This window comes from Ranitomeya variabilis, chromosome 3 (genome assembly GCF_051348905.1).
Source record: "Ranitomeya variabilis isolate aRanVar5 chromosome 3, aRanVar5.hap1, whole genome shotgun sequence".
Taxonomy (NCBI): domain Eukaryota; kingdom Metazoa; phylum Chordata; class Amphibia; order Anura; family Dendrobatidae; genus Ranitomeya; species Ranitomeya variabilis.
Genome location: NC_135234.1, coordinates 161861074 through 161933162, shown reverse-complemented (window position 1 = coordinate 161933162; position 72089 = coordinate 161861074). Strand labels below are relative to the sequence as shown.

The window sequence follows — 72089 nt, the reverse complement described above, 5'->3', positions numbered from 1 at the left end:
TATATTCTCGCATAGCAGTATGTTCAGGCACAGACAGATTAAATAAACGACCCTTTGGGTATTTACTACCCGGAATTAAATCTATAGCACAATCGCACTCACGGTGCGGAGGTAGTGAACCAAGCTTGGGTTCTTCAAAGACGTCACGATAGTCAGACAGGAACTCAGGGATTTCAGAGGGGATAGATGATGAAATGGACACCAAAGGTACGTCCCCATGAGTCCCCTTACATCCCCAGCTCAACACAGACATAGCTCTCCAGTCAAGGACTGGGTTGTGAGACTGCAGCCATGGCAATCCCAGCACCAAATCCTCATGTAGATTATACAGCACTAGAAAACGAATAGTCTCCTGGTGATCCGGATTAATACACATAGTCACTTGTGTCCAGTATTGTGGTTTATTATTAGCCAATGGGGTGGAGTCAATCCCCTTCAGAGGAATAAGAGTTTCCAAAGGCTCTAAATCATACCCACAACGATTGGCAAAGGACCAATCCATAAGACTCAAAGCGGCGCCAGAGTCGATATAGGCGTCAGTAGTAATAGATGACAAAGAGCAAATCAGGGTCACAGACAAAATAAATTTAGACTGTAAAGTGCCAATGGAAACAGATTTATCAAGCTTTTTAGTACGTTTAGAGCATGCTGATATAACATGAGTAGAATCCCCACAATAGAAACACAACCCATTTTTCCGTCTAAAATTCTGCCGCTCGCTTCTGGACAGAATTCTATCACACTGCATGCTTTCTGGCGTCTTCTCAGTGGACACCGCCAGATGGTGCACTGGTTTGCGCTCCCGCAGACGCCTATCGATCTGAATGGCCATTGTCATGGACTCATTCAGACCCGCAGGCACAGGGAACCCCACCATAACATCCTTAATGGCATCAGAGAGACCCTCTCTGAAAGTAGCCGCCAAGGCACACTCATTCCACTGAGTAAGCACAGACCATTTACGGAATCTTTGGCAGTAAATTTCAGCTTCATCTTGCCCCTGCGATAGGGACATCAAAGTTTTTTCTGCCTGAAGTTCCAAATGAGGTTCCTCATACAGCAAGCCCAAGGCCAGAAAAAACGCATCCACATTGCGCAACGCAGGATCCCCTGGTGCCAATGCAAAAGCCCAGTCTTGAGGGTCGCCGCGGAGCAAGGAAATCACAATCCCAACCTGCTGTGCAGGGTCTCCAGCAGAACGAGATTTCAGGGACAAAAATAGCTTACAATTATTTCTAAAATTCTGAAAGCTAGATCTATTCCCTGAGAAGAATTCCGGCAAAGGAATTCTCGGCTCAGATACCGGAGCATGAATAATAAAATCTTGCAAATTTTGTACTTTCGTGGTGAGATTATTCAAACCTGCAGTTACACTCTGAAGATCCATTATTAACAGGTGAACACAAAGCCATTCAAAGATTATAAGGAGAGAGAAAAAAAAGAAAGACTGCAGCATAGACAGACTGGCAAGTGATCCAATTAAGAGCACAGAAAAAAAAAAAAAAAAAAAAAAAACTCTCAGCAGACTTCTTATTTCTCTCCTTTCTCAGCCAAGGATTTTAACCCTTTAGTGGGCCGGTCAAACTGTCATGATCTCCATGGCCAGAGAACTAGCATAAGCCTCTATAGGAACAAGCTCTTGGAAGATGTAACTATACTGACCATGAACTAAACCTACCGCATCATCTAGAAGTAGCCAGGTAGCATGTCCTACTTTTTATCCCTATATGCCCAGCGCCGGCCGGAGAACTAAATAATGCTAGCAGAGGGAAATATAAGACCTGACTCACCTCTAGAGAAATGCCCAAAAAAAAGGAGACAGAAGCCCCCCACATATATTGGCGGTGATATGAGATGAAACAACAAACGCAGCAGGAAAATAGTTTTAGCAAATTTGAGGTCCGCTTTCTAGATAGCAGAAGACAGAAAGCATACTTTCATGGTCAGTAGAAAACCCTAACAAAACACATCCAGAAATTACTTTAGGACTCTGGCATTAACTCATAATACCAGAGTGGCAATTCCTGATCAACAAGAGCTTTCCAGACACAGTAACGAAACTGCAGCTGTGAACTGGAACCAAAATACAAAAACAAAACATGGACGAATGTCCAACTTATCTAGTAGATGTCTGGGAGCAGGAACAAGCACAGAGAGGCTTCTGATAACATTGTTGACCGGCAAGCATCTAACAGAGAAGCCAGGTTATATAGCGACACCCAGATCTAATCAGAACAGGTGAACAGGGAAGATGATGTCACAAGTTCAATTCCACCAGTAGCCACCGGGGGAGCCCAGAATCCAAATTCACAACACTGAGGGGCACCCAAGTGTGAAAGTCTTGCTGGGGCAGCCCGGGCACCATTCCAAAGCACTATCTGTAGTTCCTTCAGGAAATACCCATCTATTTCTCTCTGTTATCAGCCATTCCCCGTACTGCTGTCAGTCTATTTCTCTCTGTTATCAGCCATTCCCCTGTCCTGCTGTCAGTCTATTCTCTCTGTTATCAGCCATTCCCTGTCCTGCTGTCAGTCTATTCTCTCTGTTATCAGCCATTCCCCGTCCTGCTGTCAGTCTATTTCTCTCTGTTATCAGCCATTCCCCGTACTGCAGTCAGTCTATTTTTCTCTGTTATCAGCCATTCCCCGTCCTGATGTCAGTCTATTTCTCTCTATCAGCAATTCCCCTGTCCTGCTGTCAGTCTATTCTCTCTGTTATCAGCCATTCCCTTGTCCTGCTGTCAGTCTATTCTCTGTTATCAGCCATTCCCTTATCCTGCTGTCAGTCAGAGTGACCCGGCCCACCAAATCGGACCCAGAGTGACCCGGCCCACCAAATCGGACCCAGAGTGACCCGGCCCACCAAATCGGACCCAGAGTGACCCGGCCCACCAAATCGGACCCAGAGTGACCCGGCCCACCAAATCGGACCCAGTGACCCGGGCCACCAAATCGGACCCAGAGTGACCCGGGCCACCAAATCGGACCCAGAGTGACCCGGGCCACCAAATCGGACCCAGAGTGACCCGGGCCACCAAATCGGACCCAGAGTGACCCGGGCCACCAAATCGGACCCAGAGTGACCCGGGCCACCAAATCGGACCCAGAGTGACCCGGGCCACCAAATCGGACCCGGAGTGACCCGGGCCACCAAATCGGACCCGGAGTGACCCGGGCCACCAAATCGGACCCGGAGTGACCCGAGCCACCAAATCGGACCCGGAGTGACCCGGGCCACCAAATCGGACCCGGAGTGGCCCGGGCCACCAAATCGGACCCGGAGTGGCCCGGCCCACCAAATCGGACCCGGAGTGGCCCGGCCCACCAAATCGGACCCGGAGTGGCCCGGCCCACCAAATCGGACCCGGAGTGGCCCGGCCCACCAAATCGGACCCGGAGTGACCCGGGCCACCAAATCAGACCCGGAGTGACCCGGGCCACCAAATTGGACCCATAGTGGCCTGGCCCACCAAATTGGACCCATAGTGGCCCGGCCCACCAAATCGGACCCAGAGTGACCCGGCCCACCAAATCGGACCCAGAGTGGCTCCACCCCCCAAATCGGACCCAGAGTGGCCCCGCCCACCAAATCCTCAACCCTGAGGGGCTACAACTACCAAACCAGCATCTGAGGGGCACCCAAGTGTGAAAGTCTTGCAGGGGCAGCCCGGGCACCATTCCAAAGCACTATCTGTAGTTCCTTCAGGAAATACCCATCTAGTTCTTATTATTATTATTCAGTCCGCACGTAATGCGGCCCGAACCGCTAAACTCACAGACTCCAGTGAGGTGTCATTTCGAAGCCAGCGTTCCTGAGAGGTGTGCTAAGTATTTTTCGTGTCGATCGGATTTGTAGTTTTGGCGCAATTTGCGTTTGAAAAAAGTGTCTCAATGCATTTCAATAGGGAAATTTTCCAATACGTTTATAATGGGCCTGATTTCTGAGGCAATTTCTAAAAATAACTGCCACCTGGCTGATTAGCTCATTGATATGCGCAGTGAGACCCAGTTACTATGCCAACGCCTATAAACTCTACCAGCCCACCAGGTCACAAGTTTTGTCAGATAATATCAGCTCTTAAAGTGACAGTACAGCACAATTACAAAGCACTATCTGTAGTCTTATCATTATTGCCCCGCTCACCAAATCGGACCCAGCCCACCAAATCGGACGAGAGTGCCCCCGCTTGCCAAATCGGACCCAGAGTGCCCCCGCCCGCCAAATCGGACCCAGAGTGGCGCCGCCCGTCAAGTCGGACCCAGAGTGGCGCCGCCCGCCAAATCGGACCCAGAGTGGCGCCGCCCGCCAAATCGGACCCAGAGTGGCGCCGCCCGCCAAATCGGACCCAGAGTGGCGCCGCCCGCCAAATCGGACCCAGAGTGGCGCCCCCCCCCAAATCGGACCCAGAGTGGCGCCGCCCGCCAAATCGGACCCAGAGTGGCGCCGCCCGCCAAATCGGACACAGAGTTGCGCCGCCCGCCAAATCGGACCCAGAGAGGCGCCGCCCGCCAAATCGGACCCAGAGTGGCGCCGCCCGCAAAATCGGACCCAGAGTGGCGCCGCCCGCCAAATCGGACCCAGAGTGACCCGGGCCGCCAAATCGGACCCAGAGTGGCGCCGCCCGCCAAATCGGACCCAGAGTGGCGCCGCCCACCAAATCGGACCCAGAGTGGCGCCGCCCGCCAAATCGGACCCAGAGTGGCGCCGCCCGCCAAATCGGACCCAGAGTGGCGCCGCCCGCCAAATCGGACCCAGAGTGGCGCCCCCCCCCAAATCGGACCCAGAGTGGCGCCGCCCGCCAAATCGGACCCAGAGTGGCGCCGCCCGCCAAATCGGACACAGAGTTGCGCCGCCCGCCAAATCGGACCCAGAGAGGCGCCGCCCGCCAAATCGGACCCAGAGTGGCGCCGCCCGCAAAATCGGACCCAGAGTGGCGCCGCCCGCCAAATCGGACCCAGAGTGACCCGGGCCGCCAAATCGGACCCAGAGTGGCGCCGCCCGCCAAATCGGACCCAGAGTGGCGCCGCCCACCAAATCGGACCCAGAGTGGCGCCGCCCGCCAAATCGGACCCAGAGTGGCGCCGCCCGCCAAATCGGACCCAGAGTGGCGCCGCCCGCCAAATCGGACCCAGAGTGGCGCCGCCCACCAAATCGGACCCAGAGTGACCCGGGCCGCCAAATCGGACCCAGAGTGGCGCCGCCCGCCAAATCGGACCCAGAGTGGCGCCGCCCGCCAAATCGGACCCAGAGTGGCGCCGCCCGCCAAATCGGACCCAGAGTGACCCGGCCCGCCAAATCGGACCCAGAGTGACCTGGCCCGCCAAATCGGACCCAGAGTGACCCGGCCCGCCAAATCGGACCCAGAGTGACCCGGCCCGCCAAATCGGACCCAGAGTGACCCGGCCCGCCAAATCGGACCCAGAGTGACCCGGCCCGCCAAATCGGACCCAGAGTGACCCGGCCCACCAAATCGGACCCAGAGTGACCCGGCCCGCCAAATCGGACCCAGAGTGACCCGGCCCACCAAATCGGACCCAGAGTGGCGCCGCCCACCAAGTCGGACCCAGAGTGGCGCCGCCCGCCAAGTCGGACCCAGAGTGGCGCCGCCCGCCAAGTCGGACCCAGAGTGGCGCCGCCCGCCAAGTCGGACCCAGAGTGGCGCCGCCCGTCAAATCGGACCCAGAGTGGCGCCGCCCGTCAAATCGGACCCAGAGTGACCCGGGCCACCAAATCGGACCCAGAGTGACCCGGGCCACCAAATCGGACCCAGAGTGACCCGGGCCACCAAATCGGACCAAGAGTGACCCGGGCCATCAAATCGGACCCAGAGTGACCCGGGCCACCAAATCGGACCCAGAGTGACCCGGGCCACCAAATCGGACCCAGAGTGACCCGGGCCACCAAATCGGACCCAGAGTGACCCGGGCCACCAAATCGGACCCAGAGTGACCCGGGCCACCAAATCGGACCCAGAGTGACCCGGGCCACCAAATCGGACCCAGAGTGACCCGGGCCACCAAATCGGACCAAGAGTGACCCGGGCCACCAAATCGGACCCAGAGTGACCCGGGCCACCAAATCGGCCCCAGAGTGACCCGGGCCACCAAATCGGGCCCAGAGTGACCCGGGCCGACCAAATCGGGCCCAGAGTGACCCGGGTTGACCAAATCGGGCCCAGAGTGACCCGGGCCACCAAATCGGGCCCAGAGTGACCCGGGCCACCAAATCGGACCAAGAGTGACCCGGGCCACCAAATGGGACCCAGAGTGACCCGGGCCACCAAATCGGACCCAGAGTGACCCGGGCCACCAAATCGGCCCCAGAGTGACCCGGGCCACCAAATCGGGCCCAGAGTGACCCGGGCCACCAAATCGGGCCCAGAGTGACCCGGGTTGACCAAATCGGGCCCAGAGTGACCCGGGCCACCAAATCGGGCCCAGAGTGACCCGGGCCACCAAATCGGACCAAGAGTGACCCGGGCCACCAAATGGGACCCAGAGTGACCCGGGCCACCAAATGGGACCCAGAGTGACCCGGGCCACCAAATGGGACCCAGAGTGACCCGGCCAACCAAATGGGACCCAGAGTGACCCGGCCCACCAAATCGGACCCAGAGTGACCCGGGCCACCAAATCGGACCCAGAGTGACCCGGGCCACCAAATCGGACCCAGAGTGACCCGGGCCACCAAATCGGACCCAGAGTGACCCGGGCCACCAAATCGGACCCAGAGTGACCCGGGCCACCAAATCGGACCCAGAGTGACCCGGGCCACCAAATCGGACCCAGAGTGACCCGGGCCACCAAATCGGACCCAGAGTGACCCGGGCCACCAAATCGGACCCAGAGTGACCCGGGCCACCAAATCGGACCCAGAGTGACCCGGGCCACCAAATCGGACCCAGAGTGACCCGGGCCACCAAATCGGACCCAGAGTGACCCGGGCCACCAAATCGGCCCCAGAGTGACCCGGGCCACCAAATCGGGCCCAGAGTGACCCGGGCCACCAAATCGGGCCCAGAGTGACCCGGGTTGACCAAATCGGGCCCAGAGTGACCCGGGCCACCAAATCGGGCCCAGAGTGACCCGGGCCACCAAATCGGACCAAGAGTGACCCGGGCCACCAAATGGGACCCAGAGTGACCCGGGCCACCAAATCGGCCCCAGAGTGACCCGGGCCACCAAATCGGCCCCAGAGTGACCCGGGCCACCAAATCGGGCCCAGAGTGACCCGGGCCACCAAATCGGGCCCAGAGTGACCCGGGTTGACCAAATCGGGCCCAGAGTGACCCGGGCCACCAAATCGGGCCCAGAGTGACCCGGGCCACCAAATCGGACCAAGAGTGACCCGGGCCACCAAATGGGACCCAGAGTGACCCGGGCCACCAAATGGGACCCAGAGTGACCCGGGCCACCAAATGGGACCCAGAGTGACCCGGGCCACCAAATGGGACCCAGAGTGACCCGGCCCACCAAATGGGACCCAGAGTGACCCGGGCCACCAAATGGGACCCAGAGTGACCCGGGCCACCAAATCGGACCCAGAGTGACCCGGGCCACCAAATCGGACCCAGAGTGACCCGGGCCACCAAATCGGACCCAGAGTGACCCGGGCCACCAAATCGGACCCAGAGTGACCCGGCCCACCAAATCGGACCCAGAGTGACCCGGGCCACCAAATCGGACCCAGAGTGACCCGGGCCACCAAATCGGACCCAGAGTGACCCGGGCCACCAAATCGGACCCAGAGTGACCCGGGCCACCAAATCGGCCCCAGAGTGACCCGGGCCACCAAATCGGCCCCAGAGTGACCCGGGCCACCAAATCGGCACCAGAGTGACCCGGGCCACCAAATCGGCCCCAGAGTGACCCGGGCCACCAAATCGGGCCCAGAGTGACCCGGGCCACCAAATCGGGCCCAGAGTGACCCGGGTTGACCAAATCGGGCCCAGAGTGACCCGGGCCACCAAATCGGGCCCAGAGTGACCCGGGCCACCAAATCGGACCAAGAGTGACCCGGGCCACCAAATGGGACCCAGAGTGACCCGGGCCACCAAATCAGCCCCAGAGTGACCCGGGCCACCAAATCGGCCCCAGAGTGACCCGGGCCACCAAATCGGACCAAGAGTGACCCGGGCCACCAAATGGGACCCAGAGTGACCCGGGCCACCAAATGGGACCCAGAGTGACCCGGGCCACCAAATGGGACCCAGAGTGACCCGGGCCACCAAATGGGACCCAGAGTGACCCGGCCCACCAAATGGGACCCAGAGTGACCCGGCCCACCAAATGGGACTCAGAGTGACCCGGCCCACCAAATCGGACCCAGAGTGACCCGGCCCACCAAATCGGACCCAGAGTGACCCGGCCCACCAAATCGGACCCAGAGTGACCCGGCCCACCAAGCCTCAACCCTGAGGGGCTACAACTACCAAACCAGCGCCTGAGGGGCACCCAAGTGTGAAAGTCTTGCAGGGGCAGCCCGGGCACCATTCCAAAGCACTATCTGTAGTTCCTTCAGGAAATACCCATCTAGTTTTCTATTGATTTACATTGTACTGTAAATCACTTTGTGGAACTGCAGTGTTTCTGTGTGGAAAAATCCGCTGCGGATCCGCACTAAATCTGCATCGTGTGCATACAGCCATAGGTTTAGCGATCACAGAAAAATTCTTTATGAATTTTCTGTAATAATTAGCAAGCCCTAAAAATCTCTGAACTGACTTCAAACATTCAGGCCTAGGCCACTCCAGCACTGCCTGAACCTTCACCGGGTCCATCTCAAACCCATCACTGGAGACAAGGTACCCCAAAAAACTCATTTTCTGCACAGCAAACTCACACTTCTCCAATTTAGCAAAGAGTAAGTTTTCGCTCAAAATCTGTAGACTCTCTGCCAATGCGATTCCAGATCAGATGAATAGATCAAAATATCTGTTACGGATCTGCAACACAGGACTAAGGTAGAAGGGGGAAAACTGACCCTGCACTATGACTAGGCTGAAACCCTAAGATGGGGTGGGCGACCCATCTTGTGACCGGGAGCTCCCCTCTGTCCCCAGGTCTTTCTGCCTCCTGTGCGTCATCCGATCCACGGGTGCCGACGGTTACGGAACTGCAACACAGAACTAGGATAGAAGGGGGAAAACTGACCCTGCACTGAGACTAGGCTGATACCCCACGATGGAGTGGGCGACGCATTCCTTGTGAATAGACCCACCGACGATCCTAGGTTAATCTCAAGCGAAGACCTATAGATAAGGGGAAGGGGTACCCTAAAAGAACTAAGTACAAAAACGGGTCACCTCCTAGTAGCCTAGTAGAAAACACAGAGAATGCTGCAGAAACCAATAGAAAACAGAAACTAAGGCTAGCAGAACCAGAGGTACCAGTACTGCACAAATAACACACACAGAACAAAAAGCAAAGCACCTGTTGTCCAGCAAGGACTGGGAGGCAGGTGCTAGTTAATAAAGAGTGAAACAAACACCTGACCCAAGACAAACCCAGCACCAGAGAAAAAAGACCAGCAGCCAAAACTTCCCAAGAAAATGGAGGATAGTAACAAACTAAACAGATTATAACAATATCATCCAAATAAACAATAACACTCCTACCAATCAACGACCTCAGAATGTCATTAATGAAATTTTGAAAAAACGCATGCGCATTGGTAAGGCCAAAAGGCATCAGCAGGCACTCAAAATGACCTTCCGGGGTATTAAAGGCTGTCTTTAATTCATCGCCCTCCTTCACCCACAACAAGTTATATGCCCCACAACGGTCAATCTTAGAGAACCACTTCGCTCCGGTTAGTTGGTTAAACAAATCCGGAATTAGCGGCAACGGGTAAGGATTGCGCACAGTGATCTTATTAATCTCCCGAAAATCCAGACACTGCCTAAGGCCCCTATCCTTCTTTTTGACAAAAAAGAATCCTACAGCCACAGGAGACTTAGAGGGCCTTATATGACGTGCAGCTAAACTAGTCTGTAGGTATTCCTTTAAGGCCTCCCTCTCGGGAATCGTCAAATTAAATAAATGACTTTTAGGAAGTATGGCACCTGGGACGAACTCAATAGCGCAGTCATAATCTCTATGGGGTGGTAGAGCTTGCAACTCAACCTCCGAAAATACCCTCCAGAAATCCTGAATGGCTTCAAGTAGCTCCTTCTTCACAATAGCAGCAATGTGAACATTACAACAATTACCATAACACCCCTGACCCCAGGACCTTATAGTACTAGATGACCAGTCCAGCAAAGGATTGTACATTTTTAACCAGGGTAAACCCAGGAAGACTGGACAAGGTAATTTAGCAAGGACAAACAAGTCTATATACTCCTGATGTTAAATATTCACAATAAATGAGAACCCGGTAACCTTTCGAGAAATAAACCCATGTTCCAGAGGAGTGTTATCAATAGCCACAACAAGAATAGGAGATGACAATGGTTCAGAATCAATCTTATATTTGTCTAGGAATTGTTGGTCAATCAAATTAAGTGCAGAACCACAATCCACCATTACCTGAAAATCAATGGAATGACCATGATATGTGGTATTACAGGAAAAAAACCTCCTGCGGACCGTAAAAACGCAATACGAACTGGAGTGTTACTCCTACTGACCTTTTTTTTTCTTTCCTTATGAGAACCTCACATTGCTTAATAAAATGGTCAGCCTTACCACAATACAAGCATAGCCCTTCAGAAAACCTCTTCTCCCTCTCCTGGGAACGAGAGGACATCGCCCCAAGTTGCATTGGTTCCCCGCTGTCGACGGGGCTATCCTGAGAGACTGGGTCCAGCATTATAAGAGCCTTCTCTTCATTCTGTCTGCCTCTCAATCTTCTATCCACACGGATAGCTAACTGCATAGCAGTTTCCAAAGTATCAGGTGCAGTATATGCAATGAGCAAATCTTTAACTCTTTCACTCAAACCTGCTAAAAACTGACTCTTGAGCACTGGGTCATTCCACCTGACCTCTGCGGACCATCGTCTGAACTGAGTGCAATAACTCTCAGCATCAACAGAACCCTGTTTAAGCTGTCTGAGCTCTGCCTCAGCTATGACCCGATCAGGATCATCATATAACAACCCCATAGCAGAAAGAAATGCTTCTACTGATGTCAAACAAGGATCTTCAGGATGTAATAAACATGCCCAGATTTGGGGTTCACTTTGCAATAAAGACATAATAATCCCCACACGCTGTAATTCACTCCCTGAGGATCTGGGTCTAAGCCTAAAATATAGTAAACATGCATTTTTAAACGTAAAAAATTCCTGCCGTTTCCCAGAAAAACCTCAGGTAATCCTACCTTAGGTTCTTCAGAGCGTGCTCCAGAGTATTTACTCACGCGCTGTTGCAGGTCGGCCACTTCCAAAGTTAAACCTTGCAAGCGTTGAGCAAGTTCTTGGATGCTGCACATATTGAAGGAATCCGGGAAAGGATTTTTTTTTTTTTTATATGTGTGGCTGGACAAACTGTTACGGAACTGCAACATAGAACTAGGATAGAAGGGGGAAAACTAACCCTGCACTGAGACTAGGCTGATACCCTACAATGGAGTGGGCGACCCATTCCTTGCGATTAGACCCACCGACGATCCTAGGTTAATCTTAAGCGAAGACCTATAGATAGGGGGAAGGCGGTCCCTAAAAGATCTAACGACCTGGTATAAAAACAGGTAACCTCCTAACAGAAAATACAGAGAAGGCTGCAGAAACCAACAGAAAACAGAAAATGGGTATTAGACCTACCGGTAATTCGGTTTCCAGGAGTCCATCCTGACAGCACTCTGGAGGACGTCCTCCTCCTCCTTGCAGGGACAGGAAAAACAACATGAGAGTTTGAAAGGTTCCACTCCGCCCCCTTTCCTTCAGTGTTTTGACAAGTTCCACTCCATGGATAGATACCATTTGAATTCTTTATTAAACAAATCATATTACAGCTTATGAAATAGTATACATAGGGGGGGGAAGTAACGGTGCTGTCAGGATGGACTCCTGGAAACCGAATTACCAGTAGGTCTAATACCCATTTTCCAGGACGTCCCTCTGACAGCACTCTGGAGAATACCAAAGAAACCTCCTTTAGGGTGGGACAACTGCCTAGAGAACCTTTCTCCCAAATTACATTTGCTGGGATGCTAACACGTCAAGTTTATAATGTTTGCAAAATGTGTTTACCCTGGCCCAAGTTGTGGCTTTACAAATTTGTTCTAGTGACGCCCCCGCTCGTTCCGCCCATGATGCTGAAATGGCCCTAGTAGAATGAGCTTTAATTCCTACTGGACAATCTACCCCTTCTGATGAGTAGTAGTTTTGCAATTACTGTTGTGATCCATCTAGCTATAGAGGTTTTGGAAGCTTTTTTTACCCCTATTTTTTCCCCAAAAAAGGATAAATAGATTGGGATCTTTTCTCCAGGTACTAGTAGCCTCTAGATAGTCTAGCACTGCCTATCTGACATCAAGAGAATGTAAAGATTGCTCTTTTGCATTAGAGGGGTTTTCGCAAAAGGAGGGTAAAATTATTTCCTGGTTTCGGTTTTCAATTGAAGCTATTTTAGGAATAAATGATGGATCTAATTTTAAGATTATATGGTTGTCACGAATCTGAAGGTATGGATCCCTAATAGACAGGGCTTGAATTTCTCCCACTCTTTTGGCCGTTGTAATCGCTACCAAAAAGGCTGTTTTCCACGTACGAACCGCAATAGGCATGTCTTCCTCAAGGGTATAAGGGTTTTTACATAGAGCCCTGAGGACTAGATTTCAGTCCCAAGTGGGAGTCAATTGTCTGAAAGTAGGACGCAATCTCTGGATGGCTTTTACAAACCTAATTATCCACGGGTGCGAGGCCAAAGGATAATCTAAGAAAGTGCTGAGGGCTGAGATCTGCACCTTAAGTTTACTAGATCTAAGCCCCATATTGAAACCCGATTGGAGAAAATCCAGAACTCTGGGAACGTCTGGGGTCTCCGGCATCACGGCCGACCTGCCACCCTCCATACAGAATCTTTTCCAGATCTTGTAGTAAATGGCTGAAGTTACCAGTTTCTGACTAGCCTGAATGGTTGAAATTACTTCATAGGATAAACCTCGGGCTTTCAAAATGTCCCTCTCTGGATCCATGCTGAAAGGTGTAATCGTTCTGGTTTTGGTGTAAGACAGGACCTTGATAAATGATGTCCTTCCATAGAGGAAGTTTGATTGGGTTCTCTGTTGTCATGGATCCCAGCAACGGAAACCAGCTTCTTTTTGGCCAGAATGGTACAATCATCAGAACTGTTGCCTGGTCTTCCTGAATTTTCCTGAGTACCATCGGAATTAGTGCCAATGGAGGAAATGCATAAGAGAGTGGTTCGTCCCATGTTTGACTTAAGGCGTCGACTGCTTCCGGCATGTCTGAAGGGTTGAGGGAATAGAATCTGGCTACCTTAGAATTTTTTCTTGTGGCAAATAAATCTATTTTAGGAGTCCCCCAACGATGACATAATAGTTGGAAGATTTCTTGATTTAGCTCCCATTCTGTTGGACAGACTTTCTTCCTGCTCAGGTAATCGGCCAGGACATTCTGAGATCCTTCTAAGTGCACTGCTGTAATTGACAGAACTGTGTTCTCTGCCCAAACAAATATCCTTTGTGCTAACTCTTGAAGTGGTTTGTGTCTGGGACCTCCCTGGTGTTTTAGGAAGGATACTGCTGTCATGTTGTCTGTTAGGATTGTAAGAGTCATGTCGGTCTGGTAGTCGGGGGCAGGCATATCTCGCCCAGGTATTTGTCCTATGTGAATTAAGCCGCTCAGTATCTTCAGGATACCGAGGGGTTAATAAGTGCAGGAATAAAGGCTGACCAGCTGGAGGTTTCAGGTGTCAGCCTGGGGCACACAGAATGCCTGTCTGTGTGAGACAAATGTGAGTAGGAGCTGTGCTCATGACCTGTGTTATGTTTGCTGGGTGGGAGTAGCCCCCCCAGTTGTTAGATAGGAACGTGTTTGTTTAGTAAGTGCCGGACAGGCAAGGATTTTATTTTTATGCTTTGTTTTCTGTATTTGCTTTCACTTTAATAAACCTGACCTGAGGTCAGTCTACGTGGAAACCTGCTGTCGCCTCAAGGCCCCGTCTCACATAGCGAGATCGCTAGCGAGATCGCTGCTGAGTCACAAGTTTTGTGACGCAACAGCGACCTCCATAGCGATCTCGCTATGTGTGACACGTACCAGCGATCAGGCCCCTGCTGCGAGATCGCTGGTCGTGTCGGAATGGCCTGGACCTTTTTTTGGTCGTTGAGGCCCCGCTGACATCGCTGAATCGGTGTGTGTGACACCGATCCAGCGATGTCTTCACTGGTAACCAGGGTAAACATCGGGTTACTAAGCGCAGGGCCGCGCTTAGTAACCCGATGTTTACCCTGGTTACCAGCGTAAATGTAAAAAAAAACAAACAGTACATACTCGCCTTCTGATGTCCGTCAGGTCCCTTGCCGTCTGCTTCCTGCTCTCACTGACTCCCGGCCGTACAGTGAGAAGTGAGAGCACAGCAGTGACGTCACCGCTGCTCTCTGCTCTCACTGTACGGCCGGATCTCAGTCAGAGCAGGAAGCAGGCGGCAAGGGACCTGGACACCGAAAGGCGAGTATGTACTGTTTGTTTTTTTTGGTAACCAGGGTAAACATCGGGTTACTAAGCGCGGCCCTGCACTTAGTAACCCGATGTTTACCCTGGTTACCCGGGTGCTGCAGGGGGACTTCGGCATCGTTGAAGACAGTTTCAACGATGCCGAAGTCGTTCCCCTGATCGTTGGTCGCTGGAGAGCGGTCTGTGTGACAGCTCCCCAGCGACCACACAACGACTTACCAACGATCACGGCCAGGTCGTATCGTTGGTCGTGATCGTTGGTAAATCGCTTAGTGAGACGGGGCCTTCAGAGTTTAATGCACAAACCACGTGACCTTTGACCCCAGCAAAGGCGATCCCGGAGTGTTTTGTTACATTGTGGTGGAGAACGCGGGCACTCCGTGGCACAGGCGACAGTATGGAAGACGTGGTGAAAGCCCTAGTACAGTCCGTTGCCGTACAGCAGGAAGCTAATCGCTTGATGGCCGCACAGCTGAGGGAGTTACTGGACATGACGGCTGCAGACCGCCAGCTTCTCCAACAGGTGGCGCAGCGCCTGGTGAGCATGCCTGAGGCTGACCCAGAAGCAGAGTCCAGAAAGATCCATGTGAGTCGATACTGGCAAAAGCTGACCGCAGAAGATGACGTTGAGGCGTACCTGACCACGTTTGAGCGGACGGCGTTGAGAGAGAAGTGGCCGAAGGCACGATGGGCCGATTTGATTGCTCCGTTCCTCTCCGGCGAGGCCCAAAAAGCTTACCATGACTTGGACTCGGAAGTCGCTCAGGACTTTGAGAAACTGAAAACTGAGATCCTGGCCCGGCTCGGTGTGACGATGGCTGTCCGTGCACAGAGGGTGCACCAGTGGACCTACCAGCAAGATAAACCGGCGCGGTCTCAGATGTTCGACCTGATCTACTTAACAAAGAAATGGCTGCAACCCGAGGAACTGACAACACCCGAAATAATTCAGCGGATTGTCCTGGACAAGTATCTGAGAGTGCTACCTCCAGCACTGAAAAGGTGGGTAAGCCAAGGAAATCCCACGACAGCGGATCAACTTGTGGAGTTGGTCGAGCGTTATTCCGTGGCGGAAGGACTTCCTGATGATACCGCTACTACCCGAACTGTACCTCCTCCTCGTGGAACCGGTAAGACTGTTCCAGGGACTGCGGGGGAAGGAAAATTGCCAAAAACTGTGGGGGAGGAACACGGGACTGCTCGCACCCCGAGATCAAGGGTGTCGGACTCTGGTTTCAATAGGGGGCCTGTTAGGTGTTTCCGTTGCCATGAGAAGGGCCATGTTTCTGCGAACTGTCCTGTTACCACTGAACCTATGCAGTGCGACGTTACGGACTCTAAGAAACGCATGTCTTTGGTTACACGGCTAGTAAGTGTGAATGTGGGTCAAAATGATACAGCGAAACACCTGCGTGAATTGTCTGTAGATGGGAAAAATGTTGTGGCATTGCTAGACTCTGGAAGTGTGGTGACTCTGGTGAAAGCCAGTCTGGTGGCACTTCCATCTGGTCCGTCTGATAAATTTTCTGTAACGTGTGTGCATGGTGACACCTGCTCATGTCCTACAGCAGTCATATGTATCTCCACTCCCTATGGGTCTGTGCAACACAAAGTGGGACTCGTTCCCGCATTGTTACATGATATAATCCTGGGCAGGGATTTTCCTCATTTCTGGCAGTTGTGGGAGAATCAGTTGCTCCTTCACGGTAGCTGTAACCGTGAACCTTCCCCCATGCCATCTGGAGGTCCCGAGTTCCTAGACGAGACCCCACAGGAAAATGTTGCTGGGGAGGTTATTGAATCTAACCTTCAGTTCCCCTTCTCAGTTATGGCGGGGGAAACTGAGGAAACTCAGCGAGAGGCGGAGGCAGACAGCCATCCAGCACCCTGCCTACCCGATTTGGGAGTTCAGTTGGATGACTTCCATAGCGAACAAATGAAAGATCCTACCCTGACTCAGGCTAGGAAAAATGTAAAAATGATAGATAGCGTACCCGTAGAACCTGACACTAGGCTAGCGTACCCGTACATGGTTCTTGAGAATGATTTACTCTACCAGGTAGAGAAAAAAGGGGAAGACACTGTGCAACAGTTAGTGGTACCCAAACCTTATCGGCGGAAGGTACTGGACCTGGCCCACGGACATATAATGGGGGGACATCTGGGGGTACAAAAAACCATAGAAAGGATATTGCATTGTTTTGTGTGGCCCGGAATACACAATGATGTGCGTAACTATTGTGAGTCCTGTCCAGAGTGCCAAATCTCGGCACCTAAACCTCGGTTCTGTAGCCCTTTGGTACCCCTCCCTATTATTGGGGTCCCGTTTGAGAGAATTGGGATGGATTTGGTTGGGCCCCTTCCCCGGTCCGCACGTGGGCATCAACATATCCTCGTCATCATGGACTATGCCACTCGTTACCCCGAGGCCATCCCTTTGCGTAACACTGCTACCAAAACGATCGCCAAAGAGTTGGTACAAGTGTTTAGTCGGGTGGGAATTCCAAAACAGATACTCACCGACCAGGGGACTCCCTTTATGTCAAGGGTGATGAAGGAGCTCTGCAGGCTCTTACAAATAGACCAGTTGCGTACGTCAGTCTATCACCCTCAAACAGATGGCCTGGTTGAGCGGTTCAATAAAACCTTAAAACAGATGCTCCGGAAGGCGATAGACAAAGATGGGAAGAACTGGGATTACTTGTTACCCTATTTGCTGTTTGCCATTAGGGAAGTTCCCCAGTCTTCCACAGGATTCTCGCCTTTCGAGCTATTATATGCCCGTCGTCCCCGTGGACTGTTGGACGTCGCAAAAGAAACCTGGGAAGGTCAAGTCACTCCCTTTAAAACGGTGATAGACCATGTAACGCAAATGCAGGACCGGATTGCTGCTGTCGTGCCCCTTGTTAGGGAACATATGTTACAGGCACAGGGAGCCCAGAGGCAAAGTTATGATAGAGGCGCCAAGGTCCGTACGTTTGCACCCGGGGATAGGGTGTTGATCCTAATCCCTACGGTGGATAGTAAATTTCTGGCGAAATGGCAGGGCCCCTTTGAGGTCATGGAAAGAGTTGGTGAGGTGAACTATAAAGTGCACCAGCCTGGTAAGAGAAAACCAGAGCAGATTTATCATGTGAATCTGATAAAACCCTGGAAAGACTGCGCTGCCCTAACAGCGGATCTGCCCCGTCCGGTTTGCTCACCTACCATACCGGAGGTGCAGATTGCCGAGACTCTCTCTGAATGACAAAAATCTGAGGTTAAGCAGTTTTTGTTACAGAACCAACAGTTTTTCTCGGAAAAACCTGGCCAGACTAGGCTAGTGAAACATGAGATTGTCACAGAGCCTGGTGTCACAGTTCATGTGAAGCCGTACCGGATTCCGGAAGCACGCCGTGAAGCCGTCTCCCGGGAGGTGAAGGCCATGTTGGACTTAGGAGTTATTGAAGAGTCGCACAGCACCTGGTCCAGTCCAATCGTGTTGATACCTAAGCCGGATGGCTCCATACGGTTTTGTAATGACTTTCGGAAACTGAATGCGGTTTCTAAATTTGATGCCTACCCTATGCCCCGGGTCGATGAGTTGATCGATCGGCTGGGTAAAGCCCGATATATTACGACCCTGGATCTAACAAAGGGGTACTGGCAGATCCCTCTGGCCGAGGCGGCTAGAGAGAAGATGGCATTTGCTACACCGGAAGGGCTGTTCCAATATATCTACATGCCGTTTGGACTTCACGGAGCCCCAGCAACGTTCCAGAGATTGATGGATCGAGTCTTGAGGCCTCACAGGCAGTACGCCTCTGCCTACCTAGACGACATCATAATTTACAGCGTGGACTGGGAAGCTCACCTCCGGAAGGTACAGGCGGTGATTGATGACCTGAGAGACGCAGGCTTAACGGCGAATCCTAAGAAATGTCACATCGGCCTTGAAGAAGCCCGATACTTGGGCTACGTGATTGGCAGAGGAGTGGTTAAACCCCAGATCGACAAAATACAGGCAATTCAGGGCTGGCCGCAACCAGTGAACAAGAAACAAGTTCAAGCTTTCCTGGGCATTGCCGGCTATTATCGTCGGTTCATACCCAACTTTGTGGCCATGGCTACCCCCTTGACGGATCTTACCAAAGGAAGGGATTCCGTCATGGTAAAATGGTCCTCAGCGGCTGAAGAGGCCTTCCACAGTCTGAAACGGGCTTTGTGCTCTCAGCCCGTACTAGTGACTCCTGATTTCAGCAGCGAGTTTGTGGTGCAAACTGATGCTTCTGATACTGGTGTCGGAGCTGTACTTTCCCAGGTAAGGGACGGAGTCGAACACCCGGTCCTCTACCTCAGTCGGAAACTGAATGTACATGAGCATAGGTATGCCGTGATTGAAAAAGAGTGCCTAGCCATCAAATGGGCTCTCGACTCCCTCAAATATTACCTGGCAGGTAGGAAGTTTAGGCTCGTCACGGACCATGCCCCTCTCAAGTGGATGCATCTCCACAAGGACCGTAATAGTCGGGTAACCCGGTGGTTCCTTGCCCTGCAGGCTTACTCTTTCACGGTGGAGCACCGCCCCGGGGTGCAGATGGGGAAAGCTGATGCCCTGTCCCGAGTACACTGTTTCGAGAGTATTCTTGCTCGACCTGAGTGGTCTGAGCAGGGGGGGAGGATATGTAAGAGTCATGTCGGTCTGGTAGTCGGGGGCAGGTATATCTCGCCCAGGTATTTGTCCTATGTGAATTAAGCCGCTCAGTATCTTCAGGATACCGAGGGGTTAATAAGTGCAGGAATAAAGGCTGACCAGCTGGAGGTTTCAGGTGTCAGCCTGGGGCACACAGAATGCCTGTCTGTGTGAGACAAATGTGAGTAGGAGCTGTGCTCATGACCTGTGTTATGTTTGCTGGGTGGGAGTAGCCCCCCCAGTTGTTAGATAGGAACGTGTTTGTTTAGTAAGTGCCGGACAGGCAAGGATTTTATTTTTATGCTTTGTTTTCTGTATTTGCTTTCACTTTAATAAACCTGACCTGAGGTCAGTCTACGTGGAAACCTGCTGTCGCCTCAGAGTTTAATGCACAAACCACGTGACCTTTGACCCCAGCAAAGGCGATCCCGGAGTGTTTTGTTACAGGATCTTCACATGCTTGTTCTTTAGGAGAGATCGATTTTTTCTTAGCGCCTCCCAAACCGCGTAAAGCTCTCTGTAGTTTGATGATTTGTGGCTGATGTCTTCAGGCCACCTGCCCTGGATGAAAGTTCCTTCTAGATGTGCTCCCCATCCCCACTGACTGGCGTCTGTAGTGATCACCACATAAGGGGTCAAGGTCCATGGAACACCTATTCTTAGGTTGCTGCATTGTGTCCACCACCGCAATGATCTCTTTACTGCCGTTGATAGCTGAAATATTCTGTCCAGAGATGACTGGCGACGATCCCATACCAAGAGAACCTGATCTTGTAATAATCTTGAGTGAGCTTGGGCCCATCTTACACAAGTGATACAAGCCGTCATTTTCCCCAAGATCTTCATGGCTGATCTTATAGTAACCCGATGCCTCAGGAATTCTAAGATCAACTTCCTCATTGATTCCTGCTTTTCTCTTGGCAGAAAGGATTGTCTTGAGGTAGCATCCAGAAGAACTCCCAGGAATACCTTCCGAGACTCGGGCTTTAGGTGTGACTTCTTTCGATTTACGACCCAACCCAAGTGTTCCAACACTGTTATAACTCGATCTCTGTGTAGGAGTAAAGCGTCTTTTGCTCTGGCTACCAGGAGAAAATTGTCCAAATAAGGAATTATTGTAATTCCTTCGTTTCTTAAGTATGCCACTACCTCTGCCACCAGCTTTGTAAATATTCTTGGCGCTGAGGCAAGGCCGAACGGGAGGCACTGAAACTGTAGGTGGCAGGTTTGGTCCGGAAATCTCACCGAAAACCTCAGAAGCTCCTGAGAAGTTGAATGGATTGGGATCTGATAATAAGCACTCTTCAAGTCGAGAGTACACATTACAGAATCTTTGTCTATAAGGTGGATGGTTGACCTTATTGATTCCATTCTGAACCTCTTGTATTTGACGCACACATTTAACGGTTTTAGGTTTATTATCGTGCGTGTTTCTCCTGACGGTTTTGGGATTGAGAATAGGGAAGAGTAGTGACCTCTGCCTATTTCTGATGTGGGAACCCGTACTATGACCTGAGAGCTGAACAGTTTCTGAAGGTCTGAGAACATTGGGGAATTGTTTGCCACAATTGTCGGTGAGATACACCTCTGTGGTGTGGGGGATATAAGCTCTATCTTGTAGCCCTCGGATATTATATTGAGGACATAAGCGTTGTTTGTGATCCGCCTCCAGTTGTTCAGAAAAAGACTGAGCCTGCCCCCTATACCTATGGCGTCATTGTCTCCTAGGTCTAGAGCTTGACCCAAAAAGGGAATTTCTTCCCCTTCTGCTCTGAGCATAGGATCCTCTATAGGCATCTCTGCTAGATCTCCACTGTTCTCTATAGACAGGTTGTTTGCGAGGTGGGGGTCTTTTCTGAAAGGGCTGAAATTTCTTAGGTTTATCCTCGGGAAAACCTTTTTTATTATCCGACGCGAATTCTAAAATGTCATCTAATGCCTGTCCAAATACCCTGGATCCTGAAAAGGGGATGCACATAGCTTATTTTTTGAGGCATTATCTCCTGACCAAGATTTAAGCCATATAGCCCTACGGGTTGCATTAGATAAGGAACTATTTCTGGCCGCAAATCTCACTGATTCCGCTGACGTATCAGCCATGAAGGCCGTGGCAGATTTTATGATGGGTAGAGAAGAAATTATATCAGCCCGCGGTGTCTTATTAACCAAATGTTCCTCTAACTGTCCCATCCACAAATACATGGACCTGGCCACCGACGTGGCAGCTATGTTAGCCTTTATCAGGGCTGCGGATGTTTCCCAAGCTCGACGCAAGAGAATATCTGCCTTGCGGTCCACGGCATCTTTGAGGCTTGACGAATCCTCAAAGGGAATGGCTGTTTTCTTTGTAACCTTGGCCACAGGCACGTCGACTTTCGGGATCTCTTCCCATGCTTTGATATCCTCTGGGTCAAACGGTAGATGGCCTTTAAATTATCGGGACATCACCAGTCTACGTTCTGCATCCTTCCATTCTTGCAGTATCATAAGTCTGATGTGTTCGCTCACTGGAAACACTGTCTGTCTCTGAGATGTAAGACCTCCAAACATCAAATCCTGTCTGGACTTTAGACGTGGCTCTTCCTTCATCTGCATCGTATTCCTCACCGCTTGAACTAATTCTTCTGTGTCTTCCACAGGAAAGAGAAACTTCCTTCCCTGATCCTGTTCTCCTAGAGGCAGCTCTCCTTCTTCCTGATCCGAACTCCTAAAGTCTGATTCTTCCTTAGAAGAAATATCCATATCCCCTTGTTCTGGGTCCATTCGCAGTCTCTTGCGACTCGGACTTGGGCTGGAAGGATACTGCTGTGTTATGGTAGCTAACGAGCTTTGCACCTCCTCCCGAATTAGACTCCTCATCTCTGATAGGAATGTTGGTTGTTCCTCTCTTACAACTTTAGAGATACAGGATTTGCAAAGTTCTTTCTTATATGCTTCTGGCAGCTTTACATGACATATGGAGCACCGTCTAGACTTTGCCAAGGCCTTGCCTGACTTTTTTGTCTTTGGGAGGGGTGTCTGCGGGACCTCCTTATCCTAAGCATAAGAATGGGTACTGCTTAGCATCTACAAGTATGTGAGTAGGAACATCTGCGCTATGCGCACTTACCCCCGCCTCCTCACTCCTGAGTTCCATATCCTCTGTTAAAAAAACAATCAGGCCTGAGTAAATGTGATGTCCCCTGACAGAAGGATATAGCAGCACCGCTGCACTCACCCCTTGTCTCCGGCATTGCAGAACCTCTGCTCCCGTCCCTGCGCCACCTCGTGACTCTGGACTAGGTTACCGCAAATCCCTGTGGTCAGAAGTCTGCGCGACTTAATTCAAATCTGGCTCCCGCCGCTACTCCCGCTAGTGGAACACTGGATGAATATACGCTGCTATTACAAGGATCAGCGCTCGATTATTATGCCTATTTCCGCGTTCCACACTGTGGGATGCCTGCTAGGCCACCGACGTCACCGGAAATGATGTCCGCTGACGTCACCGGAAGTGATACTTCGGTTACTATGACCACCTACTTCCGCGTTCCACACAGTGGAACGCATGCTGGTCGGCTGCCTCCGGAAGTGCTGACCCCTCCATGCTCTGTGATCATGTGGGTTCCCGCGCCTCTTCTCCTTCCTGGCACCGGCGCCTCTTCTCCAGCATGGCGCCTGAGCCGAGAGCCCCCCCTGGGAGGAAGCGGCTCACCCAGGCGCCCGCCGATCGACTGGTCTCTGGGGCAGAGGGACTCCCACCCGGGAAGTTTCTGACCTGGGCTACCGACGAGGGGGAAAGATATTGGACCAGCCGCACGATCCCCCTGAGCCCTCCGGTCCGGTAAGCTTCTGCTGACTCTCGTGTGTCCCTCCATGCAGGGACAGGAAAAACACTGGAAAGGAAAGGGGGCGGAGTGAGACCTTTTAACCTCTCGTGTTGTTTTTCCTGTCCCTGCAAGGAGGAGGAGGACGTCCTCCAGAGTGCTGTCAGGCGGACGTCCTGGAAACTAAGGATAGCAGAACCAGGGGGGTCCTAGAACTGCACAATATCAAACACAGAAAGCTATCAAAGCACCTAGCCAGAACTCTAGCGGATTAACACTGTTGTCCAGCAAGGACTGGGAGGCAGGTGCTGGGTAATAAAGGGTGGTACAATCACCTGACCTAAGACAACCCAGCACCAGGGGAAAAAGACCAGCAGCCAGAAAACCACAACAAGATGGCAGATGGTCAAAAACAAAACAGTTTCTGACACGGACATCGACAGAGTCACTATGACCTCGGGCTCTCCAGCAACTGTCAGAAGCGTTCAGCAGCGCCTCCTTACAGCACTGTTACCGGTATGTTGAGTGGGAGAGATCCGACACACGTCCTCTCACATGCCCTGCTAGGCCACGCCCCATTTATGTAGATGTGTGGTGAGAACCTTGAATGCACAGGTGATTCACAAAATTTTACAACGTTGATCTGTGAAAATGAAAAAAAAGCCTGAGCGACGAGAGGTGAGTATGTCATTTTTTTTAATCGCAGGAACAGCATATAGGGCATAATAGTCTATGGAGCATCTTAAGGGGCCATAATCAGCATTTGTGAAGCATTATATGGAGGAAATGTGTCTATGGAGCATCTTATGGGGCCATAATCAGCATTTGTTGTTGTGAATTCTGTTCTTGGGCTCCCTCCGGTGGTTGTTTGTGATAGTGCAGTTGTCTCTGGGTTGTAATCCGGGCAGGTGTTTCTGCTGATTGCAGCTCTATTCGGTATTTAGGTGTGCTGGATTCATTAGTCAGTGCCAGTTGTCCATTGTTCTTGGAGGGTTTACATCCCTGTCTGGTTCCTTCTGCTCTGCTGCCAATTCAGCCAAGATAAGTGTCTTGTTTATTTTCCTGCAGCACACATGTAGTGTGCTTTTCAGTTCAGAACAATTTATTGTTTTGTCTTGTCCAGCTTAGACTTGTTTGGACTTTTTCAGTCATGCTGGATTCTCTGGAGATGCAGATATACATTCTATGTCTTTAGTTAGATGTGGAATTTTTGTATTTTCTGCTGTGGATATTACATAGTTACATAGTTACATAGTTATTAAGGTTGAAGGAAGACTGTAAGTCCATCTAGTTCAACCCATAGCCTAACCTAACATGCCCTAACATGTTGATCCAGGGGAAGGCAAAAAAACCCCATGTGGCAAAGAGTAACTCCACCATGGGGAAAAAAATTCCTTCCTGACTCCACATACGGCAATCAGACTAGTTCCCTGGATCAACGCCTTATCAAGGAATCTAGTGTATATACCCTGTAACATTATACTTTTCCAGAAAGGTATCCAGTCCCCTCTTAAATTTAATTAATGAATCACTCATTACAACATCATACGGCAGAGAGTTCCATAGTCTCACTGCTCTTACAGTAAAGAATCCGCATCTGTTATTATGCTTAAACCTGCTTTCCTCCAGACGTAGAGGATGCCCCCTTGTCCCTGTCTCAGGTCTATGATTAAAAAGATCATCAGAAAGGTCTTTGTACTGTCCCCTCATATATTTATACATTAACACAAGATCACCCCTTAGTCTTCGTTTTTCCAAACTAAATAGCCCCAAGTGTAATAACCTATCTTGGTATTGCAGACCCCTCAGTCCTCTAATAACCTTGGTCGCTCTTCTCTGCACCCGCTCCAGTTCAGCTATGTCTTTCTTATACACCGGAGACCAGAACTGTGCACAGTATTCTAAGTGTGGTTGAACTAGTGACTTGTATAGAGGTAAAATTATGTTCTCCTCATGAGCATCTATGCCTCTTTTAATACATCCCATTATTTTATTTGCCTTTGTAGCAGCTGCCTGACACTGGCCACTGAATATGAGTTTGTCATCCACCCATACACCCAGGTCTTTTTCATTGACGGTTTTGCCCAGAGTTTTAGAATTAAGCACATAGTTATACATCTTATTACTTCTACCCAAGTGCATGACCTTACATTTATCCCCATTAAAGCTCATTTGCCATTTATCAGCCCAAGCTTCTAGTTTACATAAATCATCCTGTAATATAAAATTGTCCTCCCCTGTATTGATTACCCTGCAGAGTTTAGTGTCATCTGCAAATATTGAAATTCTACTCTGAATGCCCCCTGCAAGGTCATTAATAAATATGTTAAAAAGAAGAGGGCCCAATACTGACCCCTGTGGTACCCCACTGCTAACCGTGACCCAGTCCGAGTGTGCTCCATTAATAACCACCCTTTGTTTCCTATCCCTGAGCCAGCTCTCAACCCACTTACACATATTTTCCCCTATCCCCATTACTCTCATTTTATGTAACAACCTTTTGTGTGGCACCGTATCAAAAGCTTTGGAAAAGTCCATATATACTACGTCCACTGGGTTCCCTTGATCCAGTCCTGAACTTACCTCTTCATAGAAGCTGATCAAATTAGTCTGACATGAACGGTCCCTAGTAAACCCGTGCTGATACTGGGTCATGAGGTTATTCCTCTTCAGATACTCCAGCATAGCATCCCTTAGAATGCCCTCCAGGATTTTACCCACAGTAGAGGTTAAACTTACTGGCCTATAATTACCGAGTTCAGTTTTTGCCCCTTTTTTGAATATTGGCACCACATTTGCTATACGCCAGTCCTGTGGTACAGACCCTGTTATTATGGAGTCTTTAAAGATTAAAAATAATGGTCTATCAATGACTGTACTTAGTTCCTGCAGTACTCGGGGGTGTATCCCATCCGGGCCCGGAGATTTGTCAATTTTAGTTATTTTTAGACGCCGCTGTACTTCCTGCTGGGTTAAGCAGGTAACATTAAATTGGGAATTATTATCACTAGTCATATTGGCTGCCATGGGATTTTCTTTTGTAAATACTGATGAAAAAAAGTCATTTAGCATATTGGCTTTTTCCTCATCCTCATCCACCATTTCACCCAGACTATTTTTAAGGGGGCCAACACTGTCATTTTTTAGTTTCTTACTATTTATATAGTTAAAGAATATTTTGGGATTATTTTTACTCTCTCTGGCAATGAGTCTCTCTGTCTCAATCTTTGCTGCCTTGATTTGCTTTTTACAGAATCTATTTAATTTTCTGTATTTATTTAATGCCTCCTCACTACCTACTTCCTTTAATTCTCTAAATGCTTTCTTTTTGTCCCTTATTGCGCCCCTTACAGCTCTATTTAGCCATATTGGTTTCCTCCTATTTCTAGTATGTTTATTCCCATACGGTATATACTGTGCACAGGTCCTATCCAGGATGCTAATAAATGTCTCCCATTTTCTTTGTGTATTTTTGTGTCTCAGGATATCGTCCCAGTTAATTGCACCAAGATCCTCTCTCATCCGTTGGAAATTTGCCCTCCTGAAGTTTAGTGTCCTTGTCACCCCCCTACTACCCATCTTATTAAAGGTTACATGAAAACTTATTATTTTGTGATCACTATTCCCCAAGTGACCCCCAACCCTTATATTTGATATGCGGTCTGGCCTGTTGGTTAATATTAGATCTAGCAGTGCCCCCCTCCTTGTTGGGTCCTGAACCAGTTGTGAAAGGTAATTGTCTCTCATAGTTGTCAAAAACCGATTACCTTTGCTGGAACTGCAGGTTTCTGTTCCCCAATCTATTTCAGGGTAGTTGAAGTCCCCCATAATAATGACTTCTCCTTGAGTCGCAGCTTCATCTATTTGCTTTACGAGGATATTCTCCATTGCTTCCATTAGTTTTGGAGATTTATAACAAACCCCTATCAGTAATTTATTATTTTTTCCCCCTCCCCTTATCTCCACCCACAGAGACTCTACATTTTCATTAGATTCACCTATATTATCACGCAGGATGGGTTTTAAGGTCGATTTTACATACAGACACACCCCACCCCCTCGCTTATCTGTACGGTCATTTCTGAAAAGGCTATAGCCCTGCAAGTTAACAGCCCAGTCATGGCTCTCATCCAGCCACGTCTCAGATATCCCCACCATGTCATAATTATGCTCCAACAACATTAGTTCTAATTCATCCATTTTGTTGGCGAGGCTTCTGGCATTAGTATACATGCATTTGATGTTACTCTCTGTACCTCTATTCTTTCTTAAATTACTAACTGTTCTAACCCCACCCCCCATGCCACCGCCACCCCCAACTTCCTTATTTGTGCCCAGGTCTCTATCTGCACTATCTTCCCCTCCTATAAAATGAATACCCTCCCCCCCAATCCCTAGTTTAAACACTCCTCCAACCTTCTAACCATTTTCTCCCCCAGCACAGCTGCACCTTCCCCATTGAGGTGCAGCCCGTCCCTAGCGTAGAGCCTGTAGCCAACTGAGAAGTCGGCCCAGTTCTGCAGGAACCCAAACCCCTCCTTCCTACACCAATTCTTGAGCCACTTATTAACCTCCCTAATCTCCCGTTGCCTCTCTGGCGTGGCACGTGGTACAGGCAGTATTTCGGAAAATACCACGTTGGAGGTCCTTGCTTTCAGCTTGCAGCCTAATTCCCTGAAATCATCTTTAAGGACCTTCCACCTACCTCTAACTTTGTAATTTGTGCCAATGTGCACCATGACCGCTGGGTCCTCACCAGCCCCTCCCAGTAATCTGTCCACCCGATCAGCGATGTGTCGGACTCGAGCGCCAGGTAGGCAGCACACCGTCCGACGATCCCTGTCTTTGTGACAGATTGCCCTATCTGTTCCCCTAATAATTGAGTCCCCCACTACCAGCACCTGTCTGGCCTGCCCTGCTCTCCTTTTTCCCTCCTTACTGGAGGAGTCACTCCTCCGGCTTTCAGAGGACATGCCTGGCTGCAGCAGTGCTACCCCTGTACTGGCACCCCCCTCATCTGCCAACTTAGCAAACTTATTGGGGTGTGCCAGATCAGGACTAGCCTCCCTGGCACTCTTCCCTCTACCCCGCCTTCTATCTGTCACCCAGCTAACTGCCACACTGTCCTGCAGCTCCATCCTACCATCCCCCTCCTCATCTATCCCATTGAGCGTCTGCTCTGTGAGCAGAAGACTCCTCTCCATATTGTCTATGGATCTCAGTGTTGCCAGCTGCACATTTAGATCCAGTATCTGGGTTTCCAAATGCACAATGTGCTCACATCTCGCACAGCAGTATGCACCCTCGACCGGCTGGTCAAGGACTGCATACATGTGGCAAGATGTGCACTGGATGGCATTAACAATTGTGGAGCACATTTCCTAATGGGGATTGCACCACACAGAAACGTTAATTAAAAATAAATACAAAGTATTAATTAAACCAAAAAAAAACCAAAACAAAAAAAAACCAGAAGCAATTCCTCCCTTGGAAACTCCCTGATTCCAAAGTCACTGAATCACAAGTCACACACTTACCACCGTTCACACTTACGCTCAGGTCACACTCAGCTCGCTCACACTCGCTGTGCTGAAGATTTATAGATTTTTTTTTTTTTTTTCTCTCTATCTCCCCTCAACAGCAATCCACCTTGCTGTTCAGATGCACTTCCAAAAAGGACTTGAGCCCCAAACAGCTGCCCCTTATATCCCCTTAATTATGAGCCCCCACCCTAAGTTAACTCCTTATGAATATAGCTACTCCCAATTCAGCAACTCACTCCAATTCACACAGGTATTTGTTAAAGGCCTTCCAAATACCTCTTCACTGAATCACAAGTCACACACTTACCGCCGTTCACACTTACGCTCAGGTCACACTCAGCTCGCTCACACTCGCTGTGCTGAAGATTTATAGATTTTTTTTTTTTTTTCTCTCTATCTCCCCTCAACAGCAATCCACCTTGCTGTTCAGATGCACTTCCAAAAAAAAAAAAAAGAGTTTATATTTTCAGAGTTTTAATACTGACCGCTTAGTATTCTGTCCTATCCTTTACTATTTAGCTAGCGTGGCCTCTTTTGCTAAATCCTGATTTCTGCCTGCGTGTGTCTTTTCCTCTAATACTCACAGTCAATATTTGTGGGGGGCTGCTTATCCTTTGGGGTTCTGCTCTGAGGCAAGATAGAATTTCCATTTCCATCTATAGGGGTATTTAGTCCTCCGGCTGTGTCGAGGTGTCTAGGATGTGTTAGGTACACCCCACGGTTACTTCTAGTTGCGGTGTCAGTTTAGGGTTTGCGGTCAGTACAGGTTCCACCTACTCCTGAGAAAGTCCCATGCGGCTCCAAGGTCACCAGATCATAACACTTGTGCAGCATTATATGAGGTAAATGTCTCTATGGAGCATCTTATTGGGCCATAATCAACATTTGTGGAGCATTATACGGGGCAAATGTGTCTATGGAGAATCTTATGGGGCCAAAATCAGCATTTGTGCATCATTATATGGGGCAAATATCTGTATGGAGCATCTTATGGGGCCATAATCAACATTTGTGCAGCATTATATGGCGCAAATGTCTCTATGGAGCATCTTATGGGGCCATAATCAGCATTTGTGCAGCATTATATGGGGCAAATGTCTGTATGGAGCATCTTATGGGGTCATAGTCAAGATTTGTGCAGCACTATATGGGACATATTTTAATATGGAGCATCTTATGAAGCCCATCATAAACTTTATGGGGCGTATTTTGTATGAGCATCTTATGGGGCCCATCATGAACTGTATGGAGCATTATATGGGGCTCCTGATTCAATATGGATATTCAAAAACACTTAGGCTATGTTCACACGCTGCGGGTTTTGCTGCGGACCCGCAGCTGTTTTGCAGCTGCGGGTCCGCATCCTTTTTCCATGTAGGTTACAGTACAATGTAACCTAATGGAAAACAAAACCCGCTGTGCCGACGATCCTTTTTTTCTGTGGAAAATCCGCGCGGATTTTCTGCAGAAAAAAAGAAGGACCATGTCACTTCTTAGTGCAGAATCGCAGCGATTCTGCACCCATAGAAATGCATTGAACCGCTAACTTCCCGCATGGGGCTGTGCCCACGTTGCGGGAAGTTAAGCGGATAATGTGCGGGTGGTACCCGGGGTGGAGGAGAGGAGACTCTCCTCCAGGCCCTGGGAACCATATTTGGGTGTAAAAAAAACCCGCAGAGGAACCCGCAGCGTGTGAACGTGGCCTTAAACTACTGATGTCTCAATTAATTTTTCTTATTTTTATTTTTGACATTTACCGGTAGCTGCTGCATTTTCCACCCTAGGCTTATACTTGAGTCAGTTTTTTTGTGGCAAAATTAGGGGTCTCGGCTTATACTTGGGTGTATATGATACTTTTGAGGCACAATACAAAGCTCAGAAGGAAAGAAGCCGCATTTTGGAGTTAAGATTTTGCTGGACTGGTTTGAGGCTGCCATGTCACATTGGTAGAGCCCCTGTGCTGCCAGTACAGAAGAACCCCCCGAAAGAGACCCCATTTTACAAACTATACTTCTCGATTAATTCATCTGTGGGAGCAGTGATCATATTAAAAGCACAACAAGTCTGTCACAGAATTTTAAACCATTGGGCAGTGAAGAAAAAATAATTACATTTTTACTACCAAATTTAGTTTTAGCCCCAGATTTTAAACACTGAGTAGAAATTGCACCAAAATTTTGTCACACAATTCTGCTGAATGTAGAAATACACAATATGTAGCTGTACAGTACTGCTTAACTACACGGCAAGACTCGGGAGGAATGGAGCTCTATTTGCCTCCTGGAGGGAGATTTTCATAGCATAGTTTTCTGACTCCATACACAGAGCTAGAAGAGCAGAATCTCCAATCAAGGGACCCCATTTTGGAACTTATACCCCTTTGGCAATTTATCCACAGGTGTAGTTATGATTTTGACTCCATGTGTGTTTTCCAGAAACAAACAGCAGTGGATGTTGCTAAGTGAAAATTGCAAACTGCCATTCCAGTGCCCAATACATTGTAGTGTACAGTACATTGTAGTGACCAGTATGTTATAGTCACCAGTACTTTGTAGTCACCAGTACTTTGTAGTCACTAGTACGTTGTAGTCACCAGAACGTTGTAGTGCCCAGCTCATGCTTCGGGAGACATGCACCTGTAAATTAGGTGGGCTCTCATCGCTACAGAAATGCCAAACATGTGGATACTAAATGTGGTTTATGCACACTGTGGAGCTCAGAAGGCAATTTTTTTGAGGGGCAAGGAGCCATAATGACTTTTCAGAGCGTTTGTACTACCAGTAATGTGGAAGCCGTTAACAGATGACATATCTAAGTTGGGTTTTGCTTTTTTTGTGGATTGAGTTTCAGCTTTTGTTGGGGACATTTTACATAAGATTTGGGATCACATTTATCCTTTGCTCTAGCTGAGCACGTATATTGGGGTTTCTAACTAAATATCCGAGTGACGTGAATCAGAAGAAACCTACGAGGGAGCCACTCACTATTATGAGCCAGCAGAGTTACTCTGGACTCCATCTAGCCTCTGTTCAAAATGTCCTTCTTTTCAGAAGGGTACAAAGCTGTGGCAGACCAAGCTTTTATGCATGCCGAAAAAGATGGACACCGCCAGCTCACAGGCCAGACAGCGTCCACAGTGCCTCCATCTGACCCATTATCGGGAATCTTTCACTGGGGGTTCCGTCTGAATCACGTATTTCAGAGATTTACAGGGAAACCCAGGTGTAAGTGCTCAGTGTAGAGCACAGAATAATTGTGAGCTGAGCTTTACTGTGAACTTTGGGAGGCAGAATGAACAAATCAACAACAGGTCAAGAATTGGTTTTATCTATTATTTATGTTGTTCCATAATTTGGCTCACAGTCAAGTGATGACTTGTATTTGAGGGACGAGTTGACATTTTTATTAGTACCATTACTGGGCGCATGACATTTTTTGATCACTTTCTATTCCGATTTTTGGGAGGCAGAATGAACAAAAAACAGTAATTCAGGATTTTTCTCTTACCCCCATGACGGCACCATGGAGAGAGAGAGGGATCCGCCCTCAGGGACAGGAAACCCACAGGTTAAAAAGGCTGGACCTCTCCTCCACCTCAGTTCGGTTTCCTGTCCCTGACGGGGAACCCACAGCTTACCATGTCGTCGCAGGATTCCAGGGACCATCGGGCCGGGTACAGGCAGCGGGGGGCCCTGCCACGGTCACGGGTGGATATCCTCCCTGAAGACACATCCGGGGTTGGCGGGCCCTGTGGGCATGTGTGGAGAGGGGGCAGTGAAGAGGACCGAGTCTGCCTTCTCTCTTTTTCCTTTTTACAAACAGCGGCGGCTGCCTGGAGTAATTCCGCCGGTCTGAGGTACTCATAGGAGGAGGTGACGCCGGTCACCGACAGGAGGCTCCAAGACAGGGTAGCAGCGGCGGCTGCGGCAACCCCTCCGTCCCTCCTGTGAGCCAGCAGCTAGTGGAGCGCGCGCGAGGTCCGGCGTTACTTACTGCGCAGGCGCGGGGGTCACTTCCGGGGCGGCGCAAGGTACCTCTGGGTAAACCGGATGTCGCCTTGCGCCGCACACTGGGGATAAAACGGCGGGGAATTTTGAATACCGCTGCTCAAACAGCACCACTATGAGTGGAATAGAGCAGTCGGTGGAAGAAACTCCGCAATCATCAGTGAGGAAGGACCCGCAAGAGCGCCGTTTTTCACAGAAAGGGAAGCCTTCACAGCGCAGCAGTTCAGGATCCCAACGCAGCAGGGGCTCCAGTGGATCCAGGACGAAAACTGTGGTTCAAATGGAGGAGGCGTCCCCAAGACCAGAACCGGTATCTTCCTCACGTTAGGAGGGTAAGTGACCTCCGTGAAAGTATATATTCTAAATAGGGGTTTATTGTGTTTTTTTAGGGAAAGAAATGCCAGATGAAAACTAAGCATAAAGTATGCCCGCTCTGCTCGGCAGATTTACCAGATACATGGGCCAAAAAGCTCTGTGCTTTATGCATAGAGAACACCATAAGTGAGGAGACGCCAAGATTTACGTCTGAGCTTAAAGACTTAATTAAAACCCAAGTGGCGGATGCGCTGAAAAGCGTAAAAAGCCGAAAGAGGAAACGCAAAGAGAAAACCCCAGATTATAGTTCCAGTGAGGAAGATAGCATACACGATGATTCTGATAGCTCTACAGCCTCAGCGTCATCCTCCGCATCTTCAGAAGGCGGCCGCAACTGTTTCCCAATTGAAGAAACGGATGCGCTGGTAAAAATGGTTAGAGCAACCATGGGTCTGGCAGACACTCGTGCTAAAAAATCTGTGCAAGATCTTATGTTTAGTGGCCTGGAGCAAAGGAAACATAGTGTTTCCATTAAACGAAAAAATACAGGCCCTAATAAAGAAGGAGTGGAAAAGGCCAGATAAAAAAGTACTGTTTACCCCTAAGAGGAAATACCCATTCGATGACCCAGCCTGTGCCTCATGGGGAAAAGCGCCAAAATTAGATGTCGCTATTGCGAAAGCTTCAAAAAAATTCGCTTTGCCCTTTGAGGACATGGGAACCCTCAAGGATCCTATGGATAAGAGGGCCGATGTCTTCTTAAAAGGATCCTGGGAAGCCGCTAGCGGGGGATTGAAACCCGGGATAGCTGCTACATGCACGGCTAGAGCGCTAATGGTTTGGCTGGATCACCTGGAGACTCAATTAAAAAATAAAACACCAAGGGAGTCTATATTGGACTCCGTGTAAGCTATGAGAGGGGCAGCTGCATATCTAGCAGATGCCTCTATAGACTCTGTAAGGCTGACAGCAAGATCAGCTTCATTCTCAAATGCAGCCAGAAGAGCACTATGGCTGAAGTGCTGGCCGGGTGACTTGCAAACTAAAGCAAAGCTATGCTCCATACCGTGCGAAGGTGAATTTTTATTCGGACCCACCCTAGATGATGTCCTCGAGAAAGCTGTAGATAAGAAGAAAGCCTTTCCAGGGTTTCCAAATCAATCTTATAAGCGGCCCTTTCGAGGGAAGAAATTTATGCAAAGACGCCCCCCAAAAAAACAAAAGGAGGGGTGGGAAGACAAAAAAATCAAAAGAGGGGGTTTCATGTTTAACAAACCAGACAATAAAAAACAGCCACAATGAAGGTGCGCCCCAGGTAGGAGGGAGACTGGCCTACTTTCTCCAAACCTGGGAAAAAATTTCTGGAAGTGCTTGGACTCTAAGCATAATAGAGACGGGCCTGAAGCTGAAGTTTCACACAAGACCACACAATCAATTTGTGATAACGCCACAAAGGAAGTCGGAAGTAGAACAACTGAGCATCCAGAAAGAAGTCCTCAGTCTTCTGGAAAAGAAAGTTCTGCAGGAAGTTCCACAACAGGAGGAAACGACGGGGTTCTACTCTCCACTTTTTCTTCGAACAAAGCCGGATGGAACTTTCAGAGTAATAATAAATTTAAAGAAATTGAACAAATACCTGGTGATAGAAAAGTTCAAAATGGAAACAATAAAAACATGTGTCAGATCCCTTCACCCGTCTTGTTTCATGACTGTTATAGACCTAAAAGACGCATATTATCATGTGCCAATCCATCCGGATTTCCAAAAGTACCTCAGAGTGGCGGTATTGATACAAGGGAAACTAAAACATTATCAATACAGAGCACTTCCGTTTGGCCTAGCCATTGCCCCGAGGGTGTTTACAAAACTAATGGCAGAAGTAATGGCCCACATAAAGGTGCCGTTACACTAAGCAACTTACCAGCGATCGCGACCAGCGACGTGATCGCTGGTAAGTTGCTGTGTGGTCGCTGGGGAGCTGTCACACAGACAGCTCTCTCCAGCGACCAAGCGACTTCGGCATCGCTGAAACTGTCTTCAGCGATGCCGAAGTCCCCATGTAAAAAAAAAAAAAAACACTACATACGCACCTTCTGTCGTCCTTCATGTCCCTCGGCGCTTGCCGCACTGACTGTGTCTCAGCGCCGGCCGGCCGTAACAGCGGTGCCCAGCGGTGAACCGCTGTTACTGCAGGTTCACCGCTGGGCTCTGCTTTACGGCCGGACGGCGCTGAGACAGTCAGTACGGCAAGCTCCAGGGGACGTGACGGACAACAGACGGTGAGTATGTAGTGTTTTTTTTTTTACTTTTACCATGGTATCCATGGTAAATATCGGGTTACTAAGCGCGGCCCTGCGCTTAGTAACCCGATGTTTACCATGGATACCAGTGAAGACATCGCTGGATCGGCGTCACACACGGCGATCCAGCGGTGTCAGCGGGAGAGTTGCGACGAAAGAAAGTTCGTCCACTCTCCCTGCAACCAGCGATATCCCAGCAGGATCCAGATCGCTGCTGCGTGCCAAACATAGCGATATCGCTATGCAGGACGCTGCAACGTCACGGATCGCTGGCGATATCGCCTAGTGTGACGGTACCTTAAGGGAACAAGACGTATTGATTGTCCCTTATCTAGACGACCTCCTAGTGATGGGCAGATCCCCTCTACATTGCAGTCAGCAACTAGACAGAGTGATGTCAGCCCTATCAAACCTAGGATGGTTATTGAATCTGGAAAAATCCAGGCTTATCCCAACACAAGTGCAACAGTACTTAGGGATAATAATAGACTCAACAAAACAAGAATGTCGTCTTCCGGAAATGAAAGTATCCAACATGATACGTCTAGTGGATCATTTGAGTCACTCTCCGCTGGTCACTTTGAGGAAAGCAATGTCCATACTAGGGTCAATGACAGCTTGTATCCCAGCAGTTCAATGGGCTCAGGGCCACTCCAGAGATCTCCAGTGGGAGATATTAGAGGCGGAATCCCACTCAAAAGGAAATTTAGAGAAGCAATTAAAAATATCCTCTCGAACAAAAGCTTCCCTGGCTTGGTGGACAGATCCATCCAACCTCAGAAGGGGGTTCCATGGGTATGGCCGGTTTCAGTAATCCTGACCACAGACGCAAGCCCTTGGGGGTGGGGAGCCCACCTAAACAGCCAAATTGCTCAAGGTCCTTGGTCAAGGGAAGAGAAGTCCCTCACTTCAAACATGAAAGAGCTTTTGGCGGTAGAGTACGCCCTCAATCACTTTTTAGCCTCCCTCCGTTCCCATCACGTGAGAGTGCTAACAGACAACAGGGTGGTAGTGGCGTATTTAAATCATCAAGGGGGGACAAGGTCTCAATCCCTGATGAAAGCGACAAACTCCATCCTGTCATGAGCAGAAGCCAACCTATCCTCCCTGACAGCCCTTCACATCAAAGGGTCAGAGAATCAGACTGCCGATTTTTTGAGCAGAACACAATTAAAACAGGGGGAATGGGAATTAAACACGGAAATATTCAATCGCATAGTGGATCTGTGGGGGGCCCCGGATATAGATTTATTTGCAAACAATCAAAACCGGAAAACGAAGGCCTTCTGCTCAATAGATCCACGGGGGAGTCCAGTGGCTCTAGACGCATTTCTAATTCCCTGGCATTTCCAACTAGCTTATGCTTTTCCTCCGATAGCTCTAATTCCCTTAGTCCTGAAGAAGATCAGGGAGGACAGAGCCAGAGTGATCATGATTGCCCCGTTCTGGCCAAAAAGAATATGGTTCCCATGGCTACATCTAATGTCCATATCAGACCCTTGGGTCCTCCCAGATGTCCCAGACCTTCTGCACCAGGGGCCGGTGAATCATCCCCAAATAAAAAACTTACATATGATGGCCTGGCATTTGAGAGGGAACTTTTAATTAAAAGGGGGTTTTCTTCAAATTTAATTTCAACTCTACTAGCCAGTAGAAAACCGATAACTACCAAGGCATACGGCAAAGTCTGGAAAAAATTCCTCTCCAGCTTAGGGGTTAACCTGTCGGAAGAAATCCCAATTCAGGAAGTACTAGAATTCCTGCAAAAAGGGTTAGAGAAAGGTTTAGCAACAAGCACCCTAAAAGTTCAAATCGCAGCATTAGGCGCCCTTTATAACCAGGACTTGGCGGGTAATCACTGGGTAAAAAGGTTCATAAAAGCTGCAACTAGGTCCAGACCGATCATACATCTCACTGCACCTCCCTGGGATCTGAACCTAGTCCTTTCGGCACTAACTAAAGCGTCTTTTGAACCCTTATCGCAGGCTTCCTTAAAAATAATTTCCCTTAAAACCTCTCTGTTGGTGGCCCTAACTTCAGCTCGCAGAATCAGTGATTTGCAGGCCTTGTCAGCTTACCCACCTCTAACCCAAATATTAGAGGACAGAGTGATCCTTAGAACTGACCCATCCTACCTTCCCAAAGTGGCATCAAACTTCCACAGATCCCAGGAAATAGCCTTACCATCTTTTTGCCCAAATCCTAAAAATGAAAAAGAAAAAATTCTGCACACACTAGACGTAAAGAGATGCCTGACACATTATCTATCAGCTACGAGGGAGTGTAGAAAAGGGAGGGCTCTGTTTGTCTGCTTTCAGGGGCCAAATAAGGGTCACAAAGCATCAAAAGCCACGTTGGCGAGATGGGTAAGAGATGCCATCACTCTGTCATATACCTCATCCAAGGAACCAGTTCCAGAGACAATTAAGGCCCATTCTACCAGGTCGGTGGCAACTTCTTGGGCAGAACGAGGTGGAGCATCGATTGACCAGATATGTAGAGCAGCCACTTGGTCTTCTCCCTCTACATTCTTCAAGCACTACCAGCTTGACCTATCTCCCTCTTCAGACTTAACCTTTGGTAGAAGAGTTCTTGAGGCAGTAATCCCACCCTAAATACACATTCTTTGAAATTCTCTCCGTGGTGCCGTCATGGGGGTAAGAGAATATCGTAGTTACTCACCGATAACGGTATTTCTCTGATCCCATGACGGCACCCGTATATTCCCTCCCTTTCACGTGTGGGTGTACACACTACTAACGCTTTAAGTCACGCGGTGTCGCAAAAAGAAAAAAAAAAAAAGAGTATATATGTATATAGTTATAATTTTTTGTGTGTATAAATAACCAATTAAATTACAGCTGAAGTCCTTGCAAGGCTCTGTAAACCAAACTGAGGTGGAGGAGAGGTCCCGCCTTTTTAACCTGTGGGTTTCCTGTCCCTGAGGGCGGATCCCTCTCTCTCTCCGTGGTGCCGTCATGGGATCAGAGAAATACCGTTATCGGTGAGTAACTACGATATTTGTTTCTTTAAAGCTGTTCCGGATGTGGTAAAATTAATAAGGTAGCTTTATTCTTTGGGTCAGTACGATTACAGGGATACCACATTTATATATATTTTTTTTATTTTGGCGCTTTCACCCAATAAAAGCTATTTTGAACAAAAAAAATGTGTATTGCTTTATTCTGAGAGGTATAACTTTATTATTTTTCTGCTGATGGAGCTGTATGGCAGCTTGATTTTTGCAGGACAAGATGATGTTTTCAGTGATACCATTTTTAGCATTTGCTTTTTTTATCACATGTTATTCCACTTTTTGTTCGGCAATATGACGACAAAGAATAGTTTTTTGCCCTGCAATACCAAATATTTATTTTTGTTCTTTATTTTGCTAATTTTTTTTTACATATTTTTACAATTTTTAATAACTTTTTAATTGTTTCAGGATGGGACATCAATTTTCCAGTGACTGATCGCTGATCTAATTCTCTACAATGCTTCTGCATTATTGGATGTTATTAAATCAGTGTCACTGACACAGGGAGGAGGCATGTGAACTCCTGCCCTGAGCATGAGCATCTGCGGACTCGACACTATATATACCTGGAAGGCATTCTGCCCCAGCATGCGCTGCGGTGAGATACACCCGGAATTAGGAGACACACAATATGTACACCCGGAAGGCATTCTCCCCCAGCGTGCGCTGCGGTGAGATACACCCGTAAGCAGGAGAAGCTAATAGGCTGAATGAGGGATGGTACGGCAGTTTTTTGAGCCCCTGCAGTGTCCTTTTGATTGGAGGTGAGTATTGCCACGGAAGTAGACCTTCTATATATAAATGAAAGCATTAAATTAAATTAAAACATACTTTGGAGAAATTGTAATACTGTGAGTACAGATTAGACTAATATAATTATTATAAAATCTAGGCAGAGATTTGTGGTCATTTATACCTAGTTTACCCATCTATCAGTAAGTAACGGGAGCCCTGATTGTCCAAAGGGTCGGATTAGATGATAGGTTGACCTTTGGTGTGACATCAGACCCTAGATTTTTAAAAGGTCCAGCTACCTATTGCAGGGTCGGTTTTCGGCAAAGTGGAGCCCTAGGCAAAGTTTAAAATGGGGCCCCAAATGCTAACATATTGCACATCACACAGAAGCATTTCGGTTGTATTTACATGCACTGATCTCAGGCTGCTAAACGAGTGTGATTGACAATACTGAAGTCGTTGGACTCTTGTTTCCTGACCTCTTTCCACCGTCTAAGAAAGAATGATGGGACAGAACCATCACTAATAGATCACTAACAGATCACCATACAGTATCATGTTATCAGCAGCATATCTACAGTTTACACCAGCGATGTGCTGCTGAGAACAAGGATTTTTATTCATAAACAATCCAATCACCCAATGAATATGCTGCATTTTGCTTGTTTAGTATAATGCACCCCATACTCCTCCATAAATTATAATGTGCACCACAGTCCTCCATATTGTAAAATGTATAATACACTCCTCATAATCCTCCATATAGTATTATACACTTCCCATAGTCCTCCATATAGTATAATACACTCCGCATAGTCCTCCATATATTAAAATATACTCCTCAGTCCTCCATATAGCATAATACACTCCTCACAGTGCTCCATAAAGTATAATGCACCGCCATAGTCATCCATGTAGTACAATTCACTTCCCATAGTATAATGCACCCCATAGTTCTTCATATAGTATAATGTATTCCCCATAGTCCTTGAAACAGTATAATGCAGCCCAGATATAGTATAATGCAGCCACCACCCCAGAGTATAATGCAGCCACCCCACAGAGTATAATGCAGCCCCCCACAGAGTATAATGTAACTTCCCCATAGAATATAATGCAGCCCCCCCCATATAGTATAATGTAGCCCCCTCATAGAGTATGATGCAATCACCCCTCATAGAATATAAATATAATACAGCCTCCCATAGAATGTAATGTAGCCCTGAACAGGATATAATACAGCCCACCTCCCCATAGAATATAATGTAGCCCCATCAAAGAGTATGATGCAATCATCCCTCATAAAATCTAATAAAGCCCCCCACAGAATATAATGCAGCCCCCATAGTATATAACATAGCCTCCTCCATAGAATATAATGTACCCCCCAAATATATAAGTCACATAGTATATAGCACTGCCACGTAGTATATAGCACAGCCCACATAGTAGTATATAGCACAGCCCACACAGTAGTATATAGAACAGCCCACACACTAGTATACAGAACAGCCCACACAGTAGTATAAAGCACTGCCCACATAGTAGTATACAGCACAGCCCACACAGTAGTATACAGCACAGCCCACACAGTAGTATACAGCACTGCCCACACAGTAGTATATAGCACAGCCCACACAGTAGTATATAGCACTGCCCACACAGTAGTATATAGCACAGCCCACACAGTAGTATACAGCACTGCCCACATAGTAGTATACAGCACAGCCCACACACTAGTATACAGAACAGCCCACACAGTAGTATAAAGCACTGCCCACATAGTAGTATACAGCACAGCCCACACAGTAGTATACAGCACTGCCCACACAGTAGTATACAGCACAGCCCACACAGTAGTATACAGCACTGCCCACACAGTAGTATATAGCACTGCCCACACAGTAGTATATAGCACTGCCCACACAGTAGTATATAGCACTGCCCACACAGTAGTATATAGCACAGCCCACACAGTAGTATAAAGCACTGCCCACATAGTAGTATACAGCACAGCCCACACAGTAGTATACAGCACAGCCCACACAGTAGTATACAGCACAGCCCACACAGTAGTATACAGCACTGCCCACACAGTAGTATATAGCACAGCCCACACAGTAGTATATAGCACTGCCCACACAGTAGTATATAGCACAGCCCACACAGTAGTATACAGCACTGCCCACACAGTAGTATACAGCACTCCCCACACAGTAGTATACAGCACTGCCCACACAGTAGTATACAGCACAGCCCACACAGTAGTATACAGCACTGCCCACATAGTAGTATATAGCACTGCCCACAAGGTAGTATACAGCAGAGCCCACACAGTAGTATACAGCACTGCCCACATAGTAGTATACAGCAGAGCCCACACAGTAGTATATAGCACTGCCCACACAGTAGTATATAGCACTGCCCACACAGTAGCATATAGCACAGCCCACATAGTAGTATACAGCACTGCCCACACAGTAGCATATAGCACAGCCCACACAGCAGTATATAGCACTGCCCACACAGTAGTATAGAGCACTGCCCACAACGTAGTATACAGCAGAGCCCACACAGTAGTATACAGCACTGCCGACAAAGTAGTATACAGCAGAGCCCACATAGTAGTATACAGCAGAGCCCACACAGTAGTATATAGCAATGCCCACACAGTAGCATATAGCACTGCCCACATCCCCCCTTCCCCTCCCCTCCTCTCCCGAGAATGGCCCCACAGTCCAGTAAATAAAAAAAAAAAACACAAGCTCCTCACCTCCCCTCGTGCCCGCGGTGCTCCCTGCTCCTGTCTCGGCGGCTGCCGCTGCACTGCCTGGGACACAGTGAGTGTGCGCGCACCCGCAGTGTCAGAGGCAGAGCGGGGAATGATGGGAGAGGGAGCGTCAGGTGACGCTCTCTCCTCCATCATTGCATTGAACTGTACCGGCAGACGCCGGTAAAGTTCAATGCGGCGGGGGAGTCGGCGCTGGTGGCAGGCGGGCCCCCCTGCCTCACAGGGCCCCATAGCGGCTGCGTGACTTGCCGCTAGCTGGGGGCCCCTGGGGGAGTGGGGGCCCCAGGCAGCTGCCTGGTCTGCCTGCCCCTAACACCGGCCCTGACCTATTGTTTAGCTCATTGCAGCCTCAATCCCCTGATGACGCCATGTTAGGGAGGCTTAGGCTACTTTCACACTCGCGTCGTACGACGCACGACGAATTGCATCGTTGCGACGTACCGACGCAAGCAGTGAAAGCGCCGCACAACGGGGGCAGCGGATGCTGTTTTTCAACGCATCCGCTGCCCCATAGTGAGGTGCAGGGAGGAGGGGGCGGAGTTCCGGCCGCGCATGCGCGGTCGGAACAGACGGTCTCGACGCACCAAAAAACGTTACATGCAACGTTTTTTGGTGGCGACGGTCCGACGCAACAATCGCATGACGGTTGCGACGTGTGGCAATGCGTCGCTAATGCAAGTCTATGGAGAAAAAACGCATCCTGCAAGCACTTTTGCAGGATGCGTTTTTTCTACAAAACGACGCATAGCAACGTGCAGTGCACGACGCTAGTGTGAAAGTAGCCTTAGGATCAAATTTTAATAAGCACCAGCCAGTGATTGTATAGTGTGTTTTGTGTAGGGATATAGGTAGCGGCCTCACCTTGCCCCATGAATACTGCCAGAAAATAGGATTAGGACTGTGAGCAACCTAAAAAGACGCGAGTCTATAAATTAACCTGCCTGTGTCCTAAAGTAATACACACTGAAAAGTGCCATTTTTATTAGTATTTCCTTTAATGGCACAAATAAAAGTTATAGTTTAGAGTCCTCAGTTAGGGATTATTTGCCTTTGGCAATTTATAATATATGACATGAAAGCTGGCTCACTAGTGCCCATAACTACCAGGTAAAAGCCGTAATCTGTCCTCACACCAGGCTGAATGTGCGGCGCAGACAGGGTACATATAAGGCTGCCATCACACTAGCAGTATGTGGTCAGTATTTTACATCAGTATTTGTAAGCCAAAACCAGGAGTGGAACAATTAGAGGAAAAGTATGATAGAAACATATGCACCACTTCTGTATTTATCACCCACTCCTGGTTTTGGCTTACAAATACTGATGTAAAATATTGACCCAATACTGCTAGTGTGACGGCAGCCTAATAGTAACATAATATGGGAGACATTACTTCAGAATCGTAGAAATAAGTGCGCCCTGTGTGCATGTAACGAAGCTGCTCCCGGGAAGCTCCTGTATCCCCCGCTATCCTCCTATATCCCCCGCTATCCTCCTATATCCCCCTGTATCCCCGGTATCCCACTCTATCCCCCGCTATCCTCCTGTATCCCCCGCTATCCTCCTGTATCCCCCACTATCTATCCTCCTGTATCCCCCGCTATCCTCCTGTATCCCCCACTATCCTCCTGTATCCCCCAATATCTTCCTGCATCCCCCACTATCTATCCTCCTGTATCCCCCACTATCTATCCTCCTGTATCCCCCACTATCTATCCTCCTGTATCCCCCACTATCCTCCTGTATCCCCCACTATCTATCCTCCTGTATCCCCCGCTATCCCCCCTATCCTCCTGTTTCCCCCCCTATCCTCCTGTATCCCCCACTATCTATCCTCCTGTATCCCCCACTATCTATCCTCCTGTATCCCCCACTATCTATCCTCCTGTTTCCCCCACTATCCTCCTGTATCCCCCACTATCCTCCTGTTTCCCCCCACTATCTATCCTCCTGTATCCCCCACTATCTATCCTCCTGTATCCCCCACTATCTATCCTCCTGTATCCCCCACTATCTATCCTCCTGTATCCCCCACTATCTATCCTCCTGTATCCCCTGCTATCCTCCTGTATCCCCCCCTATCCTCCTGTATCCCCCCTATCCTCCTGTATCCCCCACTATCCTCCCGTTTCCCCCACTATCTATCCTCCTGTATCCCCCGCTATCCTCCTGTATCCCCCACTATCTATCCTCCTGTATCCCCCCTATCCTCCTGTATCCCCCACTATCCTCCTGTATCCCCCACTATCTATCCTCCTGTATCCCCCACTATCTATCCTCCTGTTTCCCCCACTATCCTCCTGTATCCCCCACTATCCTCCTGTTTCCCCCACTATCCTCCTGTTTCCCCCACTATCCTCCTGGATTCCCCGCTATCCCACTATACCCCGACCTCATTCTCTAAGCAGTAGTGACATGACTAGAATGCCCCGTGATTAGAACAGTCTCTCGTCTTTTCCAGAATCAAACATGGCGCCTTCCAGTTTCTGACGACACTTCCCAGCGTACACTGCGTCATCGCGTTCTCCGGAAGAAATCGGCCGCCTGCTGCCGAGAACTTCCTCTTCGCGGACAGCCCGGGCCCAGGTAGGATCATGGAGCCGAGTCTCCCGTCCCTCAATCGTTCGTGGATCCCAGCCATCCTGCCAGCCTCCCTCCTCTCCCCGGGCCAGCAGTGTCTGGGAGCCCGGCCGTGCACCGTGGCGGTGTATTTGGGTGCAGTGATGCCGATTAGGAGACCTTCTGTTACAGTCGGTTATGCCGGGGTAGTGGTAGCCGTGTACCGGCTGGGACTTGTGCCTGCGACGCTGACATTAACCCGTGGTGAGCCCTCCCGGGAGATGAGCAGCTGCTGCTTTAGGAGGCTATCGGCAGATGAGAGCGGGGCCTTGTGTCTGCAGTCACGGGTGGGCAGGCAGCGGCTGATAGCAGAGAACACTGGGATCAGCTTTCACAGCATCTAGAGCATGTCGGTTACAGGTGGCCGTGTGCCTCCAGAGCTGCCATCTACCCAGCCTCTCCCCAGCAGACGCAGGGTTTGCACTGGCGGGTCCCATACTCCCTGGGGCAGGGCTGGCGGGCCGGCTGGGCATTGTGGTGTGCACACAGGCTGCGGACCATAGGTGTGTGACTGCAGCCTAAGATGGCGGTGGGCCCATCGGCTTCCCATATACACAAGGGTTTGGTTGACGTTCCATGTGGTGATCGTGGGGATAAAGCTGTTGTCAGACACTTTGGGCAGCTGCATCCAACAATCCGAGGCTGCACCGACTTCAGATGAGTAAAAGCCCCCCAAACACTAGATTGTTGTCAGCTGAGCGATGCAGTGATCTCCCCAGCTACACAGGAGCGGCTGCCAGACATCTCCGGTACTGGTTTATCTCGGAGCACAGAAGGATTGACAGTCCCAAAAAACGCCATGCTGGATGCTGTCTCCAACGACTTCACCTGCCTGTGATGCCACATACACATTACTGTCTGCCCACATTACTAACGGTTATGGGACCCCCTTAGTCACCAGTGTCGGGTAACGGCCTTTACAGCTGAAATATTACATTTGTGAAGTACCACTGCTTTTTGGATTCCTAGCCATTGGGTCCCCTGGAGGTCTTACACCACTGAATATATATATAACACAGGGGAACAATTTGAAAAAAAATTTCTGTTGAGTTAGGTTTTTGAGCTGATTTATACTAAAATTGGCATGCTGATTCCAAAAATGTAGTCAGTTTTTTTCTAGCATGTCAAGTTTTTCCTACACAACTTACCTGACAGAGAAGCACAATTGCACTGATATCTGTAATAAGACTTGTTATCTGATTACAATTCGACTCATATAGAGCTACGTGGCAAGTTGTAAGAGTAGTCACTACTTTGTCATGCCTATTTCTTATATATTTCATTTTTTGTTCATATTTGTACTATTTAAAAAAAACAAAACACTTTTTAGGTACAGTAGTTTACATAGTTTTGAGAAGACAAAAATCCTATAGTTCAAAAACTTGACGTGATAGAGAAAAACTGAGATCATTTCTGGATTCAGCATCCAAAAATTAATTAAGAACAGTTGTCTGACCTAACTCTTAAAAAATTGTGTTCCCCAGTGTAATTTGTTGTCATTCAGTGTTGGGTTTTCCTACTTTTTATGGCGGAAGCTCATCTCTCCTGGGATTGAATCGGGCATTAGGAATTCCCCATGCCTAACCCTTGTTTGTTGGGGAGAGAATCTGGCAGCCCCCTGTAGACGTAAGCGGGCCCTATGGTGGCCTGCCTGTGCTCTGCTGTGTATGGGCAATTCCCAGCCTTACTAGATGGTGACTTCTCCTGCTTCTTACTCTGTAATGTTTGTTTTGTTGCACAGGTCACAATGGGACGTGTAATCAGGGGACAGAGGAAAGGTGCCGGCTCTGTTTTCAAAGCTCATGTGAAGCACAGGAAAGGTGCCGCAAAGCTCAGGGCTGTCGACTTTGCTGAAAGACATGGCTACATCAAGGGTATTGTAAAAGTAAGTATTCCCTGACCGGGTGATGAAGTGGAACAGCTATGAGATGGGCTGTTGTTAGGGTACCGTCTCACAGTGGCACTTTGGTCGCTACGACGGCACGATCCGTGACGTTTCAGCGATATACTAACGATCTCGCTGTGTCTGACACGCTACTGCGATCAGGGACCCCGCTGAGAATCGTACGTCGTAGCAGATCGTTTGAAACTTTCTTTCGTCGCTGGATCTCCCGCTGTCATCGCTGGATCGGTGTGTGTGACACCGATCCAGCGATGTGTTCGCTTGTAACCAGGGTAAACATCGGGTTACTAAGCGCAGGGCCGCGCTTAGTAACCCAATGTTTACCCTGGTTACCATTGTAAATGTAAAAAAAAAACAGTACATACTCGCCTTCTGATGTGTCACGTCCCTCGCCGTCAGCTTCCCGCACTGACTGTGAGCGCCGGCCGTAAAGTAAAAGCAGAGCACAGCGGTGACGTCACCGCTGTGCTGTGCTTTACGGCCGGCACTGACAGTCAGTGCGGGAAGCTGACGGCGAGGGACGTGACACATCAGAAGGCGAGTATGTACTGTTTTTTTTTTTTTTTTTTTTTTTTTTACAATGGTAAATATCGGGTTACTAAGCGCGGCCCTGCGCTTAGTAACCCGATATTTACCCTGGTTACCATTGGAAAACATTGCTGGAATCGTTGCTTTTGCTGTCAAACACAACGATACACGCCAATCTGATGACCAAATAAAGTTCTGGACTTCTAGCTCCGACCAGCGATATCACAGCAGGATCCAGATCGCTCCTGCGTGTCAAACACAACGAGATCGCTATCCAGGACGCTGCAACGTCACGGATCGCTGTCGTTCTCGCTGCAAAGTCGCTTAGTGTGAAGGTACCTTTACAAATACTGAAGTAAAATACTGACCAAATACTGGTAGTGTGACAGCAGCCTTATAGTATAGTATGCTAAACAGGGCTACTGAAGACTAGGAGATGGGGCCTGCATCTGTGCCATATGGACACTGGGTAGTTTGTTCTGTAACATTGGAGAAAGCAAGGACAATGGACTCTGTAGTCCACAATTCATTATATTGAGAGGCTTATTATATACAACTGTGTAAATGTTGGGTTGTAAAGTAGCTTAGTAATACAAATAAATGTTAAAACTGGATGCCAATATTCATATTTTTATTTTGAAGGCCATTCCAGACCTACCGTCCTACTACAGCTGAAGGTGGAGCAGTGGACTTGGTGCATCCATCATATAATGCACCATGTACCTAATACACACACCAAGAGTATAAGTTAACACCACATGCGTTCTGTCAGGGTATATTGAGGACAGGGGCTTTCCTTTTGGCATTTCATACAGTTACACCAAAGTTCTTGCATTTTACAACATGTGAAAGCGCCTGCTCGTGGTGCTTGGGTTCACAACTCGTGTGCAGCTCTTTGGTATGTGTCCACCTTCAGGATGGCCGGCGGTTTGGACGGAGCTGCAAACCCGCTCCGCCCTAAGCCCCGCCCCCTTCTGGAGACGCGATGATGCCGGATGTGTTCATTGCACACATCCGGAATCTCCACACCCCACACATAGAGCCCTGTGATTTACCTTGTGGCGGCGCAGCGTCGCCGCAAGGTACGCGGACATGCTGCGATCTTAAGACACGCCGCATGTCCGGAATCGCAGGGCCGCCGGGTGCGTGTTACCACGCATAGTGGAGACGGGATTTCATAAAATCCCCTCCACTATTCTGTAACATCTGGACGCTGCGTGTTTGACGCTGCGGCTCTGCGCAGTGTCATACACGCAGCGTTTCCTGAACGTGGAAACATACCCTTATGTTCTCGATGTCTTTTAGTTCCTTCTTATTGGTTCTGACCATAATACCAAAGATTAGACATTTTTATGGAAATGTTTCTTGGTCTTTGAGGTTGGTCCCTTCTTAGAATATGGCAAGTATATAAAGGAATTGAAATGAAAACAAAATCTGATCTAAATTAGGGGGGTTGTTTTTTTCCAGAGATGAGATATTGGAGAGTTTTTGCTGTATTGATTCTGGGTTCAGTGACCATCAACAATACAAGACTGTTGCTAACCAAAATCTTCCTGGCATATTAGACACACCTTACCTGAAATTCCTGCTGCTTTGGTTTGAGTAATAGGTTTATTTGGTTGTTTTAGGACATTATCCATGATCCTGGCCGTGGTGCTCCCCTTGCCAAGGTCGCCTTCCGAGACCCCTACAGGTTTAAGAAGAGGACTGAACTGTTCATTGCAGCTGAGGGAATCCACACTGGTCAATTTGTCTACTGCGGAAAGAAAGGTATGCTGACTGATTAAAATGTGAGTGCCATTAAGGATTAAACAGATATTTTCAGAGGTTGTGGTGCAGTTTCTGGATCTTCACACTGATCCTCTTATCTGTATGTGTCTACCAATTGCGATTACATAATGTGTCTATATAGTACCAGTCAAAAGCTTAAACATACCTGTTTATGCAGTGATTTCCCTAGTTCTTAGTAGAATGTGCGCAGTGTAGATTCAGACAAAAGGCAGCAAAAAGTCACAAAGGAACACAAGTTCCAGACTGTGTTGAACCTTAGATTTCTAAAGTACCCCCTCTCTTTATTATGGTTGAATTGTTGCAAAGAAGAAGAAACATGTTGGGGCCAAGAAACACAAGGACTGGTCATTAATCAGTGGAAACTGTATTGTAATCTGATGAATGAGACTTTGAGATATTTGTTGCCAACTGCTAAGGAGCAGAAAAGGTGAGCTGATGGTATGTGTGGTACCCACCGAGAAGCATGGAGGAGGGGGATGTGTGATGCTGTGTGGGTGCTTTATTGGTGACTTATTCCAAGATCAAGACACACTTAACCAGCATGGTTACCACATCTTTCTGCACAGACATGCCATCCCATCTAGTTTGCACTTAGTGGGAACATCATTTGTGTTGTACCAGGAAATGACTCAAAAAACATCTGCAGACTGTTATATCTATGTGTTAAGAAGAGGAATGGAGTTGGCCTCTACGATCACCTGATAACACAATTGAGATGGTCGGGATGAGTTAAATCTCAGCGTGAATATAGCCAGGACAACCAACAGGCCCTCCGGACACCTAAAAGCTCCTGTTGGAAAGCCACTTCAGGTGACTGTCTGATGAAGCTGCTTGGTAGAATGCCAATAGTGTGTAAAGCTGGAATCTGGGTACCAGGGTAGTTTGTCTAAGGTTCAACACATTCTTTCATGGTTTTGCTGCCTTCAGTCTGAATTTACAATGTGCACATTATAAAGACACGGAACAGGTGTGTCCAAACTTTTGACCAGTCCTGTACATCTACTGTGCTCCACTTTAGGTAAAAAATACTGCAAATATCAATAACCACACTCGGCTAGAACGTAAAAATACAAATGCTTGACGTTATTGTAAAATACATTTTTTTTTTTCCTCACACTTCATGCAGTATCCTTGTCTAGTGTGTAGCACAACTGTACTGTTAGGGGGAAAGGTGTCTGCTTGAAAGCTAGCATATGAACTAATATCATAATTCTGCTTTCAGCTCAGCTTAACATCGGCAATGTCCTCCCAGTTGGCACAATGCCTGAAGGAACCATTGTGTGTTGTGTAGAGGAGAAACCAGGCGATCGTGGCAAACTGGCCCGTGCATCTGGCAACTATGCTACAGTCATCTCCCACAATCCTGAAACAAAGAAGACCAGAGTGAAGCTGCCTTCTGGCTCCAAGAAGGTCATCGCTTCTGCAAACCGAGCCATTGTTGGTGGGTGTTAATGTTCAGTTATAACCTCCAGGTTCTATTTCCTCTTACAGGATTGCCGAATGGTGATGGTGTCACAATTCCATGTATTAGTTGGTGCTCACATAATCCTGTGTATGTGCCACCTAGACTTATCTGGCTTATAAATTTTTTTTTTTTTTTGAGCGAAGCGGAAGTCTAGTTGGTACATTACTGCATGTTTGCAAACCTGTCACGAGACCCCCTACTAGCACAAGGGAAAGCGGAGAATGGTGAGAGCGTGCACCACACGCAGTCACTGTGTGAGTGTGACTTTTGTCCCTAGGCTAGAAATCCCTTTTAATGAAAGTTTGTATTTTGTATTCTAAAGCATAAATTAAAAAGACAACTTCTATTTTAACCAACCTCTTTAAAATGCAGGCGTTGTTGCTGGAGGTGGACGTATTGACAAACCTATTCTGAAGGCAGGTCGTGCCTACCACAAGTACAAGGCCAAGAGAAACTGCTGGCCACGTGTCCGTGGTGTGGCTATGAATGTAAGTTTTTGTATACTGGTTTTTACGTGCTTGTTTCGGTGTAGCGAGCATAATGGCAGGGGGCAGACCTTGGGATCTGCAGACAACCTACAACCCTGACATGGATATTTGTAACTAGTTGTTGTTCTCTCGTTCTCTCCTTCTCTGCAGCCTGTAGAACATCCCTTCGGTGGTGGTAACCATCAGCACATTGGTAAGCCTTCAACCATCAGGAGAGATGCTCCAGCTGGTCGCAAAGTTGGTCTTATTGCTGCTCGTCGTACTGGTCGTCTGCGTGGTACAAAGACTGTGCAAGAAAAGGAGAACTAATAACCCATGTGTAATTTACATAATAAACTGTTTAAAAAATGATCCTTCTTATGGTGTCTGTATACAAAGCCTTGTTTGTTGTTAATACACTAGAATGGTTGAAAGTTCTGTAAAGGAATCAACAAGAGGCTATGGAGTTACTTGATATTAAAGGAAATCTGTCAGCAGCTTTTTGCTACGCCATCTGTGAGGCGCATGATGTGTGGGCATAGATCCTGATTACAGCAACTTGTCACTGGGCTGCTTGCTGCAGTTTTGAAACAATAACTGTTTTATCTGTTGCAGGACTGCTGAGCGCTGTATAACCCTGCCCAAACCAGTCATTAACAGCTTTCTGTCTATACTGTGCATAGGCAGAAAGCTGTCAATCGGTGGGACGGGGTCCTACAGAGCTCATGAATATGGAGGACTACATAGCGGGAGGTTTACTAGTCCTGTAGTGATAAAATTATTGTATTGTAAAATTTACAGCAAGTATCCCAGTAAGGGTACCGTTACACAACGATTTACCAACGATCACGACCAGCGATACGACCTGGCCGTGATCGTTGGTAAGTCGTTGTGTGGTCGCTGGGGAGCTGTCACACAGACAGCTCCCCAGCGACCAACGATGCCGAAGTCCCCAGGTAACCAGGGCAGGGCCGCGCTTAGTAACCCGATGTTTACCCTGGTTACATAATAAATTTAAAAAAAAAAAAACGTACATACTCACATTCCGGTGTCCGTCAGGTCCCCTGCCGTCCGCTTCCCGCACTCACTGAGTGCCGGCCGTAAAGTGAAAGCAGAGCACAGCGGTGACGTCACCGCTGTGCTTTTACTTTCCGGCCGGCAGTCGGGAAGCAGACGGCTAGGGACCTGACGGACACCGGAATGTGAGTATGTACGTTTTTTTTTTTTTTTTTTTTTACATTTACGATGGTAACCAGGGTAAACATCGGGTTACTAAGCGCGGCCCTGCCGCACACACACCGATCCAGCGATGACAGCGGGAGATCCAGCGACGAAAGAAAGTTCCAAACGATCTGCTACGACGTACGATTCTCAGCAGGGTCCCTGATCGCTGCTGCGTGTCAGACACAGCGATATCGTATGGATATCGCTGGAACGTCACGGATCGTGGCGACAAAAGTGCCACTGTGAGACGGTACCATAAGTGATCTCTGAATTCAGGTTCTCTGCTGTTAAGGAAAATCTGTCACCAGGTGTTTTTTTTTTTCTTTTTTTTTTTTTTTCTTTTTTTAAACATTGATTTCATCTCCATCTAAACTGCATTCTTCCAGCTCTACTAACTTGTCTATCAGAAATTGAAAGCTTCTTTATATTCCCATCCATGTAATTCGTAGGTTGAACAGGATTAAAATTCTGTTTATAGCAATTGAATTAATGGGGAAACTTTATTACTAAAAATGTTCCTGTGTCTGTATATAGCTGCTCAATACTTGTTTGGTTGTCCCCTGTTCTTCATGTTAAAGGGAACCTGTCACCCCCAAAATCGAGGGTGAGCTAAGCCCACCAGCATCAGGGGCTTATCTACAGCATTCTGGAATGCTGTAGATAAGCCCCCGATGTATTCTGAAAGATAAGAAAAAGGTTAGATTATACTCACCAAGGGGCGGTCCGGTCCGATGGGCGTCGCGGTCCGGGGCTTCCCATCTTCATCAGATGACGTCCTCTTCTGGTCTTCACGCTGTGGCTCCGGCGCAGGCGTACTTTGTCTGCCCTATTGAGGGAAGAGCAAAGTACTGCAGTGCGCGGGCCTCTCTGACCTTTCCCAGCGCAGGCGCACTGCAGCACTTTGCTCTGCCCTCAACAGGGCAGACAAAGTGTGCCGGAGCCGCAGCGTGAAGACAAGAAGAGGACGTAATCGTAAGAAGATGGGAGGACCCGGACCGCAACGCCCACCGGATCGGACCGCCCGCCCAGGTGATTATAATCTAACCTCCTTTTATTCAGTCGTCATGACAGCACTAACGAGAGAGGGGATCCGCCCTTCAGGGACAGGAAACCTACAGAGATAAAAGGGCGGCACCTCTCTCCCGCATCAGTTGGTTTCCTGTCCCTGACAGGGGACCTTGCAGAGGCCTTTGGAAGAAAGGCGAAGACAGAAGTTTGGACCCAGGTCCGACTCACCGATCCTGGAGGCGGGATGGCCCCTTCCTCGGTGTAGATCGCGATGCTGGAAGTGCCGCACCACAGAGGGCTGTGGGAGCAGGCAACAGCAGAGCAAGAGCAGCCTTCAGGGGGAGCCGCTCTTTGATGTCCCATCGCCGCTGGTACGGGTATGTATTAGGTGGGAGGCCCTCCTTCCAGCTGTGTGTGGGGTTCGGGGTCCTTTCCGGCCAGCGTGAGCGTTACAGCGCGGTGTGGGGCTTGCCCGGTTTGGGATGCGGAGCGCCGAGTGTGGGTGCTCATGTCGGCTAGCGTGGGCGTTTGCGGCGCCTTGTCGGCAGCGCCGGCGTTCCCCTCTGACAGGTGTGCGGCGTGCAGCGTTCGGAGGCTGCAGGGCGCACCGGAAGTGACGCGCGCGATGGGGGAGACCTGGGTGGTAACTGACGATGACGTTTCGGCGCATGCGCACTAAGCCGCCGGGGCGAGAAAATATGGCGGCGCCCTGCCGGCTTTGCTGTAGACAGGGTCCGGGCGGCCCTTTCGCTTTAAAGTAGAGTCTAGATCCGGCGCTTCCTGAGGGGGCGGGGGGGGGGACTATCCAGATCGGTCAGCCTCATGGGGGAAGGGCCTCCCACATACAATGAAGTACCCGGCAGTTCATCCGGATTGGCCTGCTGACCCCCATCTGGGGGAGGTACCCTGTTGGGGGCCGGCTACTTAAGGAGTCGATGGCGGCTTCCTCATGCTTCACACCCATTTGTTACAATGGAGTCTCAGGAGCAGGATCCGTTGCTTTCTGAGCAACAGTGTCAACCCCTGGAGAAGCCTCATGCAGCGAACACCCAGCGACGTGCTAGTGGCAGTAGTCGTCCTGGTGGTAGAGCTGACCAATCATCTAAAGCCGGGAAGTCCTCAAGCCGTATGGATGTTGCTTCGGTGGAGAGGGTCCCCCCGCAATCTTCGGTACCATTTGGACACTGTAGGGGGTAAGTGATCATCGTGAAAGTTCACTTAGTGATTGGTGTCCCTCCTTATTCCCTCTTTTTACATCAGGGAAAAAAGCGATCCTCTAAATCCAAGCACAAGGAATGTGCAGAATGTGGTATTCCTCTCCCTGACGAATATGTTAAGAGACTATGTGGTCCGTGTATCCAGCGTCTAATAGCGGAAGAAACACCAGATTTCGCTTCTAGTCTGAGACAGATGGTTAGACAGGAGATTAGAAGCTCTACAAGATCTCAATCTCATAGGGGGTCTAAAATAACGGACCTTGGATCCCCAAGTTCACACGAGAGTGACTTAGGAGATCTGAAGTCGGAAGCCTCTCTCTCGTCAGTATCCTCCTCGGGTTCGGAATACGAACATTCTTGTTTTTCTTTTGACCGCATAGACCGCCTAGTTAAAGCGGTAAATAATACAATTGGGATTGAGCAGACGACACCAGAGAGATCCATGCAGGATGTCATGTTCCGAGGTCTGGACCGTAAATCCCGCCGATGCTTTCCGGTAGTGGAGAAAGTTAGCGCCTTAATTTCCAGAGTGGAAAAAACCGGAAAGAAAAGGTTCTCTTCCTCCATCCTTCAAGCGGAAGTATCCGTTCGAGGAGTCTGCTTCGGCCACGTGGGATAAAGCCCCGAAGCTTGATGCGGCCGTAGCCAAGGCTTCAAAAAAGTCCTCTCTACCGTTTGAGGATCTGGGGACTTTAAAAGACCCACTGGACAGGAGGGCAGATGTGTTTCTCAAGGGAGCCTGGGAAACTTCAGCAGGGGCTCTCAGACCATCAATCGCTGCCACCTGCACGGCACGCTCTATGATGGTGTGGTTGGATAGCCTGGAGAGTCAGCTGAAGGACAAAACCCCGAGAGATGAAATATTATCCTCTCTCTCTCTATGATTCAGGGGGCTGCGGCTTACCTTGCTGACGCTTCAGCGGACTCAGTTAAGTTGGCGGCTAGGTCGGCCGCGCTCTCTAATTCAGCCCGTAGAGCAATCTGGCTGAAATGTTGGCAAGGAGACATGCAGGCCAGATCCAAATTGTGCAACATCCCGTGCGTGGGAGAACACTTATTCGGTCCGGTTCTGGACGAATTATTAGAAAAAGCGGGAGACAGTAAGAAACGGTTTCCCTACCTGGGTAGGCCTACTTACAGAAGAGGCACTAATAGGAGGTGGTTTGATCGAACAAGACCGAATAGAGAAAGACCCAGATATGATGCTAACAAAAAGAAAGGTAGAGGCTACATGTTTAGCTCCTTTAGAGACAACAGGAAGCCACAATGACTGGCGGACCGGGTAGGAGGGAGACTTCTAGCCTTCTATCCGGCATGGCGTATTATATCCAATAGCCCGTGGGTCTTGAACATTGTGGAGTCGGGTTTAAAGTTTGACTTTCGATTCACTCCTGACGACAGGTTTCTTGTAACACCATTGCGTTCTTCCTCCACAGAACAGCGGGCGTTAGAGTCTGAGGTCCAGGAACTCCAACAGAAAGGCGTTTTGGTGGAGGTTCCTGAAGTACAGAGGGGTAAAGGATTCTACTCTCCCCTCTTCTTGATTAAGAAGCCAGATAACAGCTTTCGCACAATTATAAACCTTAAAGGCCTAAATAGGTTTTTGTGGATCCCGTCATTTAAAATGGAGTCGGTCAAGTCTGCAATAAAGTTATTGTTTGGCGGGTGCTTTATGGTCGTCTTAGATCTGAAAGACGCGTATTATCACGTCCCCATACACGTAGACCACCAGTGTTATCTAAGAGTTGCAGTCCTCTTAGGAAAATCAATAAGACACTTTCAATACAGGGCACTCCCCTTTGGTGTTGCGGTGGCCCCTCGGGTATTCAATAAAATAATGGTAGAGGTTATGGCGCATCTTCATGAGCAGGATATTCTCATAGTCCCATATCTCGATGACCTATTAATAATAGGAAACTCCGAATCACACTGCGCGTCCCAACTACACAAAGTAATTGCAGCCTTGCAAAGGTTGGGGTGGATAATCAATTTTAAAAAGTCACGGTTGCAGCCTCTAGAGGTTCAAGAATTCTTGGGTCTCATATTGGACTCGAGGTTACAAGAATGCCGTCTACCTGACGTTAAGTTGGAAAAGATCCAACGACAGATTCTTGGAGTGATTGCTAATCCAGTTATAACATTAAGGGGAGCAATGTCACTGTTAGGCTCACTCACGTCGTGCATCCCGGCAGTACGATGGGCCCAGTACCACACCAGGGTCCTACAGTGGGAGGTCCTGTACAACACTCGTCGGTTAGAAGGTCACTTGGACAGTTTTCTTTCCTTATCAAATGCCACTATTCAGTCCTTACGTTGGTGGTTACACGCTCCAAACCTTCGTAAAGGGGTTCCCTGGATAAACCACATATCACGAGTATTAACCACAGACGCTAGTCCCACGGGATGGGGGGCGCATATGAACGAGATGTGGGTCCAGGGGGTTTGGTCACCCTCTGAACAGAATTTGTCATCTAACCTTAAAGAGTTGTTGGCCGTAGAACGAGCTCTGAGATATTTCCTTATATCCTTACAGGACCACCACGTCAGAATATTCTCAGACAATCAGGTAACGGTAGCTTACGTTAACCACCAAGGGGGAACCCGATCCAAGTCCTTAATGGAGGTATCGGGTCGTATCTTACAGATAGCCGAGAATCATCTACGGTCACTAACATCACTGCACATAAAGGGGAAGCACAACGTTGTAGCCGACTTTCTAAGTCGCAGGAAGCTCGGGCAAGGAGATTGGGTGCTCAATCAGGCCATCTTCGATCAGATCACCCAGCGTTGGGGATACCCACAAATAGACCTCTTCGCCAACAAAGAAAACAAAAAATGTCGTCGATTTTGTTCCCTAAATCCCAGAGACAATCCGGTGGCGGTGGATGCTCTCCTGATTCCTTGGCACTTCGAAACAGCCTATGCCTTCCCCCCGTTGAACTTGATCCCGATAGTCCTCAGGAAGATTCGGGAGGACAGAGCTCATGTGATTCTGATAGCGCCATTTTGGCCCAAAAGGCCGTGGTTTCCTTGGTTGAGGAAAATGTCCATTTCTCAACCATGGATTCTCCCAGAACTCCCAGACCTCCTCTCACAGGGTCCGATCTTCCATCCACGAGTGGCCAGTTTACATCTGACGGCGTGGGATTTGAAGGGTCATTATTAAGAAAAAAGGGGTTTTCTGAGGGACTTATTAATACCCTATTAAAAAGCAGAAAAAACTCCACAACAAATATTTATGTAAGAATCTGGAGAAAATTCCTTTCGGTCTCAGGGTCACTTATCAGTCAGAAAGCTAGTATTCCAAAGATCTTGGAATTCCTACAGAAAGGTCTCGAAATGGGGCTAGCTACAAGCACCCTTAGAGTCCAGGTTTCAGCCTTGGGGGCGCTGTATAATTGTGGGTTAGCTAAAAATTATTGGATTGCTCGGTTTATTAAAGCGGCCGCTAGATCAAGACCCATCGTTAAGAATAGGCTAGCCCCGTGGGACTTAAACTTAGTCCTCTCAGCGTTAACGGAACCCCCCTTTGAGCCTTTAGAATCTGCATCTATAAAGATCCTGTCCTTAAAGACTGCTCTTTTGATTGCTCTTACGTCTGCTAGGAGAGTTAGTGATTTGCAGGCCCTCTCTAGACTAACTCCATATATGCAGATTAGGGAAGATAGAGTAGTTTTAAGAACGGATCCCCTCTATCTCCCAAAAGTAGCATCTAGGTTCCACAGACTCCAGGAGATAAATCTCCCCACCTTTTGTCCTAATCCTAAAAACTCAAAGGAACTCAAACTCCATACGTTAGATGTCAAAAGATGCCTTCTTAAATATATTTCTTTAACGGATCCCTGGAAAAAAGATAATTCCCTGTTTATATCCTATCAGGGAGTCAAAAAAGGGTTTAGAGTGTCCAAAAACACCTTGAGTAGATGGATTAGGGAGGCAATTTCTCTGGCTTATTCAGCAGGTGGCCTAGAAGTCCCGGAAGGCGTAAAGGCTCACTCCACCCGTGCCATGGCATCTTCCTGGGCAGAGAGATCGGAGGTGTCAATTGAGGATATATGTAAGGCGGCCACATGGTCATCTCCATCTACTTTCTTGAATCATTATAGATTAGATCTTGGTAGCTCCAATGATCTTACATTTGGTAGAAGGGTGCTGGAAGCAGTAATCCCACCCTAATACTCTTTTCTCTGTAATTCTCTCGTTAGTGCTGTCATGACGACTGAATAAATACTCAAGCTACTTACCAGGTAGCGGTGTTTTTCAGGAGTCCATGACAGCACTCCTATATTCCCTCCCTTTCTACTGGTATGGGTTTCATCACGATAAGTATATTCTCATGTAGGTTAATTTTTCTACAAATGGTAGTCACAAGGTGAAATGTGTTAAGATATTTATGTGTTACTAATCAATGGAGGTCCTCTCATGCTCTGTAATCCAACTGATGCGGGAGAGAGGTGCCGCCCTTTTATCTCTGTAGGTTTCCTGTCCCTGAAGGGCGGATCCCCTCTCTCGTTAGTGCTGTCATGGACTCCTGAAAAACACCGCTACCTGGTAAGTAGCTTGAGTATTTCTCATCTTTCAGGATACATCGGGGGCTTATCTACAGCATTCCAGAATGCTGTAGCTAAGCCCCTGATGCTGGTGGGCTTAGCTCACCTTCGATTTTGGGGGTGACAGGTTCCCTTTAACAGCTATGTAATGTGTCCCAGATGATTAGTTAGATCACCTGCATTCTTTTACATATGTGGGGTGGATTCTTGCTTTTGTGTAGACGGCCAGTAAGAATCTATGCATTAGACTAGCAACTGCATCTACACTAAACATAGATGAATGTTCTGAAAGAGAAACTCTAGGGGGTGCCATAACAAGTATGTAACAGCAATATCTACAGACACATGTACATATTGAGGGACAACTAATCGCCATTATATTTGTTGTAATATTACTGCTGCAAAACATCAGTGTGCAGTTGAACTATATTGAAACAATATGTTTTTAACCTTGGTTAGGTGAGACTCAAAGTGCCCCTTTAAAAACCTGTATCCAGCCTTAGGTCAAAAAGATTTCTTCTAGTGTCCACTCAATATTCTTGGGATGGAGATGAGGTAGATTTCTCTATTTTATCAGCGTACAGTTCTCAATGCCAACCTACCACATCTGTAGCTGGGCCAACTGCACTTTATTCCTTTGTGACCAACGCATTTCTTCCCTATCCAAATTGTATGCATTTGTCCGTTTCTGAAGTGCCCCCAACCCTATCATAAGCTATATTAAAAATGTGTTTTTCAGGCAAAATATGTATGTACTCAGCTCTGTACTGGCTGACGGAGTGTGAATTAATGTGAAGGTAGAGCTCCTTGTGTTTGTGCTCCCGTCCACCCCAACATGCACTTTGTATTTCATCAGAGAAGCCACATTCCACTCTCTGGACATTAGCGCAGATGCATCTGTGCGAATGTCTAAGGGTATGTGCACACATTGCGGATTTTGCTGCAGATCTGCAGCGGATTGGTCGCTGCGGATTCAAAGCAGTTTTCCATGAGTTTACAGTACCATGTAAACCTATGGAAAACAAAATCCGCAGTGCACATGCTGCGGAAACGTAGCGTTGTTTATTCCGCAGCATGGCAATTCTTTGTGCGGATTACGTAGCGGTTTACATCTGCTCCATAATAAGAATCCGCAAAAAAATCGCGGGAAATCCACAGTGCTGTTTACCTGCGGATTTACCAAAATCAGTCTGGAAAAATCTGCAACGTGTGCATGTGGCCTAAATGCGCAAGGATGGCTATATTCTGATAGGACAACAGCCAATGCGCGCTCCCCAGAAAAAAACTGCCTTATGGGAATATACGCAGCCTGATGGCTCAGTGGCTAGTGATGAGTGAGTGTGCTTTGATGCTGTTTTTCAGCCACTAACCATGTGGGGAAATGCTTGCCCAGTACGATAATGCCATAGGCATGTTGGCTACTGGCATTACAGTGATTACCTGGCCACATTATGTCTTTGGGTCTAAGATCCGGTCACGAGATGCTCGCTACACTGTACCCTGGAGACAGTAGGGAGAGTTACAGAAGAAGGGAAAGTTGGCAGTACAGGCCTAGTTACAGGTTATATTGTATTGCAGGCCTTGCTGTAGAAACCTAAAACCAAACAATCATTACCAGGGTTCCATCTATACAGTACCGCTGTTAGCAGTATTAGTTTAGGGATAGCTGCTGGAGAGGGTTAGTAATGCATTACATTACAGGCCTTGCTGCAGAAACCAAAACTCCTCATCAGGGCTACATCCTATTGTAGTCCCTATTAATTCCGCTCTTAGCTGCATATCTAGTATGTGGAAGTGGATGTGCTGCTGATAGTGCACGATGAGGCTGTAGGCCAGGTGAAACTGCCTGCTGTGGGAGCGCAACAAACACGCTCATCCATAAGTCCTAGCTTCCTGTCCCACTTTGCAAGGGAGCGTGGGACACATGTCTTCTAACACGGTAAAGTCTCACTAGTCTGGACCACATAATCCTCACACTGATCCTCCTTCCTATCACCATGGCGACTCCCAGGAGACAAGTGATCCCACTCGGACAATACAGTAATAATAATAATCTATATAGCGCCAACATATTCCACAGCGCTTTACAGTTTGCACACATTGTCATCACTGTCCCCAATGGAGCTCACAATCTAAATTCCCTATTGGTATGTATTTGGAATGTGGGAGGAAACTGGAGATCCTGGAGGAAACCCACGCAAACACAGGGAAAACAAACTCATTGTACATGATGTCCTTGGTGGGATTTGAACACAGGATTCCAGCGCTGCAGTGCTAATCACTGAGCCACCATACTGCCCTATGAGCTTTTTACATGTACATTCATTGATTCTGGCCTCTCGTCCTGCACGTTTCAAGAGGGTCAGGAGGAGCTTGTGTGTAGTGATGCCTGAATATTTGAACACCCACAGTCAGTAAAAGATGACAGTGGAGAATGGCAATTAGCGTCTCCAAGAGGTAGATGATGAGACACAGTTGCCAACAAGTGATAAGTCAAGAGAACCAGAAGGCAGAAGTGGAAGACTATGAAGTCACTGACCCAACTTGGCAAAAATCTGAATATTTACATAATGTACAAAATAATATTTATTCTATGTTGCTGACAATGATTGAACTGAGCACAGAGATAACTATAAAGCAAAAATATAGTATAATAAGAGAAGTATTTGTAAGCATGTATGTAACATATGTACAACAAGGGAAGGAAAAGATGGCAAAAAATGGACAAAGAAAAGAGGTAAGAATGAGACTTCTAAGAGATGGGAAGCAGCAGAAAAAAGAACCATAGTCGGATGAACTATAGAGCAGAATACATGAAAAGGGAGAAGGTGCTAGAGAGGCTTATTAAATTAGGCGGAGTTCTGATTTCAGCTACATAAAGCAGGAGTATTACATAATCCATGTAAAAGTGATAACACAGAAAAAAAGATCTTTCACACATAAGAATGTTATGTAAAGAACAAGAAAAGTGCCATAATAATCTATACAAAGTATAGAGGGTGAGAGGTAAGTAGAGAGGTATTTAGCCACAGACAGCAGAGAGAGAAAATTACGATTGTGAGGTTGTATGTTGTCAGCCACAAAATAGGTATAGTGATAGCAGAAGTAAAATATAAGGCAGAAAACAAGCAAGGCATAGTGATAATATAGACGAGGTGGCTCAAGTGAAGTATATAGTACAAGCCAAGATCGGTAAATTGCACTTGCTGTACTACTAGGAAGGACAGATAGGGAAGAGCTGCTTCATGTGCAGAGTCTAGCCATAAGTGGCATTAAATAGACCGCGCTGTGCGGATGTGATGTGCCCTTACAAGATAAACCTGGAAGTGTGGCGAGAGACCCGTGCACATGACGGAAGTGGGGCCCCATTAGTTTCAGCAGAGCCTGATGCCCCTTCACCGAGGCAGTGCTACAGTGTTTCGAGGTTGTGATCAAAATGGATGACAATTTGAAGATGGAGGAGGAAGGGGTGCATGAACTGATGTAGGAGATGGGGGAAACCCTTGTGGAACTAGGGCCTACAATTCTAGGCGTCTGTAGCACTGGTGCTGTCCCAGGGTCCAATGCTGTCCCAGGGTCCAATACGGTCCCAGCCTCCACAAGTCAGAGAAATCTAGCATCCCTGGCCACAAGCAATTGTCTGCGGTTAACCCCTTTCTGACATCTCACGTAATCCGTCCATGTGCCCTGAGCCTATTTGACCAGGGATGGAATATTACGTCATCGCAATCACCCATGTACACGGGTGGTGCGTGGGCGATCAACGCCGGGAGTCGGTCAATTGTAACAGCTGACACCCAGCACTAAGTGCCAGAAGCGGTCATGCACTGCTCCCGGCACTTTAACCCCCTGAATGCAGCGATCAAACGTGATCGCAGCATTCCGGTAGCCAGCCAAGGGATGACAGCCCCTTTGCCTTTGGATCAGAGAACCCGTGGCGTGACGGTCGTTGCCAAGGTGACCCGATGTCATGATGACATCCAGGTCACCAGAGCTAGGATAATTGCTTGATAATGCGCAGTGCATGATGAGCAAGTTTGTCAGTGCAGTGCTGACAGTTTCTATAGCATGGAGATGCTGCTGCATCCCCATACTACACAAGCAATCAGTCTGCAAAAAATTATAGTCCCATAGTGGGACAAAGTAAAAAAAAAAGTTAAAAAAAGAAAAGTAAATTATTTTTTTTTAATAATTGTAAAAATATAGAAAAAAATAAAAATATTGTATCTATAAATAATTTGCATGAAAAAATAATCAATAAAAGTACACATATTTGGTATCGCCGCATCCGCAACGACCCGATCTATAATACTGTCCAACTAGTTAACCCCTTTAGTGAACGCCATTAAAAAAAACCAAGGCAAAACGCAATACTTTATCATCATAATGCCAAACAAAAAGTGGAATAAAACGCGATCAAAAAGACGGATATAAATAAACATGGTACAGCTGAAAACGTCATTTTGTCCCGCAAAAAAGCAAGCCACCATACAACTCCATCAGTGGAAAAATAAAAAAGTTACAGCTCTCAGAATAAAGTTATGCAAAAATAATATTTTTTTCTATAAAATGGTTTTGATTGTGTAAAAGCACCAAAACATAAAAAAAAATATAAATGAGGTATCGCTGTAATCGTACTGAACCGAAGAATAAAACTGTCATCAATTTTACCACACATGGAATGGCATTATATCCCCCCCCCCCCCCCGAAAAAAAAAAAATCCTGAATTGCTGTTTTTTGTTCATTCTGATTCCCAAAATTCAGATTAGAAAGTGATGAGAAAATGTCTTGTGCCTGAAAATGGTACCAATGAAAACATCAACTCGTCCCGCAAAGAAACAAAATATGGAAAAATTATAGCTCTCAAAATATAGTGATGCAAAAACTATTTTTTGCAATAAAAAGCAACTTTTAGTGTGTGACAGCAGCCAAACATAAAAATCCGATATAAATCTGGTATTGCTGAACGAGGAAGGTCGTAAAAAATAAATAAGCCGGATTACTTACCGGTAATGCTCTTTTAATGAGTCCACGACAGCACCCACTTTGAGAGAGGGTCCCGCCCATAGGAACAGGAAACCTACAGTTGTTTTTCAGAGTACGAGAGGAACCGCCATTGTCAATTTAATATTTGTCCATAATTTGTTACACATTTTGTCTTATATATATACACCCATGAGGAAATATTATTGTATACATACATAACTATATATATAGCTAGCTAGGGTGGGAAGTGAGAGGGTGCTGCCGTGGACTCATTAAAAGAGCATTAATGGTAAGTAATGCGGCTGTTTACCCTTCGCCACGACAGCACCCACTTTGAGAGATTTACAGAGAACCTTCACCTGGGTGGGATCACCGTGCTGAGGACAGCTCTACCAAAAGCCAGGTCAGCTGAAGAAGATAGGTCAAGCCTATAATGATTATAAAAAGTCGAGGGTGTCGACCAAGTTGGGACCTTACATATGAGGTAAATGGAGATATCTGCATTCTCCGCCCAAGAGGATGCTATGGCTCGAGCAGAATGTGCCTTCACTCCTTCTGGAGGAATCTTGCCCTTTGCCGAGTAGGCCAGACAGATGGCATCTCTGATCCATCGGGACAAGGTAGCCTTTGTGACCCCGTGACCTTTCCTGTGGCCCTGAAAAGATATAAACAGAGCCCTACTCTGCCTCCAGGATTGGGTTCTTTCTATGTAATTCAAAACTGCTCTTCTCACATCCAACATATGAAGCCTCTCTTCCTCCGGACCTGACGGATTGTCATAAAAAGAAGGAAGGAGAATCTCTTGAGATCTATGATAATTTGTTGCTACCTTAGGGAGGTATGATGGATCTGGCTTGAGAAATACCCTATCCTGGAATATTAATAGGAAAGGAGGGTCAACAGAGTGCCTGGGTTTCTCCAACTCTTCTGGCAGATGTTAAGGCTATCAATAAGGCTACCTTATATGAGATGTTTTTCAGAGGAATAGACTGTAATGGCATGGGATTGTACACATAGTTTAGATTTGGACTGTGTATCTCCTTTCCAGCCCTTCAGCCAGAGGGCTCGTCCAGCTACATTAACAAGGCCGGCTGACCTAGCTGCCAGACGCAGAGAATCTGCTGATACATCAGCTAAGAATGCTGAGGCACTTCTAATCAATGGAACTGTTTGTAGGATCTTATATCTTGCCACCTTGCCTTTGACTTGTTGCTCCAGCTGATCTATCCATACTAAGGGTATGTGCACACGTTCAGGTTTTTTTGCGTTTTTTCGCGATAAAAACACATGCATTATGCATCCTATCATTTAGAATGCATTCTGCAATTTTTGTGCACGTGATGCGTTTTTTTTCCGCAAAAAAACGCATTGCTGTAAAAAAAGCTGCATGTTCATTAATTTTGCATTTTTCCCGCTATTCTATGCATTGGGAAAAAACGCATAAAAAAATGCATCAAAAACACGGTAAAACGCGGTAAAAACACATGCGGATTTCTGGCAGAAATGTCCGTTTTTTGTCAGGAAAATTTCTGCCAGAAATCCTGACGTGTGCACATAGCCTTAAAGTGATCTTGCTGTGCATGAACCTGATATGGCAGGTTTGAAAGCCCCTGTTCTCGTCTCCCAAGACCTTTTGAGTAGAGCCTCCGTCTTTCCATCTAGTGGGTCTAACAAGACCCCTGCATCCTCCACTGGGAGAGACGATTGTTTTGAGGTGAATGCAACTGCCGCATCCACTTTTTGGGACCTTCGACCATACTGCCAGCTCCTCGTCACTAAAAGGGTAACGTCTTTTAGAAGAGGATGAGAGAAATCCTTTGCCTTGTTTGTCCCATTCTTTTTTAACAAGGTCTTTAATAGCAGAAATAACTGGAAAAGCTTGCCATTTTTTCTGGGCTAGACCAGCAAACATAATATCTTGTGCAGACCTGGTCTCTTTCGTGTCGGGGCAACCCATTGTATTCCTAACGGATTTTACAAGATTATCTATGCTGTCAACAAGAAAGAAGGCTCAGCCCTCATCGTCAGAAGAACTAGATGACAAACCCGAGGGATCAGATGATCGGATCAATCCCTCCTCAGATTCAGAACTGGAGATGGGGGAAAGGACTCTGCTTCCCTGTTTTTTTGAGCTTCTGGATCCCAGAGCCTGAATTTCCTGTCTAATTGTGGCTCTGATATTTGTGGATGTTACTGCAGCCTCCTCCTGTAAGGTCTGATCAATGCAACTTGGACATAACCTTTTGGGATATGAATCGGGAAGGGGTTGCATACACAGGGCACATTCCATGTGTTTTGATTTACTGTATTTCTTAGCCTAGGAGGGAGAGATACAGAGAAGGAAAGGGTCAGCTTAATAGGTAGAGGCTTATATACACTCACCCAGTGAAGCTTGAACGGTACCAGTTTAGGAGGCGGAGACGCTAAGCGGAATCTAGGTAGATCTGCTTCTCTACACCGTAGTCTTGTGCTTGTGGTAGTCTCTTCATTGGAGCATCCACTCTTTTTTGCGATTCTTGTGCCAGCAATTTTAATGCTTTTAGCGCTGCCATCTTTGCTAGCGCTGTCTTGCTCCACCGCTGGTGGGTGCACCTCATGCAAAATAATGACAACATAATGAGCACAGCGCTCCGTGCCACGGCTTTCCCTTTTCAAGATGCGGTGCTCTGACCGCCTCCTCGGCCGTCCACCGGAAGTGCTCCGGATACTTCCGGGTTAGACACGCCGGAGTATACTTACCGAGGATCGCACGATGACCGCCGCTCCTAGTGCTCCGCTCCCAAGGCCGGGCTAAATATCTTCCCGGAACCTGCCAGAAAACCATCAGACGAGGGGGGAGGCTGCATGCTTTGGCTCCCCTGCCGCTGCTACTGATGCCGCAGCCCCTGCTGTTCCCCCAGAGACCACACAGGCAGGTGCATTGGCCCAGGATCCTTCATTGATGTAGGTATTCCAGGGATTCCTATAGGAACAGGAAACCAACTGAGGAGAGGGGGACCGCCCCTTTTATCTCTGTAGGTTTCCTGTTCCTATGGGCGGGTCCCTCTCTCAAAGTGGGTGCTGTCATGGCTAAGGGTAAAAAAAACAATTCTTCACATGCTGTTGATTTTTTCATTTTGCCTCCCAAAGAGCTTACAGCGGGGTTTCTGTATAAATCTCTGAAATACGTGATTCAGACGGAACCGCTGGCAGAAGATTCCCTATAATGAGGCAGATGGAGGCACTGTGGCACCATCTGACCTGTGATCCGGCGGTGTGTGTGAAGCGCCCCCACTGCCGCAGGGCCGAGGGGTACCCGGTACCGGGCCTCTGAGTCTCTGCTCTGGGGTTGTCACGGTGGCTAGGCCCGGTCCGTGACCCTGCTGAGGGGCGCCCCAAATAATAGGTGTGGATGGTGGTAGTGGTGCGGTGTAGTGCCGGTCGCAGTTAATAACGAGGACACAAGGTTGCAGTCTCTTTACCTCTTTACTGAAGGCTTCTGGGTCCTCAGTCCGGAATACGGTTAACCGGGCTGCGCAAGTCCGGCCGGTCCGATGGCACCTCCAGAGTTCCCGTTGCAGGTGGAAATCTGTGCCTTCCTTCTAGCGCTTGTGTGTTGTGGTCCTCCCCTGCTGTGCTTACGGGATAGTCCCCACAACTGTTGTGTCTGTTCCTCGTGTTCCCTCACAACAACTCGATTCTGATGTTCTTCTTATTCTCGTCCCCCAGATCTTATGGTAGGACGCACCCGTATGACGGGAAGGCTCGGAGCTCTTCCGGGACCCTAGAGTCGCCCCTCTCCAAAGGTTGCCCCCTATGTCTGCGTAGGTGATGTAGGTGAGACAGCCAGCCTATAGCTCTCTGCCCTGCCGTTGGTTTGAAGTAATGCTTAGAGCTCTGTACTTCCTCGGCGTTCCGGCCACCGGTTATTTACGCCTCAGTAGGATGTTGCCTCGGTCTAACAGCACGACTCCTACTGGTATTTCTCCCTGTTGCATTGATCTCGTTTCTCACTCAGCACAATAAATCTCGCTTCTTGTCCTTTCTTAGGGCACCGCCGCTATGAAGTGCAGGCGCGGTCCCGTAGCTTTCTCTCTGATTGCCAGGCCTCTGTCAGGATCCCACCCCTGACAGGGACCCTACCGAATCTTCCCCTACAACACCCTCTGCCACAAGGTGTTGCCTGGTTCCAACCCAGTCAGCGTTCTCTCTAACTTCCTGCCTAACCCCCAGTTTTACCAGACTGTGAGGAGTGGCCTAATGAATAGTACCCTTAGCTCCCCCTGGAGGCCAGACTGTGAAATGTATTGGTGTATGTGATACCTGGTCAGATGAACTCCTTCAGTGCCATCAGACGTACCATAGCCCCCCTTAGCGGCGGAGCCACAGTACTGCAACGACCAGGACTCTGGGGCGCTGCATGTGTTTTTTCACAATTTCATAAATGTGCTGTAGGTCAGTTTTGTGCACTTCTGAAAAGAAGGACAATGCTGAACAGAGGCCAGATAAAGTTCAGAGTAACTCTGCTACTTGACTATAGTGAATGGATCCCTCAGGGGCTTCATCTGAATCACGTCACCCAGAGATTTAGATGGAAAAATCAAAGTAAGTGGTCAGCGTAGAGCGACAGATAACTGTGATCCCTAACGTTATGTAAAATGTTCCCAATAAAAGCTCCAACTCAATCCACAAAAAAGCAAATCCTCACTCAGATCTGTCATCTGTTAATGGAAATATAGGGGGCTTCCATGTTACTGGTAGTACAAAGGCTCTGGAAAAGTGAAATGGCTCCATAATCCTCCAAAAGAAATTCAGCAAATTCTCCGCTCCCAAATCCACACTCCCTTCTGAGCCCCACAGTGTACCTAAATTACATATTGCATACACATTTGGCATTTCTGAAGTGATGAGAGCCCGCCTAAGGCTGCCGTCACACTAGCAGTATTTGGTCAGTATTTTACATCAGTATTTGTAAGCCAAAACCAGGAGTGGGTGATAAATGCAGAAGTGGTGCATATGTTTCTATTATACTTTTCCTCTGATTGTTCCTCTCCTGGTTTTGGCTTACAAATACTGATGTAAAATACTGACCAAATACTGCTAGTGTGACGGCAGCCTTACTTACAGGTGCATGTCTCCAGAAGCACAAGCTGCGCATAACGTACTGGTGAATGCAATGCACTGGTCACTACAGCGTACTGGTCACTACAACGGCAGTTTGCAATTTTCATTGCTGCTTGCTTCTGGAAAATACCCGTGGAGTCTACACCTGAGTCTCTCCGCATGGCGAAGTAGTACTGTACAGCCACATATGGGGTATTGCCAGTTTTGTGCCATTTTTACCCTCTTCTGTGATAATGTAAAATCTGGGGCTAAAACCAAATTTTGGTGGTAAAAATGTAGTTATTTTTTCTTCACTGGTCAATGGTATAAAATTCTGTGAAACACATGTGATGTCAATATGATCACTGCACCCCTAGATTAATTCATTGAGAGGTGTAGTTTGTAAATTGGGGTCACTTATGGGGGGTTCTGCTGTTCTGGCACCTCATGGGCTCTCCCAGTGGGTCATCGCACCTGCAAGCCATAACAGTAAAATCTGGTGCTCCTTGCCTTCTGAACTTTGTACTTTGCCTGAAAAATATTTCCCAATTACATGTCAGGTATTGGTGCGCTCAGGCAAAAATGGACCTGTTGTAAAAAAAAAAAATCCTACTAGCCTTTAGAAAAATTAAAAACTTGGGCTTAAACTACATTTTAGTGGTAAAAATGTAATTTATTCTTTCTTCACTGCTCAATCGTACAAAACTCTGTGATGCACACATGGTGTCAATATGATCACTGACATGGCACCCTCAAACCATTCCAGCAAAATCTGAACTCCAATATGGAGCCTCTTCCGTTCTGAGCTTTGCATTGTGCCTCAAAAGTAGTATTTCCCCACATATGGGGTATCGGCGTACTCAGAAGAAATTGCACAACAAATTGTATGGTGGAATTTCTCCTGTTACCCTTACGAAAATGCAAAATTTGGGGCTAAAAACATTTTTGTGGGGAAAATGTGATTTTATTATTTTCACAGCTCAACATTATAAACTTCTGTGAAGCACCTGGAGGGTTCAGGGTGCTCACCACACATCTAAATAAATTCCTTGAGGGGTCTAGTTTCCAAAAATGGGTCACTTGTGGGGGGTTTCTCCTGTTTAGGCACATCAAGGGCTCTCCAAATGGGACATGACATCCGCTAATTATTCCAGGAAATTTTACATTCAAAAAGTCAAATGATGTTGCTTCCCTTCCGAGCCCTGCCAGGCGCCCAAACAGTGGTTTTCTCCCTCATATGGGGTATCAGCATGCTCAGGAGAAATTACACAAATTTTGGGGTCCATTTTCCTGTTACCCATGTCAAAATAAAAATAAAATTGTATCTTAGGTAAATTATTTTTGGAAAAAAGTTAAATGTTCATTTTTTCCACATTCCCAAACTTCCTGTGAAGAACCTGAAGGGTTAATAAACTTATTAAATGTGGTTTTGAGCACCTTGAGGGGTGCAGCTTTTAGAATGGAGTTACTTTTGAATATCTTCTATCATATAAACCCTTCAAATGTGATGTGGTCCCTAAAAAAATGGTTTTGTAAATTTTGTTCGAAAAATGAAAAATCGCTGGTCAACTTTTAACCCTTATAACTTCCTAACAAAAAAAAATTGGTTTCAAAATTGTGCTGATGTAAAGTAGACATGTGGTAAATGTTACTTATTAACTATTTTCTGTGACATATCTGTGTTTTAAGGGCATGAAAATTCAAAGTTGGAAATTTGCTAAATTTTTGCCAAATTTCCACTTTTTTCCACAAGTAAATGCAAGTCATACCAAATTAATTTTACCACTATCATGAAATACAATATGCCACACCACGAAAAAACAATCTCAGAGTCACCAGAATCCATTGAAGCATTCCAAAGTTATTACCTCAAATTGACAGTGGTCAGAATTGTAAAATTTGACCTTGTCATTAACGTGCAAACCACCTTCGGGGTAAAGGGGTTATGTGGACCTTCCCAGTAACTGCATTGGTAAGGGCACGCGTGATGTTATGGGACACGTGCTTGTGTAAGGTGGGTGACAGCACACAGGAAGAAATAGTGGAGGCTGTGGACCAGGTACCAAGGGATGACTGCTGAGGTTGCCGAAAGCCTCAGTGTTCACAAGCGTAAACGCCACCATTTCCATGATAAGTAGTCTGGAAATGTGGTCATTTAGTGTTCGGGCCTGTGGGTGGATGGCTGGGTATTTCCACTGGCATTCCAGGGCCTGGGGTAGTGACAGCTGAACACTGCGCTGGGACAAGGAAGTGGGCATGGTTGCTGATGAGTACTCTGACAGTTTGAAGATGCCTGTGTGAAGCAAGAGGTCTCTGCAAAGTCCCACTATTAAAAAAGACATATACTGAAGCAGACACAATTTGCCAAAGAACACATCAACTGACCTAAAGAGAAGCAGAGAAACATTTTTTGGACCGATGAAAGTAAAATTGTTCTTTTTGGGTCCAAGGGCTTCAGACTATTCGTCAGTCGATCTTTAACCTCTTAAGCCCCAAGGGTGGTTTACACGTTAATGACCGGGCCAATTTTTACAATTCTGACCACTGTCCATTTATGAGGTTATAACACTGGAATGCTTCAACGGATCCTCATGATTCTGACAATGTTTTCTCGTGACACATTTCACTTCACGATAGTGGTAAAATTTCTTCGATAAGACTTGCGTTTATTTGTGAAAAAAGCGGAAATTTGGTGAAAACTTTGAAAATTTCGCAATTTTCCAACTTTGAATTTTTATTCCCTTAAATCACAGAGATATGTCACACAAAATACTTAATAAGTAACATTTCCCACGTGTCTACTTTACATCAGCACAATTTTGGTACCAAAATTTTTTTGGGTTAGAGAGTTATGAGGATTAAATTTGACCAGCAATTTCTCATTTTTACAACACCATTTTTTTTTAGGGACCACACCTCATTTGAAGTCATTTTGAGGGGTCTATATGATAGAAAATAACCAAGTGTGACACCATTCTAAAAACTGCACCCCTCAAGGTGCTCAAAACCACATTCAAGAAGTTTATTAACCCTTCAGGTATTTCACAGGAATTTTTGGAATGTTTAAATAAAAATGAACATTTAACTTTTTTTCACACAAAATTTATTTCAGCTCCAATTTGTTTTATTTTACCAAGGGGAACAGTAGAAAATGGACCCCAAAAGTTGTTGTCCAATGTGTCCTGAGTACGCTGATACCCCATATGTTGGGGTAAACCCCTGTTTGGGCGCACGGGAGAGTTCGGAAGGGAAGGAGCACTGTTTTACTTTTTCAACGCAGAATTGGCTGGAATTGAGATCGGACGCCATGTCGCGTTTGGAGAGCCCCTGATGTGCCTAAACAGTGTAAACCCCCAATTCTAACTGAAACCCTAACCCTAACCGTAGCCCCAACCC

The 72089-nt window shown here is 47.7% G+C and overlaps 1 protein-coding gene across 1 annotated transcript; it reads left to right on the top strand.

Moving 5' to 3' along the window:
- The first annotated feature begins 44330 nt into the window (after positions 1–44330).
- On the top strand, positions 44331–51122 carry RPL8 (ribosomal protein L8). Its single transcript, XM_077294789.1, has 6 exons — positions 44331–44438; positions 46213–46356; positions 48531–48672; positions 49916–50134; positions 50531–50646; positions 50797–51122. Exons 2-6 carry the CDS (start codon positions 46219–46221, stop codon positions 50953–50955), a joined length of 774 nt encoding a protein of 257 aa, XP_077150904.1. The 5' UTR covers positions 44331–44438; positions 46213–46218; the 3' UTR covers positions 50956–51122.
- The last annotated feature ends 20967 nt before the right edge of the window (positions 51123–72089 follow it).

Excerpts from the sequence above, each read along its gene's own strand:
- RPL8 (XM_077294789.1), top strand. The coding sequence starts at position 46,219 with ATGGGACGTGTAATCAGGGGACAGAGGAAAGGTGCCGGCTCTGTTTTC. Across the intron at positions 46,357-48,530 it reads ACATCAAGGGTATTGTAAAA|GACATTATCCATGATCCTGG; the intron begins GTAAGTATTCCC and ends TGGTTGTTTTAG. Across the intron at positions 50,647-50,796 it reads TCCGTGGTGTGGCTATGAAT|CCTGTAGAACATCCCTTCGG; the intron begins GTAAGTTTTTGT and ends CCTTCTCTGCAG.